We start from the raw sequence: 72089 nt of genomic DNA on the forward strand, positions 1-72089 counted from the left end.
TGCACCGGACGCCTTATCCTTTAGGCCACGACGCCTTCGAAGCGGCCACGGCCCTGTTCGAGCCACACCGTCGCCGCGTTCGGTGGCACAATCCAAAACCCAGACCCCTCCCCCGATAATCCTTCAAGAGAAGGCTGCATGTTTTCCCTGGCCTTTAAGGCCAAAAAAAAATATTTCACCAGCGCCCGCAATCTCGCGAACGGTTTTCCGACCCAACAATCTTAATACCGCTTAGCTCGTTTTTTCAAATCGGATACGGTAGTAACTATACCCTCCCTCGTAGGCCCCTCAGGCCGACTCGCAGCGTTCGATGACGACGAAAATGCAGAGCTGCTGGCCGATACTTTGCATACCAAGTGCACGCCTAGCACTCGATCCACGGACCCTGTTCATGTACAGCTAGTAGACAGTGAAGTCGAACGCAGAGCCTCCTTGCCACCCTCGGATGCATTACCCCCCGTCACCGCGATGGATGTTAAAGACCTAATCAAAGACCTACGTCATTTCAAGGCTCCCGATTCCGACGGTATATCTAACCGCGTTATTAAATTTCTACCCGTTCAACTCATCGTGATGTTGGCATCTATTTTCAATGCCGCTATGGCAGACTGTATATTTCCCGCGGTGTGAAAAAAAGCGGACGTTATCGGTATACATAAACTCGGTAAACTAAAAATTCATCCGACCAGTTACCGCCCGATTAGCGTCCTCATGTCCTCAGGCAAACTTTATGAGCGTCTGCTCTACAAACGTCTCAGAGACGTGTCTCATCGAAGGGCATTCTCATCAATGAACAGTTCGGATTCCGTGGAAATCACTCATGCGTACAATAGGTGCACCGCCTCACGGAGTACATTCTCATGGGGCTTAACCGACCTAATCCGTTATACACGAGAGCTCTCTTCTTCGACGTCGCAAAAGCGACGTTCGAGTTGTCGAACACAAAGTCTGGCATAACGGTTTCATTTTCAAACTATTCCACATGGGCGTGCCCGATAGTCTCGTGCTCATCATACGGAACTTCTTGTTGAACCGCTTTTTTCCATATCGAGTCGAGGGAACTCTCTCCTCCTCGCGACCTCTCACGACTGGAGTCCAAGGCTCTGTCCTCTTGCCGCTCTTATGTAGTTTATTCCTCAACAATATTCCCTGGTCGCCGCCGACCCAGTTAGATTTATTCGCCGATGACACGACCGGTTACTATTCGAGTAGAAACAAATCCGTAATCGCGAGGAAACTCCAGAGCGCAGCCGTAACCTTAGGGCAGTGGTTCCTCCTCCCGGTGATGGTCAAGGGGCGACCTAAGGGGGTTGAGGCTGCGCCGCACGCTACCGTCACTCTAGCGCGCTGGCACCAGGAGGACGGGACGGCGCGTCGGCGACTGCGGACTGCGGTGCGGTCTGCATTTTCGTCGTCGCTGTTGTCGCCGAACATACTGTGGAAGAGCAACCCGGTCGGCGGTGTATCGCGTTCCGATCCGGCAGGCTGGTTCTGGCCCAGCGGGGTATCCCGGAACACCAGCGGCATCGCCCAGGCGGCCTGGTAGGGCCGCCGTACCGCGGAGACCGACGTCGTTGGTCAGTGACTATCGCCTCGACGACCCGTCGGTTGGGTGTCGTCGGAGTGGCGCCGCGTGTCTGGTTGTAGTGTTGACCGCGGGAACCCCCCTACTCTGACCGGGTTCTGACCCCGGACGGAGATCGGACGTCGGGTCTAAGAGTGCAGGGGAGTCGTTTAGTGGGTGGGCCCTAAAAACCTTGGGCCCGCCATCTGCTCTTAACACCTGCAGATCGTTGAGTCTCACATACCCGCGCGCCCCTTATGCCCGAGGACCTCGTAGGAGCTTCGGCAGCCGACCCGGAAAAAAAAAGGGCAGTGGTTCCTAAAATGGTGCATAGACATCAACCACACGAGCTTCCTCCCGAATTAAGAGGAGGAATCTCACACTCCCGATCACCATCTTTGGCCAACCTGTTCCATGGGCCATGAAGATCAAGTACCTAGGAGTCACCCTGGATACATCTATGGCTTTCCGCCCGCATATGAAAGTCGTCCACGACCACGCCGCTTTTATTCTAGGCAGTTTCTACCCCATCATCTGTAAACGGAGTAAAATGTATTTTCGGAACGAGGTGACACTTTACAAAACTTGAATAAAGCCCGTCATGACTTACGCGACTCAGGTGTTTGCTCACGCGGCCCGCACACACATAGACACCCTCCAATCCATACAGTCCCGCTTTTGCCGACTGGCCGTTGGAGCTCCGTGGTTCGTGAGGAATATTGACCTACACGACGACCTGGGCCTCGAATCAATCCGGGTGAGTCGGCGCGGGTGGGTACCACCACCCTGCGTATTTCTGCGGTGAAGCAGTAATGAGTTTGGGTTTGAAGGGTGGGGGGGCAGCCGTTGTAACTATACTTGAGACCTTAGAACTTATATCTCAAGGTGGGTGGCGCATTTACGTTGTGGATGTCTATGGGCTCCAGTATCCACTTAACACCAGGTGGGCTGTGAGCTCGTCCACCCATCTAAGCCATAAAAAAATTAAAAAAAAAGATGTCTATGAGCTCCGGTAACTACTTAACACCAGGTGGGCTGTGAGCTCGTCTCTAATAAAAATAAATCGGAGGGTAAGACAGCAAGCTGATATAGAATGCAACTGAGAAGGTCTTCGACATTGACCTTGTGATTTCTTAGACTGGTAACCACTTAAAATTGGTCAAGCCATGAGCTCATTCATCAATCAAAAAACACAAAGAAATTCCTTAATTGAGATAGTTCAATGTTCCTTGAAATTCAAACGTTCATCAGACATTTTACTTTATCTTATATAAATAGAAACGCTATTAAAAATGATGTACAAATTATTTTGAGTTTTAAGGTAAGCTCAAAAGCTATATAATCCTTTGTTTATTTTATTTAATATACGTAATAAAAAGAATGTACTATTCCAGCATCGAATACTCCCGGGAATGTCATTATCTTTATTCATACATCATAATTTAAAACAGACGACACAGTTAAAGTACAATTATCTTATCTGTTAATCAACTGGTTTTTATGCTTCGTCAATAAAAATTAATTTTTTGACGTATGTAACCAAACAAACCAGAAAAGGCAATAAATAGTTTTTCATTAAGAGCCGTCGAACATAAAAATAAAATGAAATAAAAACCAGCTTAACTGATATTGCCATATTTTTATTTTAAAGGGTCTTCATCGACATTATTTATCTATACTTCTATACCTATTTATTTATTATAATAATAATAATAATAATTATAATAATAATATATTATATATAAAATTATAAAATAATAATAATAAAAGGCGTAGGGAAGTGGTGACCCCATCGCCCGTGGGTGAAACAATCAATATGAGATGGTTGTTCCAACCGCGCAAGCAACCAGCGCTAGCCGAAGGTGTAAGGCACCGTGCCGAGCGGCTGCATGGCCTAGGGCGCTAAGTCTAGGTCGTGAACGGTCCCCTTGGAGTAACTGGCGACCCTCCACTGTATTCTAGCCTTCTGCAGATATGGGGCTCTGTCTGCAGCGACTGTCAGACCCCACATAAAAGCCCAACGATGAGTAAAACCTTTAAAACAAACCAAAGATCTGACTCGTTAAGACCACTTCAGCGGGTCGAACCCCCATCATCATCACCACTGGGAGGCTTGGTGCCTGCAGAGTCCACAAGGACTCCGCAACAGACACCCGCACTCGGTGGAGGGCGGCGCATGCGATGGACCCGTGAACAAAATTCCAATGTCATGCGCGCCCACTTTGGAGCTGTGGGGGGAGAAACAGGCGGCACAGGGCGTCGAGCAAGACTGCTTCGTAATTTTCAAGCGCTTGAGCCATCGCTGACACACATCACAGACCAGAACCTAGCCGACCGAGTTCGTTTCATAATGCGCTCTAACATCTTCAGCGCAAACGAACTCGAACAACTACGACTCGAGGCTGTTCCGGCCTCCTCTCTTGCACCAGCTGAAGGACGTGTGTCTATCGCATCTATGCAGGACTTAAATGTCGGCGGTGCGGTAGACACTGGTTATCAACCATTGGCTGCTGACGGAGGGGCGGACGGAATAGCTTCCCAGGACAACGAGCAGATCAGGAGGATTCTTGAAGAGGCGATTCTGGAAGTGCGTGAGATGCCTCTCGACGCGAGACCCCGGATCCCCAGAATAGCTCAGAGTCACCATAGTCGGAATGTCGTTGAGGCCGTTAACGAGATGCTGCTTCCATATTTGGAGAACAGCAGCAGCCTCACTGATACGAATTCAATCCTGTTTGGCGCCGCAATGGCAGTATGTCGGTATATCGGCGCCAAGCTCCAGCCAAATCGGCAGGTGACAGCTGCCGACGCTCAGCGTGTGAGAGATGCCGAGCCTGCTTGGAAGCGCAGAATTGAACGTCGTATCAGTGACGCTAGAGTCCTTATCGGCAAACTGATTAGCTTCAGGACGGGCAACACGAGGCCGAGAGTTTTGCGGTTTGTCAGAATTGCGTTTGCGGGGTGTGGCTTAGGCCCTGCAGTGCCAAATGCACAACAGCTGGCAGATCGCATAGACCTCCTGAAGCAGAAGGTGGCTGCTTGGAGCAAGCGCATCCGGCGGTACTCGGAACGAGTTCAAAGGTATCGCCTGAATCGCCTCTTCGTGAGTGATCAGAGGAAATTCTACAGGTCCCTAGAACAGGCCAATGTTAGCGCCGTCACCGAACGTCCAGCTGGACAGGAGATGGTCACATTCTGGCGCAACTTGTGGTCAAGACCTGTGGAGCATGTGGAGGGCTCCTGGATGCAGGTCATTGAGGACTCGTGTGCGGGCATACCACCGATGAGCCCGGTTACTATCAGCAAAGGTGATATTAAGGCTGCAGTCTGTAGTTCTTCACACTGGAAGTCTCCAGGCTGCGACGGACTGCAGCTTTACTGGCTGAAAAGTTTCCGGGCTTGTCACGAAACCCTCGCTAGACAGTTCCAGGAAGCCCTAGATACAAAAGTGCTCCCCGCCTTCCTCACTACTGGGATCACTCACCTCATTCCAAAATCGGAAAGTACCGCGGATCCGGCACAGTACCGGCCAATAACGTGTCTTCCTACCACCTATAAGACACTGACATCCGTTCTGGAAACTAAGATCTCACACCACATAGACAGCTGTCGAGTACTGTCTGGTGCCCAGAACGGGTGTAGGCGTGGTAGCCGCGGTACTAAGGAACTCCTCTTGATCGACGCGGTAGCTGGCCAGCAGGTCAAACGCAACCGACGAAATTTCTCTGCCGCCTGGATAGATTATAAAAAGGCATTTGACTCGGTCCCCCATACATGGCTGAAGAGGGTCCTCGAGCTGTATAAGATAGACGATACAGTTCGAGACTTCCTCGGTGCCTGTATGGGGCAATGGAGTACAATGCTTAGTCTATCCGGTGTGCGGCTGTCGGCTGTAGAAGACCGAATAAAGGTGAATCGGGGTATATTTCAGGGTGATTGTCTGAGTCCATTGTGGTTTTGCCTGGCCCTGAATCCTCTCAGTTCATTACTGGAGGCTTCGAGGACAGGCTTTCAGTTCCGAAGGGGGGGCTTCAAGGTGTCCCACTTGTTCTACATGGATGACCTCAAGTTGTACGCTCCTCATGCTGCAGGCCTCAGGCGACTGCTTGACATCACTTGTGATTTCAGTAGTCGCATTAGGATGAGGCTGGGAGTCGACAAGTGTGCGGTTCTCCATGTAGAGAGAGGGAGCATAGTCTCATCGGATCGTTTACCTGTATCCGATGGGATAAACCTTCGGGCACTCTCCGAGGGAGAAACATACCGGTACCTGGGCATGTCGCAAAATTTAGGTATTGACGTGGCGGTCGTCAAACAGGCTGCATGCGACGTGTTTTGTGAACGTTTGACAAAAGTGTGTAAGAGCCTTTTGTCGGGCGTGAATAAGATAAGGGCATTTAACGGCTGGGCGATGCCCGTCCTGTTGTATACCTTCGGCGTGCTCAGGTGGACTCAGACCGAACTGGATGCCCTGGATAGAAAAGTCCGCTCAATTATGACCCTCCATAGGATGCTCCACCCGAAGTCCTCGGTAATGAGATTGTACATTCCGCGGAAGTGTGGTGGCCGGGGCCTACTTAGCGCCAAGGTCATGCACAACAGTGGGGTGTGCAGTCTCAGGGAATATTTCCTATCGAGGGCTGACAGTGTGATGCACAGAGAGGTCATGGAATGCGACAAAGGACTGACCCCGCTAGCCCTGGCCAGAGACGGGTGGCAATCACCGGCGGTACTCAGTACCTCTGACCGTGAGGCCATATGGAAAGGGAAAGAGCTGCACGGACGCTTCTTTCAGGCACTGCATGAGCCCCACGTGGACAAAGAAGCCTCCGTGCACTGGCTGCGATTCGGTGACCTCTTTGGGGAAACCGAGGGTTTTGTCTGTGCAATACAGGATCAGGTTATCAGGACGAACAACTATAGGAAGCACATTCTGAGGGATGGGACAGCTGATATCTGTCGATTATGCCGCCGACCGGGTGAATCCCTCAGACATGTCACCTCTGGTTGTTCTATGCTTGCTAACACTGAGTACTTGCACAGACATAACCAAGCAGCCAGAATCCTCCACCAAGAGCTCGCCCTTAAGTATGGCCTCATCGAACAGAGGCTACCGTATTATAAATACCAGCCGGACGCTGTACTCGAAAACGACCGTGCCAAGCTCTACTGGGACCGGCCCATCATTACGGACAGGACTATTCTTGCGAATAAGCCTGATATCGTGCTGATGGACCGGACGGAGTCTCGGGTATTTCTGGTGGATATCATCATCCCCTACGACGAGAACCTCGTGCGGGCCGAGGCAGATAAAAAGACCAAATATTTGGACCTGGCGCACGAGGTGACCGACATGTGGAGGGTGGTATCTAAAGAAATAATCCCGGTAGTTATGTCGGTGAATGGTTTGGTCCCTAAAAGCCTCTCAAAACATCTCGAGAGGCTTGGTCTCAACAAAAAGTCGGTGGTGGCCCAAATGCAAAAGGCAGTCTTGCTCGACAACGCCCGTATAGTTCGCCGGTTTCTCTCCCAATAGTCCCTAACGCTCCGGCCGATTGTTGCCCACCTCGCCGGAGTGTGTCCTGCCGTCTTCCCAGGCGTGGCAGTGTTTAATACACTATAATAATAATAATAGCCAAAGTGCTAAGAAAAGATTACCTTTCTGAAAAATAATAATAATAATAATATTATAAAGAGGAAAGATTTGTTTGTTTGTTTGTATTGAATAGGTTCGGAAACTACTGAACCGATTTGAAAAATTCTTTCACTTTTTGGAAGCTACACTATTCCCGAGTGACATAGGCCATAATCTTTTTTTAAAAAAAATTAGGGATCCTTATTAAAACTCCAATAATGTAACCCAAGGTGTAAAAAAAGTTATTCAGCGTCTAAATTATCTATATTAATATTATAAAGAGGAAGGATTTTGTTTGTTTGCTTGTATTGAATAGGCTCCGAAACTACTGAAGCGATTTGAAAAATTCTTTCACTTTTTGGAAGCTACACTATTCCCGAGTAACATAAGCCATAAATAATCTTTTTTTTTTTTAAATTAGGGATCCTTATTAAAACTCCAATAAAAAAATCGCCGACTTTGGGAAAGGCTGGGCTAGACCAGTAAAAGTGTAACAATAAAAAACGACAAGAAAAAACCGACATCTTTTTGTATTACAAACACAAAAAAGATATATGTAGCAAAAGGAAATCCGTTCCAACCAAATATCCATGAGATGCTTCTCTCTTTTTTGATTGATTTCTTTGTTTTAACATACAGATCATTATACTTCAGAAGTATGTAGTACATTAAACATATTATAACACTATGAGTTTCTTGTGAACTATTATCTAGGCTGAAACATTTTCGTTAACCAGTGTCAATACAAATTCGTTGACATTCTTCCCCCTGCTTATTCGCTGGTAGCCTAAGATGCTATTCTAGCTACGCCCGGACGGGTGGGTGAGCTCACGGGCTCTACATGAGAGAATTTGCTAACACTAGCCCTAAGAAGAGGAGTGCTTCGCAGAATCTACCACCGGATCGGAAACGCGACCCACTGAGAAGATCCGGCGAGAAACTCAGTGGGCTGTGTCTATGGGTTAGTTCGCTCGTCGAGCCCTTCGTCGCAAGCAACGGGTTCGACGAGGACGGTGACCGGTACTTGTGGTGCCTAAAAGCACCGTTAATGGATCAGGAGGATCCGTAATGACGTGCTTTGGGCGACGTCGACGGTTTACCATTCGGTCTACTGGGTCGGGTATGTAGTTTCCAGCGGCTACGATGAGAGGGTTCTCATGTCGTGCCGCCTTCTCAAAATAGCGCAGCGATGCCAACTGTAGTTACTTACTAACTGAGTCGAGCTCCAGGTCATCGTAGAGATTCACGTTCCTCAGGAACCATAGTGCTCCGACGGATATCCTGCCGTCAGTCCTACGGCATATATGGCCAGCCCACTGCCACTTCAGCTTGCTGACTCTTTGAGCTATGTCGATGAGTTTAATTCTCTAGGCTAGGCTCTAGACTAGGTTCTCGAGACTAAGTATTGACTCTCAATCATATACTTACACTAGCGATGCACTTGGTACGTGTTCGTGGCTCGACCATTATTTAACTAGTGTGGCAGACAATAGTAAATGTAAAAATACTGGTGCTAGGACCTCTTGTGAGTCCGCGCGGATAGGTACTGCCTATTTCTGCCGTGAAGCAGTAATGCGTTTCGGTTTGAAGGGTGGGGCAGCCGTTGTAACTATATTGAGACCCTTAGACCGTATATCTCAAGGTGGGTGGCGCATTTACGTTGTAGATGTCTATGGGCTCCAGTAACCACTTAACACCAGGTGGGCTGTGAGCTCGTCCATCCATCTAAGCAATAAAAAAAAAAAAAAACATTATGATGTCTTCTGGTAAGATCACTTTCCATTTGAGGTCGAATGTAATCTTGAAAGGGTTAGATCCATGACTATTCCGCCTAATATTAGTAATGTAAATAAAATTATATGGGGTGAACTCACATGAGATCAAATTGATATGTATTTTAAATATTGTAATGATAAATTTAAATTAATAGATTTTCCTCTAGAATTGAGCAAATGTTGTGATAATATGTACTGTTATCGAGCAACACTTCCGGCCTCACATAATTAATTATTTACGAACTTAGGAAATATATAGAACTTATTATTGTCTTATAATATAATTAGTAATTTCATAATCAAGTAAATAGTTCATTCATATTTCTTTATACTTATAATATTTTATTGGCGCCTTCCGCTTGACAGTTTCCGGCGCAATAAACCTTACGGCGCAATAAGCCTTAATGCTATTTATGTTACATAATTCGATATTATTAAATAATAATTGTACGTAAATAATCAGCAGAATAATTAAGATGAACAATGTTTAATATTACCTACTAAGTTTGTATTTAAATAGGTCAAGATGATTGTATAAATACCGGCGGTTAGCATATCTCTGTTGCATTCGTATTCTACCCACCGTAAATATAATATTTCGTGTGGATGTAAATTGTCTCAATTGTCGCCGCCACCCTGAGGATCCGTTTATAGTATATTAATGTGAATCATCAATCTGTGCTAAATAATTTTTATATGTGTATTATTAATGTTTTAACTGAAGCCTCTATTAATTGTTATGAAAATTTTAATAATAATCAATTTGCTAATTTAAATTTTAATTTTAATTTTACTATCATAGTTAGAAGTATTACTTTAATAACAACATATGGACTTCTAATGGTTTGAAATAAATGATTTTTATTTTATTTGTTTATTTGTAATAACTAATTTTTTATTAATTTATAACCGCACATGACGTCATAATAAGTGAAATATCTTTCGGTTGAGTTTCGTTAAAGCAATTAATACTATTTTTGCGACACTAGAACATTGTTATCGCATTGAACAATGTTAGCTGTCGAAGAAGAACACCTTAGCCATCTGTGACCACGAAAACTGTATGCAAATTCCACAAACTGGAAAATGTTAATAAGAATCCATTAATAATAGTGTTCCTAACATTTTTTAAACAGTAAGCAATCTTTCTTATCTTATACCTTTAAACGAGCAATTCTTGTATATCAATATATATGTATATAATCTGAATCTCGAAAACGGCTCCAACGATTTTCATAAAATTTAGTATACAGAGGATTTCGGGGGCGATAAATCGATCTAGCTACGATTTATTTTCAGAAAATTTTGTTTCATTCGTGTTTTCAATAATCAACTCTTCCCGACATCTATTGGCGAATAATAATACTATTTTTCTTAATTGAGGGCAACTAACCGCTTTAAAGACACAACAAGATGGCGTTATCAAAAAAAAAACCGAGCAAAGCTCTGTCATCATCCAGTATTAATTATAGTGGACACATAACGAACAGGTAGTTGTTACGTAAACTATAAGTTTCAAGATTATAGTAACGGTGTTAATATAAAATAAAACAGTCTAAATATGGAGAATTAATATGAGACCAGGGGGAGAGACTCGCATCTTCTGATTAAGTCTTGTTATAGTCTGGTTATCTGGTTAATAGTTCAAAAAATTGCCTAATGGAAACTACAAATAATTATAAACATTCTCATCTTTAAATAATAATTAATAACGGTGACTTTTAATTATCATGGATTTTTTTCGGCTTTACCCTAACGTGTAAGTGAGCGCTCAGGGCTCAAACCGGAGTTGCTACTAACACTGGCCCCAGCAAAAACAGTGCTTCGCCGAATCTACCACCGGATCGGAAACGCGACCTACTGATCTGACGAGAAACTCAGTGGGCTATTTCTATGGGCTAATTCACTCGTCGAGTCCTTCGTCGCAAGCGACGGGTTTGGCGAGGACGGTGACTGGTGCTTGAGGTGCCTAAAAGCACCGTTAATAGATCAGGAAGATCCGTGCTTAGGGTAACGTTGACTATTTACCATTCGGTCCAAAGGATCGGGTATATTTTCTTAATAACAACCGCATCGCTTTTGTAACTAGCAGACTTGGTTCAAATTTGAAAGTAATTCATTCCCTAAGGTAGCCGCTAAGTCAATGCCCGTAACAGTTTGCTTCCCGATAATCACCTCTGTCTTTTATTATAGTCGTGTATTCGCTCACCCTCAATGTATACTATCAAACATTTTGTATCATCGTATTAAATCGTCGTGGCCTAAAAGATAAGACGTCCGGTTCATTCGTATGTAGCGATTCGGTATTCAGTGTTCGAATCCCGCAGGCGGGGTACCAATTTTTCTAATGAAATACCGCCGATACCCGCCTGAGATTCGAACACCGGTACACCGGACATCTTATCCTTTAGACCACGACGACTTCTTTACGACGATTTTCAATTAAAAATAAACAACAGATGTTTCATTTAATGGAAATTTAAGAGATGTATGGAAATGGTAGTGTGTAAGGTAGAGGGGGAAAAGAGGTCGACCGAAGAACACATGGATAGAGTTTGTGAATGACGATATGAGAGAGAGAAAAATGAGTGTTGAGATGATGGCTGATAGAAGAGAATGGAAGAGAAAAATTAGCTGTGCCGACCCCACCCTCGTAGTGGGATAAGGTGTAGAAAAAGAAGAGATGTTTCATTTAGCTTTAATTAATGTAAACATTTGCAATACATAATGTATTATACTTCAGTTATATGTATCCACCGTTCTGCTACATTTGAAATATTACCTCACATCGACTATGAGTAAGTGTCAGCAGAGTTTTCCTTCAGGTGGTAATAGAGACATGAAATAAACGATATTTATTTTCGCGACGCATCACGTCATATCGATTTGGTTCAGTGAACTTATGTAATATAGATATGTACACGTCAAATGATTTGGATTCAATCCAATGGCAGTCATCAAGCAAAGAATGCCACTTTTACAATAAGCGTTTTATCAAAACTTTTCAAGTTATATGCTGTGTACGCGAGACGCAAGTCACGGCGGGACGCTGTCTTCTTCTTTTGTTCTTTTCGTCGTTACGTAAGAGTGAGACGCGAAATAATTACAAAATTTCATTTAAATCTAACAAGACAATGAAGGTACGCTATTCATTATTTGGATGGGCTGATGGTATTTGGCGGTAGATATGTAGTAAGGTTCGCTTTAAATTTTAAACAACCAAAGATCTCGACTGAAATGCGTGGTACACTATTTCTTCTTCAAAAATAATAACTGTATCGCGTCCACTGATAAACCTTTCGTCTCCGGTATGCATGTGTAGCCATATAAAACTCCCACGAAACAGAACATTGAGAAGCAGTAGAACACTATTCCGAGGCCCAGCCATTCCACCAGCGGTTTGAACACCAGAAGAGTCACAAAATTGACCGACCAAAGGCAAACCATTGTGATGCTATTACAGAGACTCCTCACCTGAAAAGTATAGGAGTAAATGTCAAATTAACGAAACAAGTAATTGTGATCTAAAGGCAGTGATATATAAAAACCCAAAGGTTAAGACGCCTGGTTTAATCTTATCGAGCGATGCTACTATGCCGGTGTTCAAATCCTGCAGCCAGATATTTTTCTTTTTAACCGACTTAAAAAATTCGACTATGTTTTTTTTTTGTGTTCGTTACCTTATAACTTTTTACTGGGTGAATCGAATTTGATTATTCTTTTTTTATTAGAAAGATGACGCTTCCCGTGTGATCCCATTTTTCCATTCATTAGATCCATTAGACAATTTAGTCCTGTTCTCTCTCTGTTATACTAGGAACACATGAATACAAAGAATTATCGCTTCGCTCCGGGCATTTCAATATTGCAATAATTGTTACGTTATAATACTCATTGTAAAAATGAATATTTAAAAAAATATATCTAATATTTAAAAAAAATATATATACATGCCCGCTGAGTTTCTAGCCAGTTCTTCGCAGGACGGAGGCTAGTCTTTGTGAATTGGCGGTAGTTCTTTTTGACGTTCAACAAGTATGTACTTTCATTTATGTTGAAAAAAAAAAATTAATTCAAATTTAAATTTTAGATTTATCAACAAACCTCCGGCAAGAAAAGTTCGGCGCTCAATACGAACGGTATAGCAGCGCAGCCCAGCATGTAGACGAAGCTGTACGTGTAGATGATTAGCACCGTGAACCAATGTGGCGCGAAATGTGTCTGCAGTTGCAAGCCCAGCAGGAACATGCAGACGCCCGAAATTGTTGCCGTCACTATTAGCAGGGGCTGAAAATAAAATAACTCTTTTCAATTATGTTCTCCTGGTACACGACACGTCGTTCACTGATCAATCGTGTGGGAATTTGGGTATTTTTTTTCGTTAGTTGTTGGCACGCTAGATTTGTTTTAAAGGATTATGAATGTCAATGTCAGTCATCGATTGAGAACTATGTTTATGAATAGTTTTTTGAAATTAAGACTTTAAAGTTAAAATCCACTAGATTTTGACTTAAAATTCCACAAAAGAATTTTTCTCCTAAATTTGCTGTTGTTTTCTCTTTCATGCAAAAAAAAACTTTAAATTTTTTGTAGATTTGAGACATTTTCATTTGGCTCTTTGCCGGAAACATCGATATCGTCTGAATTATATTAATTTGTTAATTTAGTGTTTCTTCAAATTTAATGTAAGTAAGCGAGTAATAATGGCGGCTTGACTTATTAACTAACATCTATGAAAGTGCACAACTATAGGAATTTTGATGATGAACTTTGATTATGCCAAAACGTTGACTGAATTTTCGGTATATACCTATCATTTAAATGGGACATTAATTCACCGCATTTGATTACTAATCCAGAAAAATCAACTTCAATTCGTTCTGTTCCGTTTTTGTACAACATAGTTTTAATCAAAATAGAATGGATAGAATACGGAATGAATCGAGAATGGATAGAATACGGAATGAATATGTTAGAGGAAGTCTGAAAGTGGCATCTGTGACAGAGAAGCTGAGAAGTGCGCGTTTGCGATGGTATGGACATGTGATGAGACGAAATGAAAATGAGGTTGGTAAGAGAATGTTAATTATGAATGTGGAAGGATAGAGGAAGAGGTAGACCTAAGAAGAAATGGATGGGTTGCGTAAAAGACGATATGAGTAAGAGGGGAGTGAATGGAAGGAGAAAACATGTTGCGCCGACCCCAGGTGAATGGGAGAAGGGCAGGATAATGATGATGAGTTTTAATCAAAATAACATTATTTGAAGAATACACAAACTCGGCACTGGGAACAACATCTCCAGAAGTCGATTGCCATGCTGAATACAGAGGAAAAACGAGAAGAATCTTTAACCTCATGTCTCATGTCATGTGGGCTCAATTGAGGCTCAAAAGAAATTGTTGATTCTTATCCATCACCCACCTTAGCTCAATCCAGGGGGAGCCAATAATATCCACCAGGCGCAAATAGAATGGAATAGGTGTCATAGTAATAAGTACTTAAAATGGCTAGAATGGAATAGCTGGATAACATTGTTAGAAATCCACTATTGATCCATATAGTTACATACGAATACTAACCATATATTAAAGTCGCTTAAAAGGTATAATACTTAAAAAGGCACAAGAAAACGGTAATTTTGAAATGCTTTTGCGTTTCCTAAGCTAATAACATCAAGATATTTGGTCAATATAGTATGGCCTATTGTGAGCCCACCTTTCGATACCTACCCGCCTATTTCTACCGTAAAGCTATGACGCGTCTGATTTGATTTGGTTCGTATGACCGTCAGTGAAATTACCAGAAAATTGCGGTAGGCAGCCTCTTGGCTCTGCCCCTGGCATTGCTGAAGTCCATGGGCGACGGTAACCACTCACCAACAGGTGGGCCGTGTGCTCGTCTGCCTACAAGGGCAATAAAAAAACAAAAAAAAAAAGCCTTACCTTTCTGCCAAACTTATCAATAATAAATACACAAACGAGACTGGCAATTAAAAAGTCCACAGCGAGTAATATGGCGCATTGGTTCGGCGGCATCGAAGGTACAGCTTCTTTGAAGAGCGGTTCGGCATACACTTGTAGCACCACGCAGCCCATTAATATGATCAGGGTCATGATTATTAGCACTGTGGCCAGGGCGCGCTGTGAAGACTTTGACTTCACTGGAATTCAGATAAAAACGATTAAGGATTGTGTTGAGCCACGGATCTAAATCTGATCATAATCACTGATATCCCATGATTTCAAATTTTTTATTTTAATATTTTTTTTATAGCTTAGATGGGTGGATGAGCTCACAGCCCATCTGGTGTTAAGTGGTTACCGGAGCCCATAGACATCTACAACGTAAATGCGCCACCCACCTTGAGACATAAGTTCTAAGGTCTCAGTGTAGTTACAACGGCTGCCCTACCCTTCAAACCGAAACGCATTACTGCTTCATGGCAGAAATAGGCAGGAGGTGGACGCGTGCGGACTCACAAGAGGTCCTACCACGAGTAATTACGCAAATTAGAATTTTGGGGGTTTGATTTTTATTACAAGTGGTGGTGGTAGGACCTTTTGTGAGTCCGCGCGGGATTCGAATACCGTTGCATCGCTCGATACGAATGCACCGGACGTCTTATCCTTTAGGCCACGACGACTTCAAATTTTATACATAACTGGGTACTGTTGCTCTAACGTTGGTATGATTCGAGAGCATACGTTACCTATATATTTAATAAAAAGAATTAGCACAGAAAGTAAACCAATCGCCCCGGGCATCCAGTCAGGCGACAAGCGGTGTATTTATATGGTACGATTTTCGCTATGAAACTAGAGATTACGAATTAAAATTGTTAACGCTTACTCAAAAATTTCCAAGACGATGTCGGTTTCTGTTCAACTTGTTGCTCTTCATGTTTCGCTAAATCTTTTGCTTCTTCTGAATGTAAATAAAAGAATATATATATTAATATGTATGTAAAGTTCCAACAAGGCAAACCCTACAATCCATTAGTTCGACAACTTTTTTCTTTGCTTATAAGACTGCTTTTTATTATTATTGCTTAGATGGGTGGACGAGCTTACAGCCCACCTGGTATGATGTGGTTACTGTGGTTACTGGAGCCCATACACATCTGCAACGTAAATGCGCCACACACCTTGAGAGATATACGTTCTAAGGTCTCAGTATAGTAAAAACGTATACTCCTGATCTTAACACGTTGAACGCCATATGAAAAATCGAGTATTTTCATTTAGGCCACGGTGCTCACCGGTGAGCCTTATCTTACCGAACCGTTCGGGCCATGAGGGTCACCCGTGAGCCGCGTGAGTGTTCCAACGTAAACGCTTCCCACAAACCACAGATTGCAGCTATCAAAAATGCGTATGAAGTGAGTCGCGTGGTCCTTTAGCCGAACCTAACGGCGTAGTTTTCTAATCCAGTAAAACCTTGCAGCTTTTTCAAGATTTTAAAAGGGCTATTTTAAAATATCCTGAAAACTAAACGGTAAAAGTCGTAAATTTTTATCTTCCGTGCAAATTATCGCATTTTATAAATTTTTTAATGAAAATCTCAAGTTGATAAAAATTACTGATTCCCTAATTTTGCCTTGGCCCGAATGGTACGCTAGGCCCACCAGTGGATCGAAAACCGTTCAACGTGTTAAGTGGTCACCGGACCTCATAAACATCAACAACATAAATGCCCCCACCCACCTGAAGATATGAGTTCCAAGTAAAAATTCTATGGAACAATGGGTTAAACGCATTACTGCTTCGCGGTAGAAATAGGCATGGTCGTCGTACTTACCCGTGCGAGCTCACAGAACGCCTTACCACCTCTAATTACGCAAATTAAATCTTTTGTCGTTTTTTTTCCAAGATATTATTCTTTCATCGTGGAAGTAATTATTGAACATTTGTCAAGTAGGTACGTATTTAATTTAAAAAAATATGACTTGCCTGCCGGCTTCGGGAGGCGTTTCATCCTTTAGGACACGAGAGCTTTAAAATCCATTCAGCACCCAGCGAATTCCCGTGGAAATAATTGTGATAGAAAATAAGGCTGTACAGAAATGTTACTCACCAGTATCTACAGGTAGATAAGTTTTCTCGGAACTAGGGTTAATCTGCAATCTGATTTTGTCAATTTCAAATGCAATGTCCTTTGAACCGATTTTCAATCTTTTATAGAACGCTATAGATTTTTCCGCTTCCTGCCAACATACAGGATAACCATTTAGTTATTATACGACTCTCTTATTTATATTGGCATAACCAAGGCATATCGTCTATAATCTCAGTGGTGCGCAATTTTTCGACTATGACCCCTTCATTAGAGAGATCTTTTTTATTACGAGCTGCTAAATCGACCGAAATATTAAAAAAAAATGCGACCCTAACAACCTTCTGGCGGCCTCTATAGGCGTCGAGGCCCCTAGTTTGAGCACCACTGGTCTATCTTGAAATTTGTTTTGGGGCGTTGGAAAGCATCATACTGTATCTGACGCAAAGTCACTTTCTATTTAAGATCTTGAACATACGTTAAGTTCATTTTGTCATGTAAGCTTGTATCTTTGAGCCCACAGACGTCCACTGCTGGAGGCAGGTCTCCTGCAAGCCTTTTCGCAACGACCGGTCCAGCTTTCCTAGCATCCAAACCAATTAAAACACATATTTAAAGAAAAAAAGGGTGCGTGTACTTATGTACGCGCGTAAGAAGTTATACTTTATTTTTATTAAATTTATTTCTTTTTTTTTTATTTAAATTTTAATCAATTTGAAAAAAAATCGATTAAACAACATCCTCAAACACGCATATTGGACATCCCTTTTCTTGATATCGTATAATTCGGTAATTCTCGGTACGGTTCGGAAAGTTCACCTGCGGCTTTATTCAGACTCGCCAAGTTACGTCGGTCGCGTTGTAATGAGCGATTTAGTGGGCAACTGAATTCTGTTAATTTTGTGTCACGGTGTGCGCGCATCGTAAAATTTCACTCTCATCAATTTTTCATAACGCGCCTAAAGAAGTATAACTTCAAAAAGACAAAAAACTCACTTCTTCCCTGCCTTTCATTACCAGGAACACAGGACTCTCGCGGAGTAAGGTCAACAACAGCATCGTCATCACTGAGAACCCCAAATGCGTATAAACAACCTGTTGATACGTCAGTTTTCCTCCCAAAATGTATGACGTCAAAAGCCCTATGATATACCCCGATGACGAGAATGCCGTGAGACCACCTCGGATCGAGTCATGAGCGATTTCTGACACGTAAATTATTGCAACGTTTTGCCCCGCAACGCCCACACCCGCGATCGACATGGCCACAAGTACTAGGATCACATTATCCGTAAGAGATATTATTGTCCATGTGATCTGAAATAAAACAACGAGAAATATTATATAACTATGCAGTACGTTTATGTAAATACTCGTTTGTGTTTGTTTGTTCGCGTGATCAGGTTTTACTACGTAAAATGATAGTCTTGTTTTAGTGGTAGTAGGACGTCTTGTGAGTCCGCACGGGTAAGTGCCACCACCTCGCCTCTTTCTGTCGTGAAGCAGTAATGCGTTTCGGTTCGAATGGTGGGGCAGCCGTTGGGACGAATAATATAGGTCTTATATGCACACGCATCATGGGTGTTATACAATACAACTGACATTTATTTTGACCTCATGTCTTAAGATATTTAATGAAAAATTTGTACACAAATTTAGATTTCTTTTTTGGGTATCAAGTGATTATCGGGACCCATAGGCAACATACCATTGCTACCGTCATCCAACTTGAGACAACAGCTCTCAATTCTGTACAATTACACCTGCCCCACCTTTCAAGCCAGAACGCAGGCATTCAAGACACTTTCCCGCTATCTAAGTTTAATATAATAACATTACAACAAAGTATAATAGTATTACTTCTAATCAGCTTACAACAAAGCCAGGTAATTGCTGTTTGTTTGCAGTGATTTACTTATCAGACAGCGAGGTAGTTGTGGATTAATGTAACCACACGCACGAAATACGTCAATTTGTTTTTGGTTATTTTTAAAACTTTCGTGTTGATAGTAATATAAATAGAAGTACTAATAAAATAATTAGTGATGTGAGCTATAATGCTGTACCGTTGCTATACAAAATCAGATTTTTTTTCCGTTTTTTTTTTTCAAATTCTGCCTTTGGGGCTATCGACAAAGAGATGATTTTCCACTGAGCGAATAAAAGTACCGACCGAGGGTCCCTATGTTGTTGTTCAGAACTTGTATATATGCAAAACTTTCTTAAAAAGCTCCTGAGATTCTGACTTCGGTCAAATATCTTGTGTTCTGTGATAGGCCAACGTTACATGCCACTAGGGAGTCACTAGTTTTTCGAGGCTAAGAATTGAGCAGTTGTTCTTATACCGATTTTACGAAGACGGTACTATTACGTTTTTTTGATATTTGATATTCAATGCTATTGCAGAACTGGTGTGAGTGATATTTTAGGTTTTAAAAGCCCAAACATAGCAGAATTTTAGAAAAAGTTCACGATGTTCAAGATCGGGAAGTATTTTCCTAGTAATTTAAACTCATAGCTAAAACCTTTTTTCGGATAAATATACCAGAAATTACGACACCAAATATGCGCTGGTATTGTAATCAAAATAATAACAAGAACTTACCACGTAAGGTAGACCGAAGAATATCGTAGCGTATTTTCTCCCTAAAATGTTGAAGGCAAATCCACAGAAGGGACTAGCCAACAGTGCTCCGAAGTTAGGCAAGCTGCCCAGTAGTGATATCTCCCACGCAGACATCGGCCTGTCCAAAAGTGTTGAATTGGACTCGAAGTTTGAGGTCGTGTAAGACGGCCATGCGCATATATAACCGGTTTGACATGCCAATAACGAAACTGAAAAATTTATTAAAAAACTAGAATTTCAACGGTAGGACGCTCATATCTGACAAGATGCAGCGCCCAGACTAAGAGACTAGGCATTGGTCCGAAGCCCGTGGGCAAGTACCAATTACCAATACCACTATTTTCCGCCAACCAAATGGCACTTAACATCAAGTGAGGAAGAGCGTATCCACTCAAATAGAACTATCAAAAACTTAAAAAAAAAACGGTGCGCTTGCACCGTTGCAACTTGGTGCGTGTGAATGAAGTGAAACTTCTTTTTCGATGTGAACGATGTGGTTTTATTCATTTTTCACCCTTAAATCAGATTGCTCCTGTAATAGGGAATGCTGTGTATAAGAGATACGACATCTTCAACATTTATATTATACTAGTGGACCCGACGAACTTTGTTCCGCCACACGGTTTGTTTCAAACACATCAACCGGTCATGTTCGAAATTCTACTATAATTAACCATAGAATATATTACGTTTAGCTGTTAGTTGCGTTTTGTTATTCCATATCAGTTGCGTTTTGTTATACCACGTTTTATGTCACGTCCCATGGGAACGTGATAAAAAGTATCCTATATCCTTCTCCTGGTTCTAAGCTACCTCCCCACCAATTTTCAGCCAAATCAGTTCAGCTGTTCTTGAGTTATAAATAGTGTAACTAACACGACTTTCTTTTATATATGTAGATATATTTTAAATTATAGATAGAAAAATAAATATGTATATTTTTTTTAAATACTTCATTAAGTATATATCGGACGCTCCTCGTTGCTAACGCTCGCACTGGCCTGTAACACGTATACTACGGACATGCGTTCGAGTGCCACGCATTCACTCTCGCTCTGTCTCTTTCTAGTATGGTTGCGTTAAACGTTTAACGCAACCTCGTTGGAAGTCGCATAAGAAGATTCACTTCAAAAACTTCAAATTTGAAAATGAAAATTATATTTGATGGCATTGTATTAAGTACACTGTAAGACCGCTTGAAGATAAAATAAATAAATGATGCAATATAATCTGGTTGGGTCGAAAGTACACAGAACAGTAAAACTTTATATAGCAACTTGTGACAATCAGAGTAAGCAAACGTCAGTATTATTTGCAGATGGATAAAGCTCCATTTTAAGTTACATTTAGAATTAAAATGTATTTTCGACAACTGAAATAAGAAGTCAGAGCGATTTCCCTAGATATTTTCATACGGACTTGTACTAATATTTAGATATTGGTTTATTTGAATTCATTACAACTTGAAATCGTCACTTTGAAAATATTGTTAAGATATCTTATGTCTGTATAGTCGAGAGCTATTATTAATATTAATACGTGAAGCATAAACTTTGTATCCCCTTTTTACGAAAATTGCACGGGCGGAGGATTAAGAAATTTCGCACACTTATAGAGAATATAGAGAAGGTGTGCAGTGTGTTAATTTTTTTTTTTTAAATTATGCATAGAAAATACATTAAATCAATAAAAAAAACATTACACACACTACCATGTATTTGACACACACACACCCATCCATAATAATTGTTTGTTGTCAAACCTTTCTTATTGCTTATAGTCTGTGGTCAAATTTTCAAATAAATATAGTCGAATGTCGACTACCGGGGGACCACTAGTCGGTTTAATTGTCTGAATTATTAACATTTATCGAGACTTCACAAAGAAAGCATAATAATTTCTAGATTGAAAATTTGAGACAAAACCACCATTGTTTTACGGGTGAGTGAGACAAAACCACCATTGTTTTATGGGTAACAAAATGTACCAGGCACAGATATCAAAGGTAAAAGTCACGAAGTAACATGCTGCAATACCAGGGGCTCATGTTAATAGGAACTTTATTCGAGAAATACGTTGATAGAACACAACAATAAGGTGGAATATCGGGCGATCATAGAACTTCGCTGGTTACACGCTGATACCAGGCGTTCATAAATAGTGTTACACCGGTAAGAGTAACACCATTTATCGCCGAATAGTCGAACGAATATCGAAGGATCTAGTAGCAATTAAAACGCTTAAGAAGTACAACGTCATCTATTGTCAGATAGCAGAAACACAATACTCGAATTGTATGGAATATTCTCGATACTTCTAGGGATGTGGTATCGGCTATAAAAACGTTGCAGAGATGGCACGCAGTCAGCCGGTAATCGGAACTACTCGAAGCGAAACAGCGAACGGATCACCTGAAGTGAAGCGGAAGAAGCGAATTGAGAATTTTAAAGTGTTTGTTGAGTGTTTTAAGTGTTCTAAGTGTTGAATACAGGTAGATTTTTTTATTTATCCCGAACCCCAGTGCGTAACTATAGCAAGAGGTGGACTTACTGCATAGCATTGCCAGTGATTGTGTAATAAGCTCAGCCGTCGTAACTTTTTTATCCATTTCGCTTTGTATTTCAGTGTAGACGAAAACAAATCTAGTTTTAAACTGTTAGTTTTAAACACCTACTGTTATTTATAGTGAATTAAATAGATTCAGAAAATAATATACAATTTTATTTTATTTACCTCCACGTCGACATTACCATCACACTAGGGTGACAATCTTATCGGGTCGCAACGGGGCAACGCAAAACCGCTATCGCCGAAGCATGTCTTGTCGGATCCCCCGGATTCACTCTCGGTGCTTTTAGGACCCTCAATCGCCGGTCACCGTCCTAACCGACAGACACAGGCCACTGAGTTTCTTGCCGGATCTTCTCAGTGGGTCGCGATTCCGATCCGGTGGTAGATTCTGCGAAGTACTGCTCTTGCTGAGGCTATTGTTAGCAAATTCTTTCAGATTGAGCCCGTGAGCTCGTAGTTGGAATAGCCTCTTAGGCTACCAGTGAATAGGTAGGGAAAAAATAGTGAAAATATCCTCATAAGAAATCTCCTAAAACTTCGAGTTGTTGTTATGGATGGGTAGACGAGCTAACGGTCTATATAGCGATAAGTTTACGAAGATATCGCAATGTGAACAGCGATCCAAACATGAGGTTGAATTTCAATTGCAACACAAGAGCTGTCTCTTTGCTATAAACTTATTACTGCTTCAGATGATGATGGCGACTGCCTGTACTATGTTCCGATATTCCATACAACCAGAAGGCGTAATAAGAAACCTAAAAGGTCAACAGAAATTTGGGAGCAGAAAGTAATTGACCATAATGATAGAGAAAGTCGCCGTAGACACAACAGACTATCGCCAATGTACTCCCTGATAGACAAACCGACTGACAAGTGTCACTACATGATCTTCCGGACATATGTATACGTGAATGATAAAATTCGTTTTACCCTACACCCAGTAATCGGTGTTGAATCATAAACAAACTAAAAAAAATGACACCAGATTATGCATTGTGTATTCGCGTCATAAAGATCTTATACGTAGTATTTTCATACGATTAAAATAACTTCTGATCGACGTTCTTAAATGATGTTATCCCTGGGTTTTTTTTTACTTAAGCTTGATGCTTGCAGTGCCAGAAGAGACTAAAATCCTAGAAACTTAGGTAATGTTTTATGTTTTTTTCTGCTAGTTCAGCTTTTCTTCTAATAAATAGTCTTCTGTCTCTTCTGTCCACTACTGAACCATACTTTGCGATAGGCAGCGGCTTCGGATTCACTTCTGGCTGATGTCCATAAGTAACACGTATTTTACACCATCGGCATTACTGTTCGTGAAACTCTTATTACCTCTTCTAGTTAACCGGATTTTAATTTATCGTTGGATGGAAGATAAACTGAAGGCTGTGGAGTGGTTGCTCTCATAAAACAAAAGAAATCCGAAGAAAAAGAAACTAAAAGCTTTATAAGATTGTTTTATTTATAAGAAATTTTCATACCTACAAGCTTGAAACGTATTTATTTCTATTAGGGCGTATTTTAACTAAGACCACGCGGTACTGGTGGTAGGACCTCTTGTGAGTCCGCACGGTTAGGTACCACCACACTGCCTATTTCTACCGTGAAACAGTAATTCGGTTTGAAGGGTGGGGCAATTGTTGAAACTATACTGAAACCTTAGAACTCATATCTCAAGATGTCTGTAGATGTCTATGGGCTCCAGTAACCACTTAACACCAGGTGGGCTGTGAGATCGTCCACCCATTTAAGCAATAAAAAAAAACACATTGGCGTGTTTTCAGAATACGAGCTTATACACACCTAACTAATTTTTATTATTATACTAGCTGACCCGGCAGACTTCGTAGTGCCTCAATCGATAAATAAAAGACTTAAACTTTTGTATACTTTTGTCCGACGTGAGACACATCAAAGAAAAAACAAAATTGTTATTTTTATTTAATTCCGAGTATTTTAATATTGTTATACCTTTTAAACCTTCTCTAGACTTCCACAAATAATTTAAAACTAAAACTAACCAAATCGGTCCAGCCGTTCTCGAGTTTTAGCGAGACTAACGAACAGCAATTCATTTATATATATATATATATATATATATATATATATATATATAGATCATAGCCAAAATTCGTCTTCTTCTGTGTAGTTAAAAAAAATACGCAAAACTAACTTGCTTAAATCATTTATTAATCCTAATATTTACAAAAAGATAAAATAACTTAAAATTAATCTTAAAAATACTATAAATTAGTATTTTTTTATTGTTACATTCAATACTCGATTACAACAAATTAACATTGAATTCAAACAGTGGCCGAAGGTATTTATGTATATGTATGTACATGCGTTTCTTCAAAAACTTAAAATAAAATCTGGCAGTGATTTGTAGAACGTCACTAAGTATATTCGAAATCTTATCATGCAAAATGTAATCTCATAATTCGTTGTCTTTATATTATTTATTTTACGAGTATCATGACTGAATCCAGTTTGATATTTTTATGTAAACTTCACGGTGCCTCTGGATCTCTGCCAGCAATACGATACGAGGACACTGCTCATCAAAGATCCGAGGAGTACCAGCACTCCGCCCCACAAAGCAGCGGACTGCGTCATGCACACTCCAGAAGGCTCTGGGAGGTCTTCAGCAAAGACCACTCTAAAACCTTTACTAATCGTCGTCATAGGCTCCACAGTTCTGTTTCCGACATGGATGATATCCCTCCTCTTTCTCCTCGGTTCGATGCTCCCAGGGTTAGGGCACACGTCGCAGTCAGTTTTGCACAACTCCACATCGCATTGGATAATTAGGTCCATTTCATCGGGGAACTTAAAAGCTTTGAAGAACGCGAACGCAATGATCGATGCCCCAGTATTTCCTGTTTCTCTCGTTTTCTGGAAGGCACCGAATAGCTTAGGTTTTAATATACAACCGTTGCTGTCAGTTAACGGTACCATTTGACGGCTATCGGCGTCTCTGGCGATACATTCTTTAACTTGAATGTCGAATCCTGGGTCTCCGGTAACAGATACAACCAAAGTCATGGTCTCTCCGATCTTGATCAGGCCGTTTGCTTCAGGCGCGAAAGGTCCACGTCCGGTCTGGATGTCCAAACGTGCCATGGCTGTGTCTCCACTGAAATTGCTCGTGATCTGGTTCAGCATACCGACACTCAACGATGAAACCAATTGCTTGGTCAAATTTCCTTCCCACAAACATCTGACTCTGCGGATGTGATCCCATACTTCTTGAATACCGGGTTCGTTTTGAAGTACTAGTACGTTTTCGAGGTAGGCTTGGCCTTCGTTTTGGAAGTCACTGAAGAATCTTGTGCCACAAGTGTTTAGGCTTACAGTGAACGAGTATTTGATTTGGTTCGAATTCTCTCTGACGTAAACGCACTCAGGTTCGTTATAGTGATCCTGAGAATAGATGATGCCATTGTACGGCTTGTTGAATTCGACGTTGATTGTCATCATTTCCTTGCCACAGTCAACTGTAATAGCGTGAATGTGAGGAGGGTGGCGATCGTCATCATCATCCGGGGTGGGTAGTTGCGTTTGCGAGGATTCGCCAGAGCTGCTGCCGCCGTTGTCGGAGACGAAAGCAGGAACAGTGGTTTCAGGAACAGTAGGTTGGCTTGTCTGGAAAGTGGTTGGTTGACTAGGTTGATAAGAAGGTTGGGACGGCTGACTGGGTTGGTCGCTAGGTTGCGAAGGCTCGTAAGTCGGTTGACTAGGCTGGTAGGTAGGAACTGAAGGTGAACTTGGCTGATAGGAAGGTTGTGTCGGCTGGCTGGGCTGGTAGCTAGGTTGAGCAGGGCGGCTGGGTAAGTAAGTAGGTTGGATTGGAGGATAGGGTTGCTCCGGTTGATACGTGGTTTCAGGTTGGCTTGGTGGGTTTTGCGGAACTGTCGATGATGGGCCCTCATTGTAGACAGGAGTGGGACGTGATCCTGCAGCTGGATATCCTGTCACAGGGGGTAAGTAAGATGGTGCTGGTTCAAAAGGTCTTGGCTTCTCAGGTCTTCCTCCGAAGTACTGACGAGCTGCAAGCACATTGAAATATGTTACAGAGTTGATTAAGAGATCCTGTTTTCCCTATAATCAGAAAAGACCAATCAATCCTGTTTTTTTTTAAGATATCAATTTATATTATGCCAATTAAATTCTAATGAAGATTGATGATATCTAGACTGAAAATATAGCGGAATACAGGCTAAATCTTCAGTGCAATTTGGTGCAGTGCAGTGCTATTGACCATGTAAAATGACCAAACATGTGTGTTGCATGAACAAGTGTAAATGATAGGATTTACGATAGTTACTTTATCGAGATTTAATTTTGGGTGTAGTAATTTTTCCGCATTGAAATACGGGAGACTAACCAACAACCTACATATTTTAAATTTAAATTATAAACAAACAAGCAGAAATATCGAATAATGAAATCTAGAATATCGAATCCGGACCTTTCCTAGTTCTTTGCTGATATAATCCCTGAATCCAGTGCAGGAGGTTTCCGACCATCTCGTCGACGTCTGTCTGCTGGTTTGATGCCAGGTCAGCTGGAAATCAGACCTTCATCAGGATCGTCGCTCATGACGATAAAAAACACCAAAGTGGAAGACACAGCGGACAGAAAAGAAAACAGCGAAATATGTATAGAATAGACAACATCGTAGAAGAAAAGAAATAATTAATAGTAATTCGTTTTAAAAGATGATTAGTAGTATTATACTATAGTAAAATTATAGATATACAGAAGACGATTCCTCGTTATTAAAGATATGAGATTTTTTCATTGATAGGAAAGGAGAAATTAAAATGTTAGATTAATTAATTCTGTACAAGAATAAAAAGAAGAACAGCGTTCTTACTATAGTTATGACATCAGCTAAATGAGATCATTAACAGCATAACAAGAATAGGAGAAACACAAACTTCTTGACATAATCACCATACAATGTGCAAGGGAGAAGAAAGACATTTTTTCAAGTGAAGAAGGCAAAGAAGAAAGATAAAACAAAGAGAGGAGACAGCTCTTTACATAAACAAGAATGTCTACAAGAAGAAGCAGTGTGAAAGAAAAACAAAGATCGACTATACAAATAACATGAACAATAGGTATTGGAGTTCCCGATAAACACTGTTTTGACAAAGTTGTCATAGAAGCAACTACTTCTAACATCGCATGACTTGCTGTTAAAGTTTAATCTACTTCAAGCGTCTACAACATTACAGTCAAAAATATTTACAGGCAAAAAAGCAGTATATAACAGCACATGCTATTTTAAACTTAATTCATAAGAAATAGTTTATACTACACTAAATATTATATTACAAGCAAATATTACAACAACAAAACATAATGGAGGATGAATACCAATAAAATTGTTTATTCCGAACATTGCGTAGATATATACTAAAAGTACATGAATTTACAGTAATTTACATTATTTTATGGATATGAATGAACAGCGGCGTGCCATTATGGACTATTAAAATGATACCAACTTACAAAAAGCCTAAAATCACGTTACGATCTACAAGATTCGTGTTTTTTTTTGGTCAAGAGGAAACACCGCCCTTTCGACCTCCACTAGAAATGGCGGGCGGGACCATGTTGGAGTCGAACCGACTAAAAACATGTCAATCAACAACCCACGTCCGAAACTCACATGAGACAGAACCCATGAAAAGGCAAAGCTAATCACAATTTATTTCTCTATCATGGCAAAGGGTAATGAAAAGATGTTTTTAACTAAAACTCTCTCTTTCTCTCTCTTCCCAGCTATTTATCCCATATGGTGGTGGGGACAGCTTTCCTTAGTTAACTTCTCCACTTCGCTCTGTCTTCGACATCCTCGCTAGAAACATTGCATTCCCTTTTGTCCTTCAGCACTATATCCTTCCATACTATCTTGGGTCTACCTCTAGGTCTCCGACCGGGGAGAAATTTCCGAAAAAACTAAACTAAAACTATAAAGCAATACCCTTAATAATTCTAATGCAAAAGAAATATACAAAAAACATTATATAATAAATGATCAAGTTACTGTGAAAGTTCCGTATTAGAATCCCGTTTACTGGTATATCTAATTCCTTTCAAAACAAAACCAGAGAAAGCCATGAGAAACGAAAGTATGAATAAATATAAAATAACGCGTGAAATATTGAATATTGTAATTCGGTATGCTATGGTTGAACACGTGAATTGGTGCTTTGTTAATTCGTGATTGATGTATATTATTTAGAAATGAATATGGGTCGATAATTCTATCGGTGGCTAATCTAGCCTATTGACTGCCATGTGGGACAAGGGTGGACCACTGAAGTAATTATGTCGATTTCTCTCTTTGATCTTCTAAGTAGGGCACTGGAATATCTATAATAGTAGAGTTTGGGAAAGACGAATACGAAGATACTGAAAATTTATCTATTTCTAAGAGACCTAAAAGACTGAAACATCCATTAAAAACAAAAGAAGGCAAAGTTAGGCAATCCAGGTGCTTAATAGCAAAAATCGACATAATTACTTCTGTGCGTCACGTAGGGTATCAGTAACATAAATGACAGTCAAAGGTACAGATAGTCAAAGATAGTCAAAGTCATACAGATAGTCAAAGGGTTAGCGCTTCCCCTACCATATTTACAAACTAACCATATGACAATTCCTATCTTGAAAATGTAAAACTGTTAAGGGATTTTAATAAGCCATATCGCTCCTAATTTGTGCGCTAATTACAATAAATAATACGATCTAGTTTCAAGATGTTGGTAGACGACTTGATATCTTACGGCGTCTCAGGGATGTGTATGAGCTGCGCTAACATGAAATCGATCATGACTATTAGAAAATTAGGTAGGTACCACCGTCTTGCCTATTTCTGCCGTGAAGCAGTAATGTGTTTCGGTTTGAACGGTGAGGCAGCCGTTGTAACTATACTGAGACTTTAGAAGTTATGCCTCAAGGTTGGTGGCAGCATTTACGTTGTAGATTTCTATGGGCTCCGGTAACTAATTAAGACCAGGTGGGCCGTGACCTAAGCAATAAAAAAAAGTCTTTATGTTCGTCAACAACTTTCCATCCTTGTCTGACAAGAGCTCCGGACTGACACAGACGGAAAACACGCACCCAAGCTTAATCTCACATGAATTGAAACATGATTGAAATGGTAATTAATTGGTTTTAATGACGTCTACAACTTTAAGCTGGCTTATATAAAGCATCGGTTACCTTTTTTTTTTGTTATTATTAACGAATCTTTTAATTTTAGTTTACCATATTTAAAAACTCATAATGCATTGGATTTAAAATAAAATTTGTTAGAAAAAAATAACCTTACATATTCGCTTTAAAAAAATATCAAATGCATCAATATTTAATTGAGCATCTGTTGTATACGTACCGTGTCTAGATCGTGATTTTCTTGTTTCTGTAAAGACGTTAAAATGTTTAGTTTTAGTATAAATATTATTTCTAAATATTTAGTACAAATATTTAGAAATAAGGTAATGGTATTTTACATCGATTTTAAACTTTTCATGTGGAGGTGCCAGTAAGTAAGTTTTTTATTTACAGAATTGTTGATTTCAGACACTGATAATGTCAACATCGTAAAGATCCATAGGTGAGCAGCCGTGAGCACCCGTGAGCACCCGTGAGCACTCTTGAACACAACGCATGTGGATTCATGAAAACTGCATAGACACTAGTGTGTGCCTGATTTTACGTCATGGACCTCTTCCATTAGAATCACGCGCGCCCCATGATCACGAGTACTCACAGTTGTGTTTTCGTAACACAGCTCGATCGAACCAACGCGTTTCAGAGAAAAAAGATAAAAACGAGGTAATACTCTTTATACAAGGAAAGCATTAAAATGTAGAATTTTAGTTTAATTTATAGTTAATCATTGTTAATTGTAGGCTTAGCGTAAAGATAACTCGAACGTAAATTTCTTGAATCCAAATATTCACATACTAAATTAAATACTTATCATATTAACGAATTTGTATTTCACAAATATACGTTGTAAAGTCAGAATTTTCAGAGTCAGGGTATTAATTAATACATACCGCCCAATCCATGGAAATAGTCAATAGTCCCCCCCCCCTTCTTTAATTTCGTTATCCTTTGCACCAGAGTAAAGCATAATAACTATATTACAGTTTGTACATTTAAAAACTATACGCAAATTGTGAATCCTGTCGGATTTTCCCATTATTTTGCCATGGAACAGTCGTCGTGGCCTAAAGGATAAGATGCACGGTGTACTTGTAAATGAATATGGCGGTGTTCAAATCCAACAGGCAGTTACCAATTTATGTAATGAAATACGTATTTAACCTCAATTCACAAATTACTTCCATAATAATGGGAGATTATCGTGTAAAAGAAATCAAATACGCAAAATATTAAATTTCCATAATAAATACGCAATTGAGACAGAGACCTCAAACGTCAGGGTGGATAATGGCTTCCATAATATTATGTGTATGGGCGCCGGTAAAAAAGAAAGAAAAAAAAGAACAGCTACATGGATAATCATTTTTACAATACTATATATTTCAACCTCAAAATGTCTCCTCAAGAGTCTACAAGATTCAGTAGCAACTAAACATACAATAGACAATGAAAATATTATATATCTATCTGTCATTCGACGTGGGTAAAAGAAAATTTCTAGGTATATGAGACATTAATATCATGGCTATGGATGGATTGACTTCTTTTCTTAAAGTTCTCAAATTTAAAAATGGTATTAAAATTTGGTAAAAATGCCTTTTTCTCTTTTTATTGCCCTTGTAGGCAGATGAGCATACCCGATGGTGACTGGTTACCGTCGCCTATGGATGTCAGCAATGCCAGGGGCAGAGCCGCGTCTCTACCTACCGTTTAATACTCTCCAAAAGCCTCTTTTAAAGAAGGACATGTCATAGCGCTCGGGAAACACCGCGGAGGGGAGCTCATTCCATAGCCGGATGGTATGTGGTAAATACTTAAAGGATTAGTATTAGATTTGTTTAAGTGAGTGATCTAAAAATTAGAGATTGTTTGTTGAATAGATGGCCGAACCGAGCAGAATTGATGGAGAATGATGCATGGGTCAATCGTGAAGTCCGCCATATTCTTCAGAAATCAAGCGTGCCGGACGCAATGATTTCATGGCAGACAGAGGCATAACTATCATGACTTTACTGTCTTCTACAACCTTACTAAGCATAGTGAAAGCAGCAGCTTTTAAGGCTTTCTGCTTTGAAAGGTATAACCTCTGTTATATTATTTACGTCTTTAAGCTCATATTCAAAACTACCCAAGTTCACACTGTTTATATCTATTGAATCTGTTAACCATTACTGGGTGGGGAGTTCGTTTTCTTATTTAGGGAAATAAAAGTGCCCAAAGCTGATGATAATCAGTTTTGTTGATATCTATCATCGCCGCCATTAATATCGATTTCTAACAGAGTAAAATTGTGAGTGTTCGTGATCACACAAGTTACGTTGGCATCCCAGATTAGCTCAAACGTAAATAAGATTCAAATGATTTACTGGTAGTCAATAATTGCATGTTCTATTTCTACAGGTCCAATATCCACTTAATATCATTGGCTCGTCGCTGGCGAAAGAATTTACCAGCTTTAAATTAACGTTAGATTGCCGAAGCGAATCAATCTGCCTCAGGTAAGTTTAGATATAGAAATGTTTAAATAAGTGACACGCGGGTTCAACGACCTTGAAGAGACACGGGGAAAATGCAACTACCTTCATACTACATTGCGGACTCACGAAGCTTAAACCTTCACAAACGTCAATTTTTTATATTTTGCTTGATGAATTAATATCGAATGCAGATTCTGGAATGTTCTCTTTACATCTTGTGTACTGACTGAACTCTAGCGTAATACATAGGAATACAGAAAGGCTTCTAGAAGTTCGACGCTGTGAATGAAAAATATAAATTAATAATCTTAAATATTTCTCGCTTACGGTATCTTGAAGAGGTCTCAGCTCCGTCGGCAATGACGACAAGCGCACACAGCGCTAACACTGCACACCACCGCGCCATCTGTAAACAAAATGAATCATTTTAAAAAGTCTTCAAAAACCTGGGTCAGTGCGATCTGCGAAGATTGTTATAGCAGTTGGATCTGTGTCTTGATTAATGAAAACAGCTGGAGTTCAGTACCCAGAGGAACTTTGAAAGGAAATAGACACCAGGATTCAGTTTCCAATTGAATGATCGAATTCCATCAACACTTAACACTACAGAGATAATATAAATGTGAAATGATGAAAAACGTAATAAGGACGTCTTTCTATTTCTGCCGTGAAGCAATAATGCGTTTCGGTTTGATGGGCGGGGCAGCCGTTTTAACTATACTGAGACCTTAGAACTTATATCTCAAGGTGGGTGGCGTCATTTACGTTGTAGATGTCTATGGGCACCGGTAACCACTTAACACCAGGTGGGGCGTGAGCTCTCCCGTGCCATCCGCTAATCAGTTAAGTGGCCGGCCCATTGCCTATTCATCTTGATAATCTCAGAGCTACATCTATCACCTTGGTTCTGTAATAGATTTAATTGTTTTCGAGCTACGCGTCTTAAATATAACATCTACCAAAGAGCGTACGAAAAGTGTTTAATCGACAGAGGGAACTTATTTTAAAGTTACCGTGCAAATGTAAAAAATGACGTATAATAAAAATATACCTTTATATACCTTATACCTTTAAACGAGCAACTCTTGTATATTAATATATATATATAATCTGAAACTCCGAAACGGCTGCAACGATTTTCATAAAATTTAGTATACAGCGGATTTCGGGGACGATAAATCGATCTAGCTACGATTTATTTTCAGAAAATGTTGTTTTATTCGTGTTTTCAATAATCAACTCTTCCCGAAATCTATGGGCGAATAATAATACGATTTTTCTTAATTGAGGGCAACTATCCAAGATGGCGTTATCGAAAAAAAAAACTGGCAAAGCTCGGTCATCATCTAGTAAATAATAAAATAAAGATAAAAGAGCTTAATTTTTATCTTAAGCACAAAGGCTCTTAAGCAAGATGTGTTCACCCCAAAAGGGTGAATTCTATAATGTATTATTTTATGTAAATAAGTTCAATGTTTATGTGTGCAGATTTCATCCAGTTGTGTGAAACTAATAAAAAAAAATATATATTTCATATTAAATAATTAAAGTACCCAAATTTAATCTTAAACGAACACCTAACCTTCTTGTTTTTATCGCAATGTCTTAATACCAAATTACATTATATCTAAGGAATAAACAACATTTAAATTCCCATGAAAACACCGAATTTAATGTTTTACTGTTTATTGTTTCTTATCGCGATTATTTATCGAGTTCCCGTCAGATTACGTATAAACACGACAGAGCATCTCCAACAATTCAAATGACGCTACTTTTGTTTTAGTTTCCAAACAGCGTTTGGTTATTTTTAAATGGCAAAAGAAAATACAATGATGTTCTTATCGGCGTGCTAATTATACTGTGCGGATGTCAGCTAAAATGCGTTTATCGCGCTGATTTAAATGTCTTAATTAAACCGCTATACGATTAAGACTTCGAACTCGCGTCTCAAGCGACAGTGTTCTCGTCATGCTGTCCATGGACATACAACAACAATACAACAAAACATTAGTTAGCGTTCGAACCAAATTTAATTGACTGCTCATAAATTAATAATAATAAAATTTATACTTTTTTTTTTAATATGTCACGCACGGTTATCCGGCCCTAATTTAGAATCCCCTGTGTTATGGGTACCAGGTGCTGATAAATATACTTTTTAAAATATGTAAAGAAAAAATATTATCAATCAAAACCGTTAAAGCTCATTAGTGTTAAAAAAAGATTTTTCATAGACGGAATCACTCACCTGTCTGTTATTGAGTGCATAGAAAGATCAGTTTTGTATAGAACATATAATAATACTGTTTAAAATATTAATTTTAAAAGGACTTCAAATGTTTTCTGACTATATTAAAAAAAAACCGTAAGTTCCATACCATTATATATTTACATATATAGATAATAAACACCCAGAAACAGAGCAAACAACCCTGTCAACTGCACAGCCGTGTTAGTGTTATATTGTTGTCATTGCCTATAAGTGAAGACATCGGTCAATCACTCCAATTATTGTGTGACTATTGGTGGTAGGACTTGTGAGTCCGCACGGGTAGATACCACCGCCCCGCCTATTTCTGCCGTGAAGCAGTAATGCGTTTCGGTTTGAATGGTGGGTCAACCGTTGTAACTATACTGAGACCCTTAGAACTTATATGTCAAGGTGTGTGGCGCATTTACGTTGTGAATGTCTATGGGTTCCAGTAACCACTTAACACCGGGTGGGCTGTGAGCTCGTCCACACATCTAGGCAAAAAAAACCCTACAAAAATTTCATGTTACGTATCATAGCCGAAAGAATAGTATCGTCGGGTGTAAAAATGAATCTCAATATTCGAGACACATTTCTTGATACCGCACGCTCCACCCAGACTTTTGTTAAAAACCAAATAAATACACATTCAGAATTAATTTAAATGGAAAATTTTGATGCGGTTCTCGTATAAAAGATTGTACTCTTCTACCCACCTATGTAAAGCTCACCATCTTTACGAACGGTTAGCTAGCTGGTAGATAACTCAATTGTTGAGTTAAGCTCGCCATTTTATAACTTTTCGCAATTATTATCTTATCTTATACCGGCTCGTTTAAAGAAACGAGCAATTCTTGTATATTAATTAATATATATATGTATATAATCTGAATCTTGGAAACGGCTCCAACGATTTTCATAAAATTTAGTATACAGGGGATTTCGGGGGCGATAAATCGATCTAGCTGCGATTTTTTTTCAGAAAATGTTGTTTTATTCGTGTTTTCAATAATCAACTCTTCCCGACATCTATTGGCGAATAATAATACTATTTTTCTTAATTGAGGGCAACTAACCGCTTTAAAGACACAACAAGATGGCGTTATCAAAAAAAAACCGAGCAAAGCTCTGTCATCATCTAGTATTGTTTTAACTGTGTACAATAAAAATAAAGATAAAGATATCAAAAAAACTAATCGAATTCCTTCGGAAACGTAACAAAACGGGTAGCCTTCTTAACGCGAAATAAGTGTCAAGGTTGCATTAACACGATAGTCGAATAGATTACGCCCATTGTGAGCTATTCGATAAGACGAAATCCCTGGGAATCGAACCGGCACAATGCACAATTACATTGTAAAACTGCAACAATTTGCGCAACGAGTGTGCTTTGATAGCTTAATGAAATAGTTTCCCGGTCTGGTAATGTTTGTAAGATTAGCCACCAATTTTTATGTACTGTAATTTTTATTTTATCTTTTTATTCTTTAATATTTTGAGACTGGCCTTTTTTTGGTATTGAAGGATTACTGGTGGCCCGGAGGCCTTTCCAGTTTCAACAGGATAGTTGAGCGAGCACGGGCTCAGCCAGGAGGGGTGGGATTTGCTAACAGCTGCCCGAGCGCCTCTATTTTTTTTATTATATATTATTTTTTTCTACCTCTGCTGATAGCCTTCAGAAGCTATATCAGCTTCGCCCTAACGTGTAGGTGAGCCCACAGGTCTTAAGCCGGAGTATTGCTAACACTGGCCCTAGCAAGAGCAGTGCTTCGCAGAATCTATCACCGGATCGGAAACGCGACCCACTGAGAAGAACCGGCGCGAAACTCAGTGGGCTGTGTCTGTGGGAGCGCCTCCAAAGGAGACCTAAACATTCAAAAGCAGCTGCTCCGCCAGTGAATCTAGTACCGGATCGTAATCGCGACCCACTCCGAAGATCCGGCGAGAATCTCAGCGGGTTAGACTGACCTACTTAGATGACTTCGACTGGGATGCTTCAGAACAATCTCAACATTTTGGGGTCGGAAACTTAACCTTCAGCCCCATAACATCACTACATAGTATAAAACAAAGTCGCTTTCTCTGTCCCTATATCTGTCTGTCCCTATGTATGCTTAAATCTTTAAAACCATGCAACGGATTTTGATGCGGTTTCTTTTAATAGATAGAGTGATTGAAGAGAACGGGTTATATGTATAATAACATTCATTAAATAGTGGAGAAATCAATAATAAATTACAGTTTCCGAAGCGAAGCGAGGGCGGGTCGCTAGTAATTACTAAAATACGTTTATTTCTTCGGCAGACGTTACCGATTCTGCCGCCAAGCTGTGATGGGTCCTATAACAAAGGTTAAAGGATCTCTGCAGGACTCACTTTTGAACATGGAGCTTAGTTGTTATATAATACTGTATTCACGTTTCAACGCAGCGCGCAATGTAAGGAAAATCTCAAAAAAATATTAAGAGAAAAATATTAAGAGAGTGTTAACTATGAATGTGGAACGATATAGAGGAAGAGGTAGACCTAAGAAGAAATGGATGGATTGTGTGAAAGACGATATGGGTAGGAGGGGAGTGAGCGAAGAAATGGTATATGATAGAAGAGTATGGAAGGAGAAAACATGTTGCGCCGACCCCAGGTGACTGGGAGAAGGGCAGGATAATGATGAAGACAGGATTCACATTCACATTCACAGGGTACCAGGAGCGTGGGGCGTCCTCCAACCAGGTGGACTGACGACTTAGTGCGCACGGCGGGAAGTCGTTGGACGCGGAAGGCGGAGGATCGCATTATGTGGAAGGCATTGGGGAAGGCCTATGTCCAGCAGTGGGCAGATAAAGGCTGATGATGATGATGATAATTCACAGCGTTAGACACCGAACAAAACTTTAAATTAAATTGAAGTCTTTCCGCGTGGCGTTTGTGAACGCTACTGGAGAGCCTATGGCTTCATAATATTTCATCATCAAAATGATTAAATTTCTAATTTGAGATAATACTAATGAGTGATATTAAAAGAAATTTAATGGTGATTCAATACTGATACCGAGAAGGTATTGTTTTGACTTTCAATACACACTGTTGCAACTACAACTAACGCAGACGAGCTTCCGTTAGTAGGACTTGCGGCTTATTCGAGCGCTTTAAACGCCGCTTTTATTTATTATCACCACTTATGTGGTATACTAATGTCCATGAAATGTTTGTCTTTATGTTTTATTATCATGCTTAAATGTCAAATTTTATGATTCAAATCTTAGTGTGATTTACTCACTGCACAAGATTTTTTAATTTCAGTTACCGCCCGATGTTACACCAGCATTTACAATTTAATTATATCTTCGAATGTAAAGTATTAGAAATGAGATTATTTCAAATAATTTCAGAAATTTATAAACTCTGTTGAAACTGAGAAAATATTATTAAAAAAAGGAGTTTACATTTTTTTATTCTTTATTTCGATTGTAATTCACGATATTAGATCGTTTTAATTTTTAAGTAATCAATGATAACGAAGTATAAAGTGTTAAACTTTTTTGTAAAAACGTATTGCTGATGTGTAAAGTAACAATGACCGCTTACCATCAGGTGGGTCGTGTGCTGTGTGTTTGCACGGCAACATTGCAACGGCAATAAAAAAAAACAATAAAAACTTTAACCAAAATACCACATGCTATATTTTCTAACAGAGCGTAACGGAAAAAAATATATCTTGTAATTAATTATGCAAAATACAAGTTACAAGTATAATTAATTATAGCAGAAATTAAGGGCTCGAAAAACGCGCGTCCGAACTGCTCGTCTGCTCTATTACGGTGTCATCAATTACATAACTAGAATCTATGCCACATACAGTGTTACATTATGTCACCACAGCTATTCGGTTTTTTTTTGTCAACTCATTCTGACCTGTGAATTGTGTCTGTGAACTTTGAAATTGAGAAATTGTGCGCCAGTGACTCGGCGAGTTAATAATTGCTTTTCATAATAATAGAATAAGTCCTTATTATTAACCATTTGACTGCCGTGTAGGTCACCGGTGTCCTATGTGGCCCACTGAAGTAAATATGTCGATTTCTCTCTTTGATGTTCTTACTAAGTCGCCAGAATATCTAGTAGACTCTGGGATAAACGAATCTGAAGATACTGAGAATGAATACATTCCTATTACCTGTGGTAGGACCTCTTGTGAGTCCGCGCGGCTGGGTACCACCGCCCTGCCTATTTCTGCCGTATAGCAGTAATGCGTTTCGGTTTGAAGGGTGGGGCAGCCGTTGTAACTTACTTGAGACCTTAGAACTTATATGTCAAGGTGGGTGGCGCATTTACGTTGTGCATGTCTATGGGCTCCAGTAAACACTTAACACCAGGTGGGCTGTGAGCTCGTCCACCCATCTAAGCAATAAAAAAAAAATACAAAACAATATATATATATATATTATGCACATACATATATATACATGTATACAAGCGTTTTTTCTAATACGTCTTTTTCTCTTGTGCTAGAAATTCACTATGCATAAAATTGTCGTCTGAATATTATGTTCAGAAAATACTTCCGCGACGCAAGGGATATCGTGTTATAAAATTAAACTTGCAAATTAATCTCTATTTCATGTTTAAAAGTGATATCGTTTTGCTCTAAAAAAATAAATAACACGTTACGGTTTGTAGGGTGGGACACACGTTTTGACTAACATAATATTTCTAAATAGACATGCTTTAACAAAAAATCGACTTCCAAAATAAAAATAAAGATATTCCAAAACAAATTAATATACACTAAAAACAATAATCATCGAAATCGGTTGGCGTGATATTGAGCTTTTGAGGTATTCATCTATTTGTCGCGCACGTACTTAATGCAAATTTAAGACTTATATGGTTTTCTCATGGATACCATTATCAGAACTAAATTGAAATGGCCTGACCACACGGGAAGCGTCAGCTTTCTAATAAATAAAGAATCATCAAAATCGATCAAAATCGACCCAGTCAAAAGTTATGAGGTAACAAACATAAAAAAAAACATGCAGTCGAATTAAGAACCTCCTCCTTTTTTGAAGTCAGTTAAAAATAGGCAATCGGACAACAATTAAAAAGTTATATTATGGTACTTTAATTAAATAAGAAACTTTATTGAACAAAAATAGCGATTAGAATTTTCAATTGTGAAATAATTCAAAAAAAATAATGCAATATTTTTTCACCTCAATCTAAATGTTTACATCATAACGTGTGACGTCATATGTAGGTAATCTTTGTGTACGATCTATGTTTAGCGCATTATTTATTTTTGATAATAGCAACTTCACACCCACACTTTTTCTTCACAAGAAAACCGTGCAGAATATTAATTAAAAGCATTGCAAAGTGTAGTTACTTTACTCTTTTCTTGAGATGCTACGAAATAGGCTTTTTTAAAAGAAAAAAAGCGCTGTGCCCTCAGTATTATGAATAATCGATATATATTAAAAAGTCGATCTATATATAGCCGAACGGATAAACCGATTTCGAAGAAAATTTCAGGGGATCCTTAAATTTTGTCTTGGTTGTTAGTTTTTACTGTGAAGTTTGTTAATGATCGAAGTAAAACTAAAGACCAGCGAACTTAATGGGTCAGGTTTAACTAGTAAATATGTGAATTATAATTTTATAATTATTTTTAATTACGTTGCTAACATATTGAAGTATTTTCCTAAAACATTAGCACGTGTAGCAAATTAAGTTACTTTCGGTCGCGTTCTATAATGTTTTGGCTCCAATTGTAAAAAAAATTGAAGAATTTATGAATTGGAAGATTTAAATAGAAAATTTTGTGTCTCTATGAAGCGATGTTTAGAGGCTCTTGAACCATTTCTCTCTCTCTTTCTCTTTCTCTCCCTGACAGCTGAGCGCTATAAAAGCCACGCTTTGAAAACGCAACACAAGCCCATGCTATTAGCACTCTTATCAAATGACGTAATATTATTATTTAAATTCCGAATAAAATTTTCTAATTCCATTTCATAATCTCAATAACGCAACGCGACTTCCTCGTCCCGATATTTCGATATACGTATAAACCGCATCGTTACAGTATCGAGTTTATGATTCGATTGTTGTGTATATCGATCATTCGTTGCGATTATCTCGATTATGTCGTCGATTGTTACGAAACTATTCTAGCTTGCGTCCTTATGGAGTGAGCGAATGGATCATTTATACACTAGGTGTGGTTAGAACAATATTTCTATTGGAAGGTAGAAGGTACGTTAGTCGACAGAAGATAGTTTGGGGCTTAAACGACAAAGGGAAGATCTTCCACCGAGCGGGTGACATTGCTCGGTAGACCGACGATCCGAATGTTGTTGTTCGGAACTTGTATATGTGCGCTTTATCTTGAAAATGTCGTAAGCGAGATTCAGGCATGTGTCAATTATCTTGCGTTGTCTGATGGCTACCCGCCACAATAGCATTAAAATTAATAGTAATTCGAGGTAGCTCCTAAAGGTCCTATATCGATGACTTCCCAATTGAGAAAATATTATATTTAATTTGCATTATTACTATAGTTTAAGATTTTTGGAAAGAGAAAGCCCTGTGTGATTAGCGCGAGTTTTTTAACGTTCTGGATAGCGTAAAAGTTAACTCAAATTTGTATGCAGTTGGAACAGCGCCCCTAGCGGCAAACGTAGGCAAGCGTTCCAACTCCATACAAATTTGAGTTAACTTTTACGCTATCCAGAACGTTAAAAAACTCGCGCTAATCACACGGAACAGAGCAGTCTGAAGAGACATACTGGACCTGGTTAAGGCTCACCCTGGGCTGTAAGATGACGATGACAGGTTTTATAACTATTCAGTTAATACTTTGACCTCATTAATACTTTTTCACTGGTGGTAGGACCTCTTGGGAGTCCGCACGGGTAGGTACCACCACCCCACCTATTTCCGCCGTGAAGCAGTAATGCGTTTCGGTTCGAAGGGTGGGGTAGCCGTTGTAACTATACTGAGATCTTAGAACTTATATCTCGAGGTGGGTGGCGCATTTACGTTGTAGATGTCTATGGGCTCCAGTAACCACTTAACACCAGGTGGGCTGTGAGCTCGTCCATCCATATAAGCAATAAAAAAATAAAAAAATCATGTCTCAAGGCGGGTCACGGTATTCTCTTAGCGATGTGATCTAACAACTGAACATTATCTGGACCATAAACTCTTTCATCCACCTAAGCAGCAAAAAAGTTAGCAAAACCAGGGGCCAAGAAAAATACATTGTTACTTTGACTGTTGTCCGACATGCGCTCTGAAATACGTACTTTAGATTGAGGAGTTAAGATTAAAAATTTGGATTTAGTTAGAGACAAAAAATCACAACACCCATAATACATAATTCACAAACATCATCTTTAGTTCATATTTGACGACTTTCTCTTTTGTAACGCTTTAATTTGATGTAATTAAATTATTAATTCGTTCAATATACATTACATTAACATATTGTATATAACTTAACACGGTTTTTGTGAAGAGCTCAATAAATTTAAATAAAACTATAATTTATAATGAACTAGTCATTTCCGGCCTCGCTTGGCTGTGAATCGCAAATATACCGATTTATTTAGTTGCGTCGATCTCAAGAGATCTGCACCACCCTTGATTCCGTCGCCTACGATGCTCTACCAGTAGTAATTACTGGTGGTTGGATCTCTTGTGAGTCCGCACGGGTAGGTACAACCACCCTGACTATTTCTGCCGTTAAAGCAGTAACGCGTTTCGGTTTGAAGGGCGGGGCAGCCATTGTAACTACACTGAGACCTTAGAACGTATATCTCAAGGAGGGTGGCGCATTTACGTTGTAGATGTCTATGGGCTCCAGTAACCACTTAACACCAGGTGGGCTGTGAGATTGTCCACCCATCTAAGCAATAAAAAAAAAGACAAAGACAGGACTGGATAGCACAACATTTTTAGAATGAAGGTCATGGGTGGAGGCGATACCGATTCTCATAAACGAGGAGCACGATGGAAATGGGTGGTACTGATTGGTTCAAACGACATGAGCCTCTCGTATCCTATATACCACTATCAGAAACCTTCCGTGATACACCATACCTAATGGTAAATGGCTACCGTGGTTCATGCACGTCAGCAATGCCAGGGACACAGCTAATTGCTCTCCGCAAGCCGCGTTTGAAGAAGGACATGTCATAGCGCTCGGGAAACACCATGGAGGGGAGCTAGTCCCAGAGCCAGATGGTACGTGGCAGAAAAGGTATCTGGAAACGCACTGTCGATAAACACAGCAGTTCCAGATGGTATGGTTCTGCTCCGGCGTGATAGTAAAAAGGATAGAGGAATCATCTTGAACAGTTCCTCAGAGCACTCCCATGGAATATACAGTACAAGACACAGAGAGAACCGAAGTCCCTCAGTAGACCAAGAGACTCCAAGATATCTATATATTATATAAAAATGAATTGCTGTTCGTTATTCTCGCTAAAACTCGAGAACGGCTGGACCGATTTGGCTAATTTTGATCTTGAATTATTTCTGGAAGTCCAGAGAAGGTTTAAAAGGTAGACAAATATGAAAATGCTCGGAATTAAAAAAAAAAATAACAATTTTGTTTTTCCTTTCATGTGGAGGACACACTCTGACGGATTCCTTTTGTTTGTTTTAAGTTTATTTTATACAACAGTTTAGATCATTTATTTATCGATTGAGGCACTACGAAGTCTGCCGGGTCAGCTAGTATAGGATAAGATAACAAATGGCGGTTATCCAGTGGAAATCAACTTGATACTTAAAAAAAGAAACAACGTTCCGCATACTTGATATTCAACAAAACAAATTGTCGCTTGCTCGTTACGTCACCAGAACAATTCAAAGCATCTGTTATGATGTAACCACAGCATATGCTAGTTACAAAATGCATTTTCGACGAACGGAATTACACGACTTTTGACCTTACCTTCGGCGGCTAGGAAACCAGCGAGATAAATTATAAAGCAGCCTTCTTTACTAAATAATAAGTTACTAAATAATCACCAAAAATGTATTACTTTGGTCGTAACGATCACTGAATATGGAGAGCTCTTCATGGCAGCCTATAAGGGAATACGTTTATGGAAATATATGTCTTCTTCAATCCGTGTCCAGCCAATGAGGAATGATAGGGTATTTGGCTTAAACAACTTATGGTTTAATTTATCTTTGTAATTAAACGTCGTTTTTTTTTGATTTAGCATCAACAATTTGATGTTTTTAATTGAACTTTAATTAAATTTACTCCATTCAAATAGCTGAAGAAGTTTTTCAACCTTTTAACCTTTAAATGGCTCTCTTGTACATTACCAACAAACAAACAGAAAGAAGAGGCAAAACTTCTCGTGACGGAGCGAAAGGTACTGAGAAAGATACTAGGATCAGTTCAGGAAAATGACGATTCTTCGCACGTGTGGAAAAACAAGGATGTGGAAAGTCGTCGTGGCCTAAGAGATAAGACGTCCGGTGCATTCTACGTACGTACGAAACACGTACTCAACAAATGTTCGTGATTGACTTCCAGGATGAAGGAATAGCATCGTGTAATAAAAATCAAACCGGCAAAATTATATTTGCGTAATTACTGGCGGTAGGACCTCTTGTGAGTCCGCGCGGATAGGTACCACCACCCTGTCTATTTCTGCCGTGAAGCAGTAATGCGTTTCGGTTTGAAGGGTGAGGCAGCCGTTGTAACTATACTGAGACCCTTAGAGCTTATATCTCACGGTGGGTGGCGCATTTACGTTGTAGATGTTTATGGGCTCCAGTAACCACAACTTCAGGTGGTCTGGGAGCATGTCCACCCATCTAAGCAATAAAAAAAAGAGTATTTTTGGGGAGCCAAATATTCTGGGGGAGATGAAGGCGCTGGGGCTCGGATGGCTTGGGCATGTAGTGGAGCAGGATCGGGCTGTGATTAATCGTGATTATAAGAATAGAGAAAATATCTTTTTTTTTATTGCTTAGATGGGTGGACGAGTTCACAGCGCACCCCTTGTGTTAAGTGGTTACTAGAGCCATAGACATCTATAACGTAAATGCGCTACCCACCTTAAGATAATATTATTATAACTTCTAAGGTCTCAAGTATAGTTGTTACAACGGCCCCACCCTTCAAACCGAAACGCATTACTGCTTCACGGCAGAAATAGACGGGGCGGTGGTACCTACCCGTGTGGACTCACAAGAGGTCCTACCACCAGTAATTACGCAAATTATAATTTTGCGGGTTTATTAGTGTCATTGAAGTCAAAGAGCTGCGCCACTTCATTTAATTCTTACCACAAAATTTTACCGCGATCTTTTATTATATTCATGCTAATTTCGGTCAAAACGGTACTAGGATTTCATAAGCCTGTAGAAGTGTTAAGAAATATTTTGATTCGCAACTATCAACGATCTAATGAGCCTTGCACATTTTGCAGTAAACATGACGCGCAAAGTCGTACTTACGAAAATTTCTGTTTACACTCAGAATGACAAGGACAAGATTATTTACAGTAAACGTTTAAGAGTTCTCAATGAGACGTGAAATTTGTTTTGTGTCAACAATTAATCTACTAGAGTCTAGAATAAGCCCTGGCATTGCTGAAGTCCATGGGCGACGGTAACCACTCACCACCAGGTGGGCCGTATGCTCGTCTGCCTACAAGGGCAATGAAAAAAAAAAAAAAAAACATATTATTTCTCCAAAGACTTCGTCAAATTCCGTTCCAAAAAAATCATTTAAATTTATTTATTTATGTTTATACTGTGTAACAGTCATACGCAAGGGAAACTGTTTGTCGTACTATAAAAATTGTGAAATAAAAAATTAAACTCAAATCACATAGAATAACGATAAAAAATGTCTCAATAAAAAAACACATCGATCACATATTGTGGGACTATTTATAAAATCACAACGTTCAAATAAATGTAATATGTCATTTTGCAAAACGGTTCCAGGTAATTTTAGTCAATTTTATATGAAATTATAGGTTGCATGGATTGGTTGAATGAGTCTATAGCGACCGTTGTTCACTTGTGTGTCAGTTGTATAATGTACTAGGTTAGCATAATTAAATGAAGGTTTTAATTTAAATGGTTTATGGATTGATTACCTCTTCGAATTGGTTAGTTTCGTTGGTTTGCGAAAGAAAAAGGTAGGAAGGTGATAGTTACGCGTAGGGGCATAAAACACACCCCACTACCAATAAAACCGAAACTGGTATATTTGGGTACATGATCCTTTAGATTATCTTCTAAACTCATTAAGGCTTATTTTTACCTTAATCAATAGATTAGTTCGGCGATGGCAAACAATAATGATTTCCACAAAATAATAATTTAATACCTAAACAAACAACCATCATGTGTTTTTTGAGAAGTCCATAATTTACTTTCAAAAGTCAAACGAATACTACCAGGATTCCATAATGTAAAGGAGTTAGAAAAATTTAGAAAGTACATATTTTTATGTTGAAATTAATTTGAAGACAGAATAAGGTATCACAAAACACCAGAGCATTAAAAACTACGCTAACCAAGTAGATTAAGATTATTTTAACTCGTCATTACTATAATTTAAAAATATAGTAAAATAGCAATATTTGAATAAAAAAGAAAACAATTAATAAATAATAACATTAAATTTAAGTACTCTTTAAACACAAAAAAAAATGTCAAATTAGTTCAAGCACTACCAGGTACGCATAAAAGAAAAGAGTTAATAAACAAATCGTAAATTATACTGGTATGGCCGCAAAAGGGACTGAAAATGATGACATTATCACAACTTATTGGCATTTCATTATATAACCAAAGTTACAACGGACGTGCTAATGATTGACTTCTTAGAAACATAATATTTACCTCTATGTATTGACCCCAAAAGTTTGGTTCACACTTACTTGTAAACAAAATTGCGAGATACACTTTCAAACAATTACTCGGCGGTTTGTTATCGTTGGATGTTTTTACCCCACCGGGCCAAGTGCATAGTTGTTTAACATTATTATAATTTTATACTTTCCAGTCTCCCCAGTGTAAAAATGAAAAGGCAGCTGTATTTATGAAACCGTATTTTTAAAGATTTAGTGTTTGTTACCTAGTATTGGTTATTAGAAGATTAGCTTGAGACGCGTTTTAATTAACCTTTAAATGAGACGTACAAAAAAATTGCCGATTTTTTCCAAACACAACCTATAATAGACATAGACATGTTATAGACAAGAGAGTACATCGGAATGCATCTATCTGCCTTCAGAAGGTAGTAAGAACCATTTTTTGAAGTTATACTTCTTTAGGCGCGTTATGAAAAATTGATGAGAGTGAAATTTTACGATGCGCGCGCACCGTGACACAAAATTAACAGAAATGAAGTTGCCCACTAAATCGCTCATTACAATACGACCGGCGTAACTTGGCGAGTCTGAATATAGCCGCAGGTGAACTTTCCGAACCGTACCGAGAATTACCGAATTTATACGATGTCAAGAAAAGGGATGTCCAATATGCGTGCTTGAGGATGTTATTTAATCGATTTTTTTTCAAATAGATAAAAAAAAAAAGAACTAAATTTAATAAAATAAAGTATAACTTCTTACGCGCGTAGTTACATAAGCGCGTTACATAAGTACTCGCACCCTTTTTTAACATCTTAATTACGTAACTAAAATTAACAATTTTCATCTAATAAAAGTCGAAATCTCAATTTTTTCGTACGGTATCTGGTATCCGACAACCACTTAATACTAAGCGGTCCGTCATTTCATTTGCTCACTTAGCTGCTTGATAAAATCATTGTCCTATTTACCTCGAGCGACAAAAACTCATATCATTAACAGCGCAGTCAAGAAACGTGGGATTTTGTACTTCTTGTTATACAAAGATACCATCGTTGCTAGGTATAGGCGGGTGTGGAAACCGAAATGATCACACTTATTCAAATTGACGAACAATAGTAATTAAGTTGAGTTTTCGTTGCAATTTATGTAATATTCTGAAGTGCTACAGTTATTTTAATTGATACATAAATAAATAAGGAGTATGTTTTTTTTTAAACGCTTTTATTGGTTTGATTTTAAGTTTTACGGAATCTTTGAAAGTTATTTGCAGAAACATCTAAAGGTCAGGTCATTAATTTCAAAACTTGACAATATAATAATTTTATTACTCATAATATCCTGATCGTCGAGATAAAAAAATATTATTTTGATATTTACTTCGGTTTGTTAAAATAGCATTTTTTTGCTTTAGTTATTGATATAAGGTAGGTATATTTCTATATTTAATCCGTAAAAACTAAATGAGTGTTTAATTATATGTATGTATATATTTAGAGTATAGACAAGAGGAATGGCGACGTCTGGTGAAGCGCACCACCAACCGAAGTGATGACCACGACCACTCTGCCAAGAGTGCATACGACTTAGAAGAATATTTAGAAATAGTCATTCACGAGTGATGTGGATACCAACGATTTTTGAAACATTTTTATAAAATACTAGCTGTACCCGCTTCGATGGCCATTTAAAATTAACATTATTATTTCTCACCCCCACAAAGATTCTCATCATTAACGCCCCCACAACTGGTGTAGGGAGTCCAACACTCATATAAATATTAGCCTATCCATTAAGTACATGTATTTTCTACATGGATACCAAGTTTCAAGTCAATCAGATGCACGGTTCAGTAGTTATAACGGAACATCCGTAAAAACCACTGTAGATTTATATAATAGTACAAATAATGAAAGACAAATCACAAAATAATGACAATTAAAATTGTGTAAATTAATTAGGTAGAACTATTTTACTTCATGACGTCACAAGACTATTCTTGTAATTAACCTAAATTATTGTTATTATCTAAAACAATAATCAGCATAAACTCGTGAGAACAAGCTATTAAACTCATATTTTTCCGGACATTAATTTAATAAAAAAAACCTATCAGTAGCTTTCGGGCTAATCCGCGCATTTGTTTTCCTTAATTTAAACATTGGGGCCACAATTATCTATACTAATATTATAAAGAGGAAAGATTTGTTTGTTTGTTTGTTTCGAATAGGCTCCGAAACTACTGGACCGATTTGAAAAATTCTTTTTCCATTAGAAGTCGACATTGCCCCTGATGAACATAGGCTACTTTTTTAATTTTTTTTTTAATTTTTTTTTTTTTGTTGCATGTGTGTTTTAATGTTTCCGAAGCGAAGCGAGGGCGGGTCGCTAGTCATACATAAATATGTGAATATACATATTTGTAGCTATAGTTACCGAGTTACCTCAATGCCGCCTCAACTCTTGAGACGTGATGCCGTAACCTCAATTACATATCGAACCCAAAAGCAATAGACGGTTCGCGCGTAAACAATATATGCATATAAACTTTCACCTTAATATAGGGCAATGGCTAAATACATCAATATGTAAAAGCCAAAAAGAAGGGAAAAATATAGGGCAGAGATGCGAATGTTAAGAGAGATGTGTGGAGTGACAAGAATGGACAAGATAAAGAATGAGTATATCAGAGGAAGTGTGAAAGTAGCCCCGGTAATCAACAAATTAAAGAGCGGACGGTTAGCCAGGTATGAACATGTGATGCGTAGAGAGAAGATGCATGTGACTAGGAGATGTATGGAAAGGGTAGTGCAAGGTAGAGGGGGAAGAGGTCGACCATAGAAGACATGGATGGAGTGTGTGAATGACGATATGAGAGAGAGAGGAGTGACTGTTAAGATGACGGCCGATAGAAGAGAATGGAAGAGAAAAATTAGCTGTGCCGACCCCACCTAGTGGGTAAGGTGGAGACAAAGAAGATGATACCGTATTCGTACCAAGACATCAGAATCGCGAAGAAGTACACTTTAGTGATAAATAGTGTTGCAATGTATTAGGTAGCAGAAAATACAGTTTATCTATTTCGGTAAAACGGCACGACACGAGAACCCTCTCATCGTGGCCGCCGGTAACTACATTCCCGATCCTGCGGACAGAATGGAAAGCAGTTGACGTCGCTCAAACGTACCTCGACGTACCTCAAGCACTTGCAAGTCACTTGCGACGAAGGGCTCGACGAGTAAATTAACCTACAGACACAGCCCACTGAGTTTCTCGCCGGATCATCTCAGTGGGTCGCGTTTCCGATCCGGTGGTAGATTGTCCGAAGCACGGCTCTTAGGTTCGCGTTAGCAACGTCATCAGGTTTGAGCCTACTATCACCTACTAGTTAAAGTTACGCTGAAATAGCCTCTCAAGGCTATATGCTTAGGTAGAAAAAAAAACAAAAAAAAACTTTACTCTTTGTCAACGATCGTTATAATAAAAATTGCGCACTTCGTCCATTCAAAAATAATTGTATTATTACACGAACGAATACTCAGAATTACATAAGCACAAAGGTCGTGGCCTAAAGCATTAGATCGACATCTCGATGTACATCCTATATTTTGTAACACGCGAATTGTTACACTTTAATGCAATCTAATTTAACATATCGAAGAGGGGAAAGGCTATTTGGTATAAGAGATATTTTTGCAACTTTACAGTGTGCCATTTAAAGTTTAACTGGCGGTAGGACGTTTTGTGAGTCCGCACGGGTATCACCGCCCTGCCTGTATCTGCCGTGAAGCGGTAATGTTTTTCGATCTGAAGGGTGGGGCAGCCGTTGTAACTATTGGAGACCTTAGAACTTATATTTCAAGGTGGGTGGTGCATTTACGTCGTAGATGTCTATGGGCTCCAGTAACCATCTCACACCAGGTGAGCTGTGAGCTCGTCCACCCATCTAAGCAATGAAAAAAAAGTATAAAATTTGGTAAAAAGAACGTAACAAAAAAAAACTTCTTTAGCTATTTGAATGTGGGTAAACTTAATTGAAGTTCAATTAAAAATCATCGAAAGTTGATGCTAATAAAAAATAAAACGGACCTTCAATTACCACGATTGATGTCACTTATTAAGCGAAATTTCGCTCGATATATAGACACCAAAACTACGTGAATGCTTAGTAAATAAATTGTATGTTGAGACCTAAATACAAAAAAAATATTTTTGATATCTCTTTCATCACTATGCTCTCCTGGTATTTTGTGTTCTACATTATACAGTAATTTAGCTGTGCCCGTAGCCTTGCTGATGTCCGCGGTGACCTTTTTATTTATTGCCCTTGTTGGCAGACGAGCATACGGCCCACGTGATGGTGAGTGGTTACCGTCGCCCATGGACGTCAGCAATGTCAGAGGCAGAGCCGAGTCTACCTACCGTTAACCCGCAGAAGGGCCGTATCTTACTTATCCCTAAATTAGCAATATACTTCTAACGTTTGATGGAATTTATAGCAAATTTGAAAATATTAAAAATGTAATAAAATAGAAAATTCCATTAAATCTCCTTTTAGGCTTATTTAAAATGATTTAAATGCATTTTCTGTAGATACTTTTGGCTACAGAGAAATAGTTAGGGAAATCCAAGCAAATTATATTGAGATTACTTACACAGCACAAATTACATTTGAAAATATTCATAAGATGACATGATTGACTGGTAAGATGGATCGTGCGTCAAGCAATCAAAAATCTTTGTGATTGTGTTTGGAACAACAATTTCTTCTATTACATAACCCATTCAACCTAAAAACATCAAGAACTGCTCACACTATAAATAAAAAATACAAATATAAAGAAAATCCAACTAACATACATTATTTTATCAACTTCAACAACATTTGAAAAAAAAAAAAGAATTTTGGAAATCAAATGTCTCTTAGTTTATGTTTTCCTGGTACCAAATACCCAAAAATTTATTTAATTTTCAATTCATTAAGTCAAGGAAAACAACAAGGAGGCGACAAGTTAACAGACCAATTGATGTTAAGCTCTCACTTGAATCCAAAGATACAACAAAGTGAATGTCCCACCTTGAGACATTTAGTCTCAAAGCGTTGAAGTGACGCTTGTTGATAGAATGAAAATTTTCAATACATTTAATTATGTTAGTTGAACTATGCACATGTAATTAAAATTCATTAAGATGTTCAAAAGACAATTTAAATCTAGGTCAGTATTAAATCTGACAATATTACCTAATGATCTTTAGAAATTCGTAAAAATACTATATAATATTATCGCGTATTTAACATAACTGGTATTCGTGGAATATGGAATCGCATAGGTATTATGAAATTTTTATTAACATTATTAAAATATACTGTTTATGTAATATTTCTAAAAACAATATTAGGAGTGATAAAATCGGGTAAAAAGCTATTATTAAATAATATTTTTAGCATTGTCTTTATTGTTCATGTTTTGCATATTTATGTCTGTTTGTAGAACATCTCTATGCGTTTTATTTCGATCATAAAACTATGATTCTGGTATAAATTAAGACAGTACTTTGATTGGTTCCGTAATTACGAGTAGTTGTATATTTATTTGCTGTCAATAAATACTACGAATACTTATGCAATAATGTTACATTAGTGTTAATCAAAACCTAAAATTTGCCAAAGTTTATTTTATAAATCTCTATATATAAAAATGAATTGCTGTTCGTTAGTCTCGCTAAAACTCGAGAACGGCTGGACTGATTTGGATAATTTTGGTCTTGAATAATTTGTCGAAGTCCAGGGAAGGTTTAAAACGATAATAGATAAATATGAAAATGCTCCGAGCATTAAATAAAAATAACAATTTTGTTTTTCCTTTTATCTGTCCCCAGTCGGACGGATTCCTTATGTTTGTTTTAAGTTTATTTTATACAATAGTTTAGATATTTTATTTATCGATTGAGGCACTACGAAGTCTGCCGGGTCAGCTAGTTAAAAATAAAAATTTGTTTTTTTTTGTATCTAATACATACTATTATTTACAACGATGCGCATTCGAATATCTTCGGCCATTATATATTGATACTTTGTGGCATTGTAATATTAACATGTGATAGGTCATGCCAGATTAATTCTAGAAGCCAGTTTCGAGTAGTTTAATGTAAGCACTAAATTAAAATTCATAATACTGCATTTTTATAGCTGTGCAAAGCCTCTCACTGTCTATTTGGCTTTATGGAGCTACTGCAGTCCAGGGTCTACTTAGAGACCATCTATTTAGAGACCAGACTTAGAGTTCAAAATTATGTAGAAATCTTAATTGTAATCTATAAAAGTTTTCCCACCCTAAAACCTGGAGAGCACGGTCGCTTTTCAGAAATAGGTAGAGCAGTGGCACCCACCCTAACAACAATACAATTCCCACAGACACAACCCACTGAGTTTCTCGCCGAATCTCCTCAGTGGATTGCGATTCCGATGCGATGGTAGATTCAGCGAAGCACTGCTCTTGCTAGGGCTAGTGTTAGCAAATCCTCTCAGGTTGAACGAAGAAACACCGTGAGCTTATCTACCGCGTGTAGTTGGAATGTCGCCTTAGGCTAACTATAACTGTAACTATACTTGAGACCTTAGAACTTGTATCTCAAGATGGGTGGCGCATTGACGTTGTGGATGTCTATGGGCTCCAGTTACCACTTTACACCAGGTGGGCTGTGAGCTCGTCCACCCATCTAAGCAATAAAAAAAAGGCTATCAACGATTAGGTAGGAAAAAAACATCAATAATTTCCAGTAGCGTATCGAATATAACTAATAAACAAACTAATAAAATTTAAAACATAGCTTTGAATTGGAATATTAATTCTTTTTTCACTATCGAGAACGCACGCGAGCTTTTCAATCGTGATTAAGTTCGTTTGCAGTGAAAACGAAAGCTGTCGAGTCGGCGGGTCAAAGGTTAACGAAAGCGAAAAGCTGCAAGGTTAGGCCTCAGGAAGGTCTACGCTAGAATCTCGACTGACTTACAAGCTCATACGAGTTAGTGAAACTTTCGATTAGGAGCTTTCTGTTCCCGTGACAGCTTTATAAATAGACTAACTTAAGACCTATCCGATATTAAGCAGCTTAACATATTCATGTTCTAATATCCGAAGGCTCGATTTGATTATAGAGTATGTTTATAAACTCCCGAAAACCAAAAAAAAAAACCAATTATACATATCTTAAAATTGCACATCAACCCTAAACTAGAGATAATTCAATAATGCTAAAAATACTCTATCCTGGGCAATTAACTTTTTTCTCATACACCGATAGAAGATCCCAACCATGTCAAATACCATGTCAAGTCTCCGTCATATACTATACTCCTATCCTTTAAAATACTCCAGGAAAAGAGAAAAGTTTCTCCTAGCAAATACCAAGATGATGGCATGAAACCAGTTTAAGCCATGTAATGCGTTACGACTTGAAGAGTTGGGCAGCCGTTGTATAACATTGAAACTTAGAACTCATGCCTCAAGGTCCACCAAGGTCTATCCATAGAGTTGTTGTTGTCATTTACGTTGTTGATGTCTATGGGCTTCCGTGACCACTTAGCACCAGGTGGGCCGTGAGCTCGTTCACCCATCTTAGCAATTAAAATAAGTCTTGAAAATCTGCCAGTACCGTCATCTTATATTGTCGGAGTCATAAAGTTACAGTCGTAATACCGAAAAATAGATCAAAAAGACGGTAAATAGATATTTGTCTGCTCTTCAAACCCTACTGATTGTGTTCGAAAAAGAAACTAGCCAAAACTAAAAATCGTGGCAAGAACCCGTCAAAAAATAGCACTCAACATGCATTGTTAGTTATGCAAATTATAACAAAGGTTAGGTCTAGCACGGATGTTAAGGTAATACAAGCTCCAGTGGACATAAAGGAGTGACAAATCGTTTGCCTGTTTACATTGTATCATCTGACAGATGACAGTTATGTAATGACATCGGATATGTCAAAAGTGACATAATACCATGACATGGGGTAAATTGGGATCCTGGGGTAAATTGGGACAAACCTGCGGAAGATTCTCAAAGTACTTGTAGCACGGAACCTACCTAATTTTCTTTATGGTAATATTTATCAATGTATAGAAGAAAAACCAAGTTAACTATGGAAGTACTAAACATGAGTTAAGTTGGTCCCAAAAATTCGTCAAATTAAATTTAAAATAGTGGTTGAAAAGTGCGTTTTAAAACAGCTTAAAGAACTTTTAAAAAAAGTGATATTATCGTTGTTTTTTCAATAAGATCACAGTTTATATAAGTTTTTAATACACCTGGAAATACCACAACAAACGGTAAGTTGCAATATTCTTATTTTAAATACAATATTTCGACAAAATAAAAAATGTATATTTTTTCCTTTCTTTTTGGGGAAAATTGGGACGTATGTAGGGTAATTTGGAACGAGACTGGAAAAATTAGGGACGAGAAAACACAAAATTGGAACGCCAAAAGACAAAATAGGGATGGCTTGTTAGGGTTGTCACTGATATCTTATAATAGATTTTTTAGCCTATACTATCACTTAATTGCGTGATGTAAAGAAGGTTAATGTGTTTATCAGTTAGTTTATGTAAGTATTATAGGTAAAAGAAAAGTATATATATAATTACTTTTTTTTCGCGACATTTACCTTGTAATATCTGCCCGGTCGTATGTTCTTTATAGCAATAAAAAAAATTAAAAGTTAAAAGAACTCAAACGAATCAAAACTTTTGTTATTTCAGAATCTATTCACGCATCGAATCATGATTTTGTTAACATTCACAACGAACACACACAAATAAAAACAGGCCTCAGATTTTAAATGTAACATTAATTAAAAATCCGAGATATCCAATTATGAGTGAGTGAATTAATTGAGTTTAGTTATTTCGCTTAGAAAGAATTTCTTTTATTTTTGTTATTATTGGCAGTAATCAGATAAAGCTGTTTTTTTATCTTATTCACCTGATATCTTACTCTTGCTCAAAGATTATTTTGAAAATGTTGATTAAATAAAATTGTATTATTGCATTTCCAGTCCTTTTGTTTTCTATTTTTTATTCTATTTTATGATTTTGTTTCAGAGTTGTGATTTTTAAGGAAATTAAATAATAATTTTCTAAAATATAACATGCACATACTTTTTTTGATCATTGTATTGTTGATTATCATTCACGTCACATCGCTTCGGAATAGAAACCAGCTTAATTTACACTATGTTGTGTATTGTGCTTAAATTATGGATTGTATTCATCATTTCAGTCCATATAAATAATTATATGGCACCTACCTATATATCGCAGTACTGCGAGTTGACAACCCTTACAAATATCCCAATTTAACCCTTAACCGTGTCAATTTACCCCGGACGCTGGGTAAATTGGGACGGCCATTATTTTACCGATTATTTCTTTAAAATGAATAATTAAAATAATGTAACGGTTTTTATCACCTAGGTACGTTCAAGACTCAACTTATTTCTTTGGTTGAGCAGTGACTATTTAATTGGAACTATTTTAAAATTCAATCTGAAGGTCGATTTTGTCCCTATTTACCCCATTGTACGGTATCTAAATGCATGGAGATAAAGATTGATTTAGGACGAGGGAAACAAAGACATGAAGGAAACAAGGATTTAGTGGATTAGTCCATCTGAGGGGCCCGGGTCCCTCTAGGCGAACTTCGGGTAGTCCGTCGAACGGTTCGGTAATTGGTCATCAGTTATCGCGGCATTCCATCTGGGTTTTTGTTTTTGGTAAATGGCCAAACGGATTGATGGTACTCGATACGTGGTCACCTAAAGACGTGAATGCCTCAATTGTATTTTTTTTTATTGCTTAGATGCATGGACAAGCTCACAGCCCACCTGGTGCTAAGTGGTTACTGGAGCATGGGCTCTATGGAGATATCTACAACGTAAATGCGCCACCCACCTTGAGATATAAGTTCTAAGATCTCAAGTATAGTTACAACGGCTGCCCCACCCTTCAAACCGAAACGCATTACTGCTTCACAGCAAAAATAGACGGGGTGGTAGTACCACCCGCGCGAACTCACAAGTGGTCCTACCACCAGTAAAACCTAAAACCTTTCAAACCAGGCCAAATTATTAATTCCCGGCAAAAATACACCGCATGGCGACATCTAGAGCCATTTAAAAAGACTTTGTAAATAATTATAAAAAAACATTACATTAAAAAGCAGCCGGCTACACCACTGGTACGAACAAAAAGAAATCTACATCATTACATTCACCCGAATATGCGTGATCATCTCCGGTACAGCCGGTACGATTCTCTTAAATCCATCCGCGCGTACCAGCAAATCATTACTCGTAATAACACAAAAATGACATTAAATAATGAATATGAAATGCAATGACGGCGCGGATGTCTCGCTGCGCCCGCGTGAGTTTAACTAGACGACCTTTCACCCTCGGAACTGACACATTCACATGACATAACACTTGCGAAATGTTATTATTAATAATAAAAAAATACACGATAATAAACCAGCCTTTAGGTTAAGGTAGCTTTGACGTTAATTTTTGATTTTTGTTTTATTATTATGATTATGATTGCTTTTGTTTTATTCCGAAATTCTAGTTGTTGTTTTTATTTAATTCTGGTAATACTATATGAAATGTTAACGAATGTATTATGGGTGCACCTGCCCTGGTGAAACTGGAAAGGCCTCCGGGCCACCAGTAATCCTTCAATCATAAAAAAAAAAAAAAATTGATGCAAAATCTGAATAAAATAAGGTTCGGCCTTTGCTCTAGGAGGTTTTGTAATCGATAAGCTTTTCAGGAGGACGCTGCCGAAGCTGTCAATTGGTCGCCATCATGAGTAACGGATGACACTGATGATGAGAGGTTTTACGTAACATTATTGCGCTACATTCAGATGGGCGAGTGTTTGGTGAAACAGCACGAATCGGTACTACATTTCGGCGGATGGTATTAACTAGGCTGTTCGCAGGTCATAGATAAAATAAAACTACTTTGACGTTTCGATCCCGCGTTTCTTACTGTCATTTCATTATTTCTGACGTTCCGGATACACTATAGTTTTTTTTTTGTATTGCTCTAGTAGGCATACGAGCGTACGGCCCACTGATGGTGAGTGGTTACCATCGCCAATGGACTTCAGCAATGCCAAAGGCATAGCCAAGCCGCTGCCTACAGTTAAGTACACTCCACAAGCCTCGTTTGAAGAAGGACATGTCATCGCGCTCGGGAAACATCGTGGAGTTTTCGCCAAACATTCCAAAGTCGGTTTTCGCGGTTACGGACTATTAAGATTGTTATATGTCGATATTTTAATATTGTGTTAACTACCGTCTATTTTCCTATTAAAAATCCGGAGTGTAGTAAGTAACCCTACAAGAGCCAAACGCTCTAATCTGGATATGTGGGATATCCTTAAATGCCAAAGTGCACGTCGTAATGCCCAGCAGCTCAGATAGCATAGCTTTTTTTGGTCATACCAGCAAATCATACTATCATTTGTTTCTTTCCTAATAATTGCCTTATGAATTTAAAAAAAAATATGTCCCACTGGTCGAAAATTATACATAACTTAATTTTTCTTTATATTGGGCTATTCCTACTACGCACGACGGAATTGAGTGCCTCCTCCTTTTTTGAATTTGGTTAAAAAAAAACCCAAAATTTCTTATTACTTATAACTGGTTTTGAGAATTGTACTATTTTAGGCTAATGTTTTTTTATAAAATATTTCTTGTTTTGCTTAGTCGTTGGCTGGTAGGAATAGCTTTGCGTCTTTGTAAGGATTATTAGGTTTGCATTATTTTTAATGTTCCATTAACTACACTATACTGACATTGATTCGTATGTTAATATTCGAATTAAATTCTACTGGCATTTACTTTTCTTTCTTAAAATAGGATTATTTATTTATTTAATAATTACCACACCCGATTTATCATTCGAAGCTCTATTTAATAAAAAAAAGTAAAACTCACCGTTTATATCTTTTAAATAAATGACGTGCCGAGACTCCGAAGAAAGCTAAAAAAATATATAAAAAATAATAATTAAAGATCCTAATACACAGCACTACACTTTTCCTTTGCCGAAAAAAAAACTCACTTTCCGTAAAAAAAAAATTGACAAGTCAGATGTCAGTAATATTGACAGGCAACGTTCGTGTGTGAATGAGCGAATGTGAACCATACACCACGCTTTTAACCTCTGTGCCTTAATACAGCCAGCATAACAAGAGCTGCATTTAAAAACTTTCACTTAAGAATACAAGACCAAGTAGTTTTGGGTATTATCTTGCAAAACATCCAATGTAATATGCGCCGTGTTTATTATGATCTAAAGTTGAGGAGCCGGTTCAATGTTGTTTGGATCTACGGATTAGGGGATAGCTGACATATTAATGAATATTCGACAATTAGAACGATTTTCTTACGCAAATTAACACAATGGTTGAGACGTCTTTGAGATTGAGGCTAAATTAACGCGTTTGTTAACTTTACAAGTTAATTTATTGAGGTAAATAAAGTGTAGAGGCAACCTTGTCTAGTTAATGAATTATCTTTAGGCTTAATAACGTGCAACTTTATCGAAAAGTTCGAGCTTTTTAAGGACTCATTTAGATTCGAAATTCGATTTTTTTTATTCCCCTTCTAGGCAGACGAGCATACGGCCCACCTGATGGTGAGTGGTTACCGTCGCCCATGGACTTCAGCAATGCCAGGGGCAGAGCCAATCCGTTGCCTACCGCGAAGAGATTTGAGATCAGTTAAATAAAACACAATTAATAATTCTTTATTTCAATGCTAACATTGGTTCAGGTCAAGAAAATGATAATTTTTAATACGCTTTTTACTACCATGACTTCGATCTATATGTGTAACGGAATCTTTGTACATCTTTTTCACCGAAGATGTCCGATTAACTTGCAAATTTTCACACGCAAATTCAAATTCAAAATCATTTATCTCAACTTAGATGTCAGTATGACACACTTGTTGAATGTCAAAATATAAATAACAATGTTAACTCTACCACCGGTTCCAAAAAAAGCCACAGTCCTGAGAAGAACCGGCGAAACAAACTCAGCGGTTTTTTTTTTGTTTTTTCTCAAATATTTTCTTTTTTTCTAAATAAATAAAAACAATAAACGAAAAAACAAGTCAAAAAATACAATTAAAAAGTAATAATAATAATAATGAAAAACGAAAAGTCCAGGAGCGAACGCATCAAGGACCATTGACAGCAGAATAAGTTTATTATTATAATTTTTAATAATTTTATTAATTTCGTCCCAATATCCTGAGAGCAAGATCAATGGGATACAAAAACATATTTTTTTTTAATTTCGCTTATTATTCAAACCTTTTTTTTAATTGATTAGATGAATGGATGAGCTTACGGCTCACCTAATGTTAAGTGGTATCTGGAGCCCATAGGCATCTACAACGTGAATTCAGCCACCCACCTTGAGACAACGCTCTAACATGTCTCAGTTGTAACAGTACAACAGCTTCCCCACCCTTCAAACCGAAACGCATTACTGCTTCACGGCAGTAATAGGCAGGGCGGTGGTACCTATCCGCGCGGACTCACAAGTGGTCCTACGACCAGTAATTACGCAATTTATAATTTTGCGGGTTTGATGTTTCTAGCACTCAAACTCCGTTAAAAGGGTAAAGAAATATGCTCGACCAACTTTAAGGTTTAGATAGGTTCCTCCTACATCTCAAATTTCTTTTTTTTTCCTACCTGTGCTGAGAACCTTGAGAGGCTACATCAGCTTCACCATAACGTTTAGGTGAGCTCGCGGGGCTCAAACCGGAGGCTAACACTGGCCCTAGCAAGAGCAGTGCTTTTTTTTTCTTAGATGGGTGGACGAGCTCACAGCCCACCTGGTGTTAAGTGGTTACTGGAGCCCATAGACATCTGCAACGTAGACGCGCCACCCACCTTGAGATATAAGTTCTAAGGTCTCAGTATAGTTACAACGGCTGCCCCACCCTTCAAACCGAAACGCATTACTACTTCACGGCAGAAATAGGCAGGGCGGTGGTACCTATCCGCGCAGACTCACAAGTGGTCCTCCACCAGTAATTACGCAAATTATAATTTTGCGGGTTTGATTTTTATTACACGATGCTATTCCTTCACCGTGGAAGTAAATCGTGAACATTTGTTGAGTACGTATTTCATTAGAAAAATTGGTACCCGCCTGTGGGATTCGACACGCTTCAACACGAATACACCGGACGTCTTATCCTTTAGGCCACGACCACTTCGAACTTCGTGCTTCGCAGAATCCACCACCGGATCGGAAACGCGACCCACTGAGAAGATCCGGCGAGAAACTCAGTGGGCTGTGTCTGTGGGCAGATCTCCAAAGTGGTCAGCGAACCCCTTGAACTGGCCCTGGTGAAATGAAAAGGCGTCCCAGCAATCAGACATACTTCGATAAAAATACTTCTGAAATTATGGGCAAACTAGCCGTACTCGCCCGCTTCGCTGGGCATTTAAAATTAACATTATTATTTATTGTCATTATTATTAGGGAGTCCAACACTCATATAAATATTAGCCTATCCATTAAGTACATGTATTTTCTACATGGGTACCAAGTTTCAAGTCAATCGGATGCACGGTTCAGTAGTTATAACGGAACGTCCGTAAAAAGCACTGTAGATTTATATATTCGTACAGATGAAATGCAAATGAATGATTCTACGTTGATTATTCTCTGCCATTAACACATTTATTGTACCTGGGGTTTTTTATGGCCCTCGGAAGAAGATGTGTGCCAGATTCAATTGTTCGGAACTAAGATGCGCGATGACATAATGTTGATGTTAATAAGGTTGTGATGAATCACGTTTTTGTGGTTAGTAAACTGCATTATAATAACCGAATTTTATGGTTAATCATTATCGATCATAGGTTTAAGAAAACTATTAAAGACCATCTGTGCAATAAAGTGCTTACTATAAAGTCAATGATTATCTAGAGGATTGCACAAAGTGGGAATGAGTTGCTCGCTCCGGGCATTTCAATATTGCAATAATTGTTACGTTATAATACTCATAGTAAAAATTAATATTTGAACAAAAATCTCATATGAAAAAAAATATATGCCCGCTGAGTTTCATGCCAGTTCTTCTCAGGACGGAGGCTAGTTCTTGTGAATTGGCGGTAGTTCTTTTTGAAGTTCAACAAGTATGTACTTTCATTTATGTTGAATTTTTTTATTATTATTTGATTTGTATTGATTTGATCCCTTTACTTTACTAGTTTTTTTAATGCTATTGAATTCCTGATTATGGTATTGGCTTTTATTTGTTTGTTACATTGGCAGGATGTCATTAATAGCTCAGGGTCAACCCTATATATTATTGGAACCGGAGCTCAGAGTAGATTGGAGGCAATCCAGACATCTGTTCGAAATGTAGGTATATTTAATCTTTAAGTGACATTCCTAGCTTAGATGTGTGGACGATTTCACAGTCTACCTGGTGTTAAGTGGTTACTGGAGCCCATAGACATCTACAACGTAAGTGCCGCCACTCACCTTGAGAAATAAGTTCTAAGGTCTCGAGTATAGTTACAACGGCTGCCCCACCCTTCAAACCGAAACGCATTACTGATTCACGGCAGAAATAGGTGGGGTGGTGGTACCTACCCATGCGGACTCACAAGAGGTTCTACCACCAGTCTAGGTCTAGGCATCTATAATAACATCTAAGCAATCTAAAAAAAAAAAAAATGTAAGTATTTGTGCCTAATCTCTATATATAAAAATGAATTACTGTTCGTTAGTCTCGCTAAAACTCGAGAACGGCTGGACCGATTTGGCTAATTTTGATCTTGAATTATTCGTGGAAGTCCAGAGAAGGTTTAAAATGTGAGAAAATATAAAAATGCTCGGAATTATATAAAAACAAACAATTTTGTTTTTCCTTTGATGTGTCCCCTTGATGTGTCTTTTATTTATCAATTGAGGCACTACGAAGTCTGCCGGGTCAGCTAGTTGATAATAATACAGTGATTTAGTATTATAATTCGAAGTGTGAAAGGCTATTTGGCTTAAATGACATTTCACTTAATACGCAAAATATATCTTCGTAATTAAAGGTCCGTTTTATTTAGTATTAGTATCAACAATTTAATGTTTTTAATTGAGCTTTAATTAAGTTTACCCCATTCAAATAACTAATAAGGTTTTCTTTTGTTATGATTTTCTTTTTTCAAATTCTAAACTTTAAGTGGCACACTGTAAAGTTGCGTTATGTAATTATATTGATATATTGTAGATATGTATTTATTGTATATAGCTCACATGTGTTTATTTTTCTTCATTATTCAATTAAGTGTTAAAATATTTGGTCTGTTTCGCTAGATTACTCTGAATATTGTTAAAATATTTGCCTTATATACCTTGCAATAAAATTTTCTGTATTTATATATGAAAACGATTGTCTGGAATAGATTGCTTTTAATCACAAGACCTACACCTGCCTATTGTACAAAATATTCTTGACTGACCAAGTTCAATGCTAATTTTATTTCGATGTGCAATAAACTATACTCTCTCTCTGTCTTTCTCTCTCTCTCTCTCTCTCTCTCTCTCTCTCTCTCTCGCTCTGTGTAGGTATCATCTATTTGCTTGCACCTCATTACCGCGGTGATCTTAGTGACTTCCTACATTTAAAGTAATAATTACCAAAAGCATCCGCCTCGTGTCATTAGACAGTCTGGTCCGAGCTTGGAACGCTTACCGTTACGTAACATAATGCAGAATTATGCTAATTACCACTCGGACGGTCGAATTATGAATTTTTTAAATATAAAAATCGAGTTAAATGGGTTTTAGTATACTTTAAAGTGACGTAAAAATGCACTCAAGCTAAAACTAATCGCCCTTGGTTTTATTGTTTTCTCTTTCTAAAGGAAAGACTCACATTTAGTTAGAACTTATATCTCAAGGTGTGTAGCGCATTTACGTTGTAGATGTCTATGGGTTCCAGTAACCACTTAACACCAGGTGGGCTGTGAGTTCGTCCACACATCTAGGCAATATAGGTTATACATAATATGTAGTCCCTACAGCACGATATTTATTACTTAGGTGAAACTATACAAGTATGACTTTTGATCTTAGGCCCCACAAGGTTAGTTATTCTGTTTTTAAGTCCTGTTCTTGAAATAATGGGTACACTAACATATAACTCGTCTAACTATTTACCGCAGAAAGCAAATATAGTGTCTAGATGTAACATCCACGCTAAACACTAAGTCACATATAGGTCTACTGTTTATGTAAATCATCTGAGATAAGGAAATATTTACATATTAGCGGTGAGGACGATCTTATGCAACACAGCACACACGCCGCTTCTATATAATGTATGCTAAAGCAATATTAAAGTTTTAATGTTGCTTGTTTTGTGTGGTTACAATGAACTTTCTATAGAGAAATAATCGAATATTTAATTCAATCGAAAAACACTTTCAATGGCAATTGTTATAGCCGTTTTCATTGAAAAGTTACTTAACTCGTGCAGTAGTTCTCAAACCATTCAATACAGTTTTTTTATTTTTTTATTAGCCTTGAAGGCAAACGAGCATACGGCCCACCTGATGGTGAGTGGTTACCGTCGTCCATGGACTGCAGCAATGCCAGGGGCAGAGCCAAGCCGCTGCCTACCGTGCTGCCTGCAGTTTTTTTTTTTTTTTTTTTATTGCCTTTGTAGACAGACGGGCATACGGCCCACCTGATGGTGAGTGGTTACCGTCGCCCATGGACTTCAGCAATGCCAGGGGCAGAGCCAAGCCGCTGCCTACCGCTCAATACTCTCCATAAGCCTCGTTTGAAGAAGGACATGTCATAGCGCTCGGGAAACACCGTGGAGGGGAGCTCATTCCATAGCCGGATGGTACGTGGCAAAAAAGATCTCTGGAAACGCACTGTGGATGACCGCAGTTGCTCCAGGTAGTATGGATGAACTCTACTCCGGTGGCGGGCGGTGCGATGGTAAAAACGAGATGCTGGTATCATCTCGAACAATTCCTCAGAGCACTCCCCATGGAACATACGGTACAAAATACAGAGGGAACCGAAGTCCCTCCGCAGACCCAGAGGCTCCAAACGATCCGAGAGAATGGGATTATCGACAATCCGAACGGCCCTCCTCTGTATGGAGTCAAATGGAAGAAGCTGGTATTTGGGAGCCCCGGCCCAGAGATGGGAGCAGTACTCCACGCGAGGCCGGACTTGTGCTTTATAAAGCAAAAGTCTTTGTCCAGGCGTGAAGTACCGCTTCGCTCTGTTGAGGACTCCCAGCATTTTGGACGCCAACTTGTCTTTGCCTTCCAAATGACTCCGAAACTGGACATCGCTCGAAATGTCGACCCCAAGTATCCCAATACTCTCGGAAGGTTGCAGGGATACTCCTTGGAATTGCGGCGCCATGACAAAGGGGTCCTTCTTCGCAGTGAACGCGCAAACCTGTGTCTTCAACGGGTTGAATTGAACTAAGTTCGATTCACCCCATTTGGAGACTCGCCCCAGAGAGTTCTCTACTTCAGACACAAGTTTTGATCGTCTCTCTTGCACCACGCTCCGAGAGAGACTCTGATGGCCGATATATCGCGCATCCCCCGTGCTATCATCTGCATAGCAATGCATGCCATCAATAGACAGCATGTCATTGATATACAGGATGAAAAGCGTGGGGGAGAGCACCGAACCTTGTGGAACGCCAGCGTTAATGGTCATGGTATCAGAACAGTCACCGTCTACAACGACCGTGATGCTCCGCCCATCCAAAAAGCTAGCGATCCACTTGCAGAGACCCTCGGGGATTCCGTAAGATGGTAACTTCGATAGAAGTGCCCTATGCCAGACCCTGTCGAAGGCCTTCGCGATATCAAGGCTCACAGCAAGAGCCTCGCCCTTGCTCTCCAAGGCTTCAGCCCACCTGTGAGTAAGGTATACAAGAAGATCGCCAGCTGAGCGACCGTGACGGAAACCGTACTGTCGGTCACTGATCAGCTGGCGATCTTCAAGATACTTCAGGAGTTGTGTATTTATAATTCGCTCCATCACCTTGGAAAGCAAGGAAGTTATCGCGATAGGCCTGTAGCTCGATGGGTCCGACCGGTCACCCTTCTTGGGGATAGGGTGGACGTGGGCGGTCTTCCATGAAGACGGAACCCTGTTAGTGCAATAAGAGAGGCGATACAAACGCGTTAGCGCAGGTGTCAGCTCAGGGGCGCACGTTTTCAAAACCACTGCGGGGATGCCGTCTGGCCCACTCGACTTATGGACGTCCAGGAGTCTGAGCTCCCGCCTGACTGCACACTGTGTGAAGCAGATAAAATCAGCAGTGATAAAGTCAAGTGCTCATGAGCTTGTGTAGTATCTGTAAGCTCCTGAAATGGTATGGTATGAGACTGAAATGCATTTTTTGGCCGAATTTCATTGGGCGGACGAGATACTACTCCTAAATTCGTAAAAAAGTGAGCTCTCTTGAACTTTCTTTGGAATTTTTCGGAATAAATGAGACTGCCGAAATAAATTACATCTTCCGTGAGAATTTAACAAAATGTCGAGTAGTTTTTTATATTTATAATACACATATATGCGGATCCTCTAGTTAACCGCTGTCAGACAAAGCTACCTAGTAATTACTTCACAAATAATTACTATAATACCGGTACCGGTCTTCAAGCACAAAGCTCCGATGACCCAACGGAAAATATTCGAGATGACAATCCATGCAACAGACCTGCAATCAATAATTTCGCAACGACAAATGTTTTTGTGTCTCAACGTCTTTTATTGTGCTGAATAATTATAGTTTACACGTTCAACGAACACCACGTAATAGGTTGTAAAGTGTGACGGTACTAGATGCGAGTGGTGGTTTACTGGTGGTAGGACCTCTTGTGAGTCCGCGGGGGTAGGTACCACCGCCCGGCCTATTTCTGCCGTAAAGCAGCAATGCGTTTTGGTTTGAAGGGTGGGGCAGCCGTTGTAACTATACTGAGGTCTTAGAACTTATATCTCAAGATGGGTGGCGCATTTACGTTGTAGATGTCTATGGGCTCCAGTAACCACTTAACACCAGGTGGGCTGTAAGCTCGTCCACCCATATCAGCAATAAAAAAATAAAAATAAAAAAGAGTGCCCAGTTATTTATAGTTTAAGTACTTGATTGGCGAAGTGTCGCATAACACATCTCTCTGTCAAGGGCTTTCGGTAACTTTGCTTTTTCGTTTTAAAATTGACGATACGTGGGTAGTTGCGAAAACAATGGAGGCAAGAAGCGGTCGCCCCGAAGATTGGAGATGAAGAGGACGTTGACAATTCGTCTTCTCGCATTAAAACTGTGTAATCTCAAAACTTACTAATTTTACAGGAGAGCGTTTTAAAGGTGTAACATGTGATATTTTTAATATTAATCATCTTTGCAACATTTATTTTTTATTTTTTACCAGTTACATTATCTGTCTTTTAATGGAAGATAAAATTATGTATTAATTTTACATAGGTAATTTAAAAAAAAAAACTAAAACTAAACTACGCTCTTTTGTCGGTTTTTATGAGAAAAATACTGGTGACATCAAATGATTCCGCATATTATTAAATCTATTTCGAATATTTTTGGGAATCGTCCGTCCACTTTTATTGCGAAAAGACGAATTTTAGGTACATTACCGATGTTGCGATTGATTGTATATCTATATATATATTGTGATAGAGCCGTGGGTCGTACGCAAATTATAATTTACTAGCGGCAGGAGCTCCGGCTTCGCTCGGGTCTTTAACAAAAATTTCAACGATATTTGACGTTGTTTTATTTTTTTAAATAAAAGAACACTTATTGCGGCGTAACTATAATAGTGAGACATATGCTGTTGCGACACTTTTTGTAAATAATAATGTAAATAATAAATAATAATTTATTCTATCCTGAATAGTTTTCGCAGGGCACGCGATGTAAAGAATATTTTAGGTATTTTTTTACACCTTGGGTTACATTATTGGAGTTTTATTAAGGATCCCTAATTTTTTTCAAAAAAGGTTACAGCCTATGTCACTCGGGAATAGTGTAGCTTCCAAACAGTGAAAGAAATTTTCATATCGGTTCAGTAGTTTTGGAGTCTATTCAATACAAACAAACAAACAAATCTTTCCTCTTTATAATATTAGTATAGATTTTCAGCTTCTTTATTGAGCGATCTAATTCTTTCATCGTATTAAAAAATATGCTTCATTTCAAACCTTCCTTATTTGAACACCGGCACAGCCGCATAGATATGAGTATACCACGCGTACTTTAGACCACGATTACATTACCATAGGATTTCTAATATGTCGCTGCCATATTCATTTATTTTGTATTTATCTTAAGTTAACTATAAGAACAATAAAAACCTTTAAAAATGAATATTCATTACAAAAAACTGCGATTTAGAATTTTTATTCTAAGGTGATTTTTATACCTACTTGTGACACTGTCATACCCGATCCTGTAGACCGAATGGTAAACAGTCGACGTCGCCCAAAACACGTCATTACGGATCCTCCCGATCCATTAACGGTGCTTTTAGGTACCACAAGCACCGGTCGCCGTCCTCGTCGAACCCGTCGCTTGCGACGAAGGGCTCGACGAGCGAATTATCTCATAGACATAGCCCACTGAGTTTTTCGCCGGATCTTCTCAGTGGGTCGAGCTTCCGATCCGGTGGTAGATTCTGCGAAGCACTGCTCTTGCTAGGGTCAGTATTAGCATCACTCCGGTTTGAGCCCCGTGAGCTCACCTACAAGTTAGGTTACGCTGACGTAGCCTCTCAAGGCTATCAGCTTAGGTAGATTTTTTTTTTAAATCATGTAGAGCCCGTGAGAGCCTATTCCCTTACCAGCTGTTAAGTACGAAATCAACATTATCAGGCTACCCAGCAGTCTACCCGCGATCACGGCGTTTGCAAAAGCGCTGCAATATCGGAAAAGCTGTGTAATGAAAATTCGTAGTAAGAACTTATTACTGTTCTTAAGGTAGATAGCCGCAAAAGTTTGATTACTTAAAGATAGTACGGTCTCGTGTTTGAATTGTAAGGTAATGTATTCATTTCTTTGTTGAAGTATGCCCCTTCTATTTATTAAGCGGTTGCTATAATGTAATGCTATGTTGCGAGGAAGAAGGGTGACAATCTCGAAGAACTATTCATCACCGGTAAAGTGGCACGAAAGAGGCCAAGTGAGCGTAGGCCTATGCGCTGGGATCAAATTAAGACGACATTGGACTCCAGCATCAATGCCGCCTATCCGCTATCTACTGCGCGGAGGACAGCAATGAATTTTTTTATAGTTACAACGGCTGCCCTACCCCAAACCGAAACGCATTACTGCTTCACGGCAGAAATAGGCAGGGCGGTGGTACCTACCCGTGCGGACTCACAAGAGGTCCTACCACCAGTAACAAGAGGTCCTATCACCAGTAACAAGAATGAAGTTTGAAGGCTTTTTTTTATTGCTTAGATGAGTGGACGAGCTCACAGCCCACCTGGTGGTTACTGGAGCCCCTAGAAATCTACAACACAAATGCGCCACCCACCTTGAGATATAAGGTCTAAGGTCTCAGTATAGTTACAACGGCTGCCCCACCCTTCAAACCGAAACGCGTTACTGCTTCACGGTAGAAATAGGCGGGGCGGTGTTACCTACCCGTGCGGACTCACAAGAGGTCCTACCAGTCGGGCAGCCTTACACAATTCCGACTTCAGTGCCATGTCTCATAACGAGTGGTGGCTTGTTCTGATCTATAAGGGTCACGGGAGCCACTAACACCAGTCAATCCGTCCGCTCGTCCACCAAAGCAATGCAATAAATTAATTAAATCGAATTCAAACGCACGCATCTGTGATTAATTCAAAATTTAAATTTACGATGTCAAAAATAATTAGTCAGTGTCAAGGAAAAAAAAAATGTTTACACATACATAATTAGTTAAATGATTACTTTGAATTTTTGTTTTGATAAATCCCAATGCGATCGCTTGCGTAATTAGTGAACAGTGGTCGTGAGTTTTAATGTTATTATCACGCAATTATTCCGTTGATCTTAATGTTGTCGTGGCCTAAAAGTATAAGGTAAGGCTTACTCGTTTATTATTACAACGCGACTATGTCTTTAATCAAATACAGACAACACATGATCCCAAACAATTTCCATGGGCAATCTATATGTATAAAAATGAATTGCTGTTCGTTAGTCTCGCTAAAACTCGATAACGGCTGGACCGATTTGGCTAATTTTGGTCTTGAATTATTTGTGGAAGTCCAGAGAAGGTTTAAAAGGTAGATAAATATGATAATGCTTGGAATTAAATAAAAATAACAATTTTGTTTTTCCTTTGATGTGTCCCCCGTCAGACGGATTCCTTTTGTTTGTTTTAAGTTTATTTTATACAAAAGTTTTAGGTATTTTATTTATCGATTGACGCACTACGAAGTTTGCCGGGTCAGCTAGTAAATAAATAAAAATGTTTCCAGAGATTGCTCTTGCCACGATCGGGTTATGCTACGAACTCAACAGGGTTAGCTGGTCGCTGTGAATTGTCTTTCCTCAAACGAGGCTTGCGGCGGATACTCATTGGTAAGCAACGCTTTGGCTGTACGCCTAGCGTAGCCGACGTCCATAAGCGACGGTAACCGTTCACCATCAGATGGGCCGTATACTCATCTGCAATATATTTTATTTATTATATAAGCGAATTTATATAAGGGCAATAAAAAACATCTGCCGAAGAGTAGAGAGACGTTGTATTACAATTAAAATTTCGACCTGTGTCTCCAATACAGTGGCCAGATTTGCGTGGTGATGTCGATGGGCTTCTGTCACACTTATCATCGGAGGGCCCGAGCGCTGTTCGTTATGCGAAGAAATCTTCCATCAGCAGTGTCTATGTAGTAGTATGACTGTTTGTTAAATATGAAAATCATTTTAGCTCGCAAGGATCACTGTGGCTTATTAATCTTTAACCATATTTCCATATCGTTATTGATTGCAAAATTCCATTTAATTAGCCGAACCAAACACGTAAAAATTAAGAACGTGTATAAATACAATTATTTGTAAAATATTTCGTAAACGACAAACAACAATCGATTAATTTACGTAAGAATTTTATAAATTTCTGTCTCTCTCGAATGTCTTACTAAGGGCGTTTAGATAAATGTCACCATATGTACACAGTTCAAAGAAGTTCAGAAGTTCAATTGAGGATCTTAGTTTGCGAGCGATTTAAAAACAAACACGTGTTCATCATAGTTATTCAACCCGTTAAAGACACAAGTTTGCGCGTTCACTGCGAAGAAGGACCCCTTTGTCATGGCGCCGCAATTCCAAGGAGTATCCCTGCAACCTTCCGAGAGTATCGGGATACTTGGGGTCGACATTTCGAGCGATGTCCAGTTTCGGAGTCATTTGGAAGGCAAAGCCAAGTTGGCGTCCAAAATGCTGGGAGTCCTCAACAGAGCGAAGCGGTACTTCACGCCTGGACAAAGGCTTCTGCTTTATAAAGCACAAGTCCGGCCTCGCGTGGAGTACTGCTCCCATCTCTGGGCTGGGGCTCCCAAATACCAGCTTCTTCCATTTGACTCCATACAGAGGAGGGCCGTTCGGATTGTCGATAATCCCAGTCTCACGGATCGTTTGGAACCTCTGGGTCTGCGGAGGGACTTCGGTTCTCTCTGTATTTTATACCGTATGTTCCATGGGGAGTGCTCTGAGGAATTGTTCGAGATGATACCGGCATCTCGTTTTTACCATCGCACCGCCCGCTATCGGAGTAGAGTTCATCCGTACTACCTGGAGCCACTGCGGTCATCGACAGTGCGTTTCCAGAGATCTTTTTTGCCACGTACCATCCGGCTATGGAATGAGCTCCCCTCCACGGTGTTTCCCGAGCGCTATGACATGTCCTTCTTCAAACGAGGCTTGTGGAGAGTATTAAGCGGTAGGCAGCGGCTTGGCTCTGCCCCTGGCATTGCTGAAGTCCATGGACAACGGTAACCACTCACCATCAGGTGTGCCGTGTGCTTCTACCTACAAGGGCAATAAAAAAATTAAAAAAATTACAAATTGAATTGATTTTTTTTATTGCTTCAGCTGGTGATTCTTGAATATTCACATCCTCGGTGCTGATTCAAGGTTGGAAACCCTTTAAGGATAATTGGTGTTCGGAGTCTGGGTGCTTCCATTTTTTTTTTCTTTTGTGTTTCCATTACTTTCAGTACTTTCAGAACATAGAAGGGGATTCTGTCTTAGGACTGTTCAATGACGTGTAATATTTATACTTTTTTTCTTTTTAAGTATTCATTCGAGATTTTTTAGTCCGGCTCCAAACATAATATATGTATTTGGTCGCGAATTTCCTACGGACAGATTCGTGGGCGCATTATTTACCTTCTAGTGAAGGTGTTAACCGGGCATAGATGGTACCTCCACCGAATTAAAGATGAGCCGACTAGATTATCATCATTGTATTTGCCACGATGGTACAGTAGAGCACACGTCCGCAGTTTTCTCTGATGGGAGGTGCAGCGCTGTGTCCTTGCTGCGAAATTGAGTACATGTGACTTAAGCTTTGGTATGTACCAGATAATGCTCTACTTTATAGAAAATAGTGGAGAGCGTTTTCTAAAAACGTGCTGCAAGTTTCGAAAGATAAAGAGATAACTTTTCTTTCTTCGCTGTGACACGCCGCCGTCGAACGGAGGATGGCTGATTGATCCTTGGTTTAAACCGAATCATAAAACTATGAAGAGCCGGGTTTAACAGAGGAATTATCAGACGTTGTGAAATTCAGATGGTTACAACCGGACGGACAAACACTAGGTGCAAATGAAGCTTGCCGAGAGTACTCAATGGTAGACAGCGGCTTGGCTCTGCTCCTGGCATTGCTGACGTCCATGAGCGAAAGTAACCACTCACCATCAGGTCGCCCGTAAACTTGTCTCTCAGCAAAGGCAATAAAAAAAATAGCTATTTTACAT

At 39.0% G+C, this 72089-nt stretch overlaps 2 protein-coding genes across 4 annotated transcripts; both read right to left on the reverse strand.

The window, feature by feature from the left end:
* Positions 1-11660: 11660 nt before the first annotated feature.
* Positions 11661-22315, reverse strand: LOC149500751 (facilitated trehalose transporter Tret1-like). Of its 2 annotated transcripts, XM_089735622.1 has the most exons (8): positions 22205-22315; positions 19634-19863; positions 18025-18345; positions 17050-17179; positions 15826-15900; positions 14919-15136; positions 13079-13261; positions 11661-12448 (listed from the first exon to the last, which is right to left on the reverse strand). In XM_089735622.1, the coding sequence occupies exons 1-8, from the start codon at positions 22260-22262 to the stop codon at positions 12224-12226; spliced, it is 1440 nt and encodes a 479-aa protein (XP_089591748.1). In that variant the 5' UTR covers positions 22263-22315; the 3' UTR covers positions 11661-12223. The 2 variants fall into 2 exon arrangements, with proteins under 2 accessions (XP_089591748.1, XP_089591749.1); XM_089735623.1 differs by lacking the exons at positions 19634-19863; positions 22205-22315 and adding an exon at positions 18737-18842.
* Positions 22316-24397: 2082 nt separating this feature from the next.
* LOC114242491 (uncharacterized) lies at positions 24398-32306 on the reverse strand. Of its 2 annotated transcripts, XM_089735969.1 has the most exons (4): positions 32227-32306; positions 29643-29669; positions 26703-26798; positions 24398-26280 (listed from the first exon to the last, which is right to left on the reverse strand). In XM_089735969.1, the coding sequence occupies exons 1-4, from the start codon at positions 32303-32305 to the stop codon at positions 24731-24733; spliced, it is 1752 nt and encodes a 583-aa protein (XP_089592095.1). In that variant the 5' UTR covers position 32306; the 3' UTR covers positions 24398-24730. The 2 variants fall into 2 exon arrangements, with proteins under 2 accessions (XP_089592095.1, XP_028029466.2); XM_028173665.2 differs by lacking the exon at positions 26703-26798.
* Between the last annotated feature and the right edge of the window lie 39783 nt (positions 32307-72089).

This window comes from Bombyx mandarina, chromosome 20, assembly GCF_030267445.1.
Source record: "Bombyx mandarina strain Sakado chromosome 20, ASM3026744v2".
In the NCBI taxonomy this organism is placed as follows: Eukaryota; Metazoa; Arthropoda; class Insecta; order Lepidoptera; family Bombycidae; genus Bombyx; species Bombyx mandarina.

Excerpts from the sequence above, each read along its gene's own strand:
- LOC149500751 (XM_089735622.1), bottom strand. The coding sequence starts at position 22,262 with ATGGATAAAAAAGTTACGACGGCTGAGCTTATTACACAATCACTGGCA. Across the intron at positions 15,901-17,049 it reads TTATCTACCTGTAGATACTG|AAGAAGCAAAAGATTTAGCG; the intron begins GTGAGTAACATT and ends ATTTACATTCAG. Across the intron at positions 15,137-15,825 it reads ATCGTCTTGGAAATTTTTGA|TGAAGTCAAAGTCTTCACAG; the intron begins GTAAGCGTTAAC and ends TCTGAATTCCAG.
- LOC114242491 (XM_089735969.1), bottom strand. The coding sequence starts at position 32,305 with ATGGCGCGGTGGTGTGCAGTGTTAGCGCTGTGTGCGCTTGTCGTCATT. Across the intron at positions 29,670-32,226 it reads TGAGACCTCTTCAAGATACC|AAACAAGAAAATCACGATCT; the intron begins GTAAGCGAGAAA and ends ACGTCTTTACAG. Across the intron at positions 26,281-26,702 it reads TCAGCAAAGAACTAGGAAAG|CTCGTCAGTACTTCGGAGGA; the intron begins GTCCGGATTCGA and ends ATGTGCTTGCAG.